The 60,948-nt window shown below is 44.8% G+C and overlaps 1 protein-coding gene across 1 annotated transcript; it reads right to left on the bottom strand.

Moving 5' to 3' along the window:
• Positions 1 to 4,738: 4,738 nt before the first annotated feature.
• On the bottom strand, positions 4,739 to 50,371 carry SP7 (Sp7 transcription factor). The gene is made up of 2 exons (XM_084832302.1): positions 50,309 to 50,371; positions 4,739 to 6,016 (listed from the first exon to the last, which is right to left on the bottom strand). Exon 2 carries the CDS (start codon positions 5,981 to 5,983, stop codon positions 4,739 to 4,741), a length of 1,245 nt encoding a protein of 414 aa, XP_084688428.1. The 5' UTR covers positions 5,984 to 6,016; positions 50,309 to 50,371.
• Between the last annotated feature and the right edge of the window lie 10,577 nt (positions 50,372 to 60,948).

The following is a 60,948-nucleotide window of genomic DNA, read 5'->3' as shown; positions in this document are numbered from 1 at the left end:
CGTTTCTGTTTGTACACAGCACTTTCTGAGGTTTTTTGGAGCAGGGAAAATGGAGTATTATTTCTGCTAGCGAAGAAAAGTTTTCACTTGTGTATTTGCACTATTCCACTATATACTGTGCCACCCAGAGGTTACGTAGCAGAAAAGCTGGAAAGGAAATGCTCCTCGTGTAGTGCTCGGATTTCAAGTCTGTGACAAAACCAAAAATAGATGCAGCGGATTAACAGCCTCAGGTAGAAAAGCCCCAAATGTGATAAGACACTTCTCTCTTCATCCCGTCACCATCAGAGGTTTGGCTGGTTGGGATGTATCCAGGCCCTTCCTTATCAGCTTTTCAGCCCCTGGTGAAGATGTTTTGCCAAACTTTATTCTTTCTCTTACTTTTTTGGGGAGGGGTGGGGGTACTCCCATTGTGGAATTGGCTTTTAGTTGGCTTTGGTTTTTATCTTTGTGCTCATTTTATTGTTTTGTATTATATTAGTGATTATATAAAATCATAAAAATATCCCTTTGCCAGCATTAGCAACAAGGGTGATGCCATGCTCCTTTACCAGCTCTGTGAATCAGCAGTGGCCTTGCAAAGTACTCGCTCTCTATTATTCATGTCTTGATAACCTTCCCATTGGATTACTCTGCTTTATGTGGAGGAGCCTTTGACAACCATTCAGAAACCTCAGCTTGTTCAAAGTGCAATCTACCTGACAGTTAGCTACGGCAGGATGCAGGGGACACATCGCATTGATTTCGAAAGACCTCCACTGGGTCCTACTTAGGCTTACATCACACAAAAAGCTGTTGATGTGATATTGTTCCTGAAGTGTGCTATTTCAGATTTCATGTGGGGGCTTGAATGACTGAAAACTGCTCCATATTAAAACACACATACACCATGCCCTGCATATAGAAAACTAGATGTCAAGGGAAAGAGTTCTAACTTAGCCTTCTCCCAGATGTGTATATACAGGGATTTTCTCCCCATGGGAAAATTGCTAACCTAGAACTGTAATGGATTTGCTAAAACTGCTCCCCCAAATGCTTCTCTGCAAATTTTGATGTTGAATATTCTTGAGCTGTTCTCTGACTATTTTGCAAGGTGAATGACTCAAGCTGATGCTACATTGTGAAATATTCTTCAAATATTCCCCAGATACTGTTTGGCACCCAATGAAATTTGATTTCATTATTGATATCTGACAACTGTTATTTTACAGTATATAATAGCTGGTGTGCAAAGCAATGTAGTATTTTACACTACTGAAATGTGCTTCACAATGGTATACTATATATACCATAATAATTTTTCTTCTTTAACTTTCAAGGAACACTCTCCACATCAACATCTGTCAAGGAACCAGTGCCTATCTGTCCAGAACCCTCTGTGTTGCAGAGGATTCTGGGAGCATTTCAAGGGTGCACCTTTAGTTCTCGCCTACCATCACTGGTAGTCTAGAATAGGGGTGAGTTTGACTTCAATCTTGCATTTTATTCTCCTCCTCCTTTCCCTGTGTGTCTTAAATTTACAAAGAGTACACAGTTGGGAGCTCTTACTCAAACAGTTAGGGCATATCTAACCTGTGTTAACAGATCCCAAGTCTGCAGCCTTCTTAGGAACAAAAGTGGATCAGATCAAGGCTCATTTAGTCCAGCATTCTTTGCAAGAATCCCAGCAACCAGCAGGCATGGTGTGGTCCACTAGAAACTGGTCAGTGGATCTACCTCTTGTGAACCCCTGTCCTAAAATGCAGCCAGCATTCCCCATGGCTGTGAGTTGCAGAGGAAGATCAGTAGCGCTGGACTTTCTTTTTATTGATTCTTTCCCCCATTTAATCTTGGATGTTTTAATGTGATTGATTGTATAATTTTCAAATTGTACGTTACAGCTCTTGTGAGATGCGTTGGGTAAGCCTGTTTCATGGCCAAAAAGCAGACTTAAAATCAAACCAACCAACCAAGACCTCCTGCTCACCCAAAATGCCTGTGAGGCTGCTGAGCAGCTATAAAGGCCCAGCCTAGAAGCAGCGACATTGCAGGGAGTATGAGTGCAATTTTATTTGAATTCTGGTACAGCAGCACTGGACTGTGCTTTTCTCCAAACATAAAGATCGAGTTCTTTTGACCTCCCCCCCCCCCCGCAACATAGCTTATATTTTATTCTTAAATTAAAAACAAGCAAAATCCAAACAAAAGAATTTCCAGGTGAGTTGTTCCACTGAACAGCTAATATTTAAGCCAGCCTTTCCCCACCTGGTGCCCTCCAGATGTTTTGGACTACCAACTCCCAGCATTCCTGACTAATGGCCATCCTGGTTGGGTCTGCTGGTAGTTAAAAGTCCAAAACACCTGGAGGGCACCAAGTTAGGGAGGGGTGCTTTAGAGTGTTGTTTTGCCCTTCTGATGCTGAAACAGTGTGCCTCATTTTACGTAAATGCTGAGCGTTTTACACAAATACCTGGTGTTATTGCTTAATAACAGGCTCCCTCTCCCCACAACGTCTGGACACATTTCTCCATGTTGTGACATCATCACATTATGTATTTCCTTTGGCAGCCAATGAATGATGTGGGAAGGAGAGGGAAGCGTACAACTTGATGTCACAATATGGAACAGGTTTTCCTAAATGTTACAGGGGAGAGAGGGGAGAGCTTAACCCAGGAATGCCATTTTCAGTGGCAACCTCTTGTCAAGTGTAAGGTGTAGTTCCTCCCTACATCCAGCGGCCTTGACCTAGATACAGGTGCAGCAAACAGCACAAAGGAAAATGGAAGGAATTTAGGCATATATGTCCACAGAGAATGGACGTCTTGGAAGCAAATAATGCCCCCAAACTCTTTGACAGAGGTCAAAAACGTGAGCTCTCAGCAGTGGACAACCTGGCTCTATGTGTTCCTAATTTTAACAAGGGTTTTCAAATCCTGATGGATCATTTTTATATTTAAAAAAAATGAACAGAATTTAAACAAAAAGCATTTCAAGGTTATAAATATTCCATTTTGTTCATCATATGAAGCAAAAACAAAACAAAAACAAAAGAAGGAACAGAGCGAGTTGTAGATCATGCTGTTTCGCACAGACAGTCCCCCAATTAACAGAGAGACGACCCTGATTAGATAATAGATGCCTCACGTTAACGAGGCCTCTTGGAGAACCCAGTCGCCTCCTTCCCTCTGTTAATTTGTCATCATAATTTAAGGCATAAATATACTTCTAGATTAAATACATGGGGAGAGGAAGATCCAAGGGTCTGGTAGCACCTTTGCGGGACTGCTAGTGGCCCCTTCATGACACCTACAGAGTCGTTGGCCTTGGTTTCCCCCAACCCTCTTTACCTCTATGTAGCTAATGTATGTCAGAAGAATTTTTGTGTTTTCTGGATTTCCATGGCATAACAGACCTGCTTAGCCATGTGGGCTCATGTCCCCCAGTACTCCCAAATATGGCATATGAATGTGGGCAGCTTCGGTTTCCATGCTCTCAGCTTGGTATGTGGCATGCAGACTAAACCAAAAGCACAGGCACAGCTGGCACCTGAAAAATGCAGATACCTCCTTTGGAGGATGTTATAGCACTGATTGGCCATCCAGACTGGATGACTGCCACTGGTCTTGCATTGACAGGCAGGGACAGAAGACGGACTGGTGCAGGATGGAGCCCCCACTGTGCACGGACAATGGGGCGATGCCTGCGCAACTGGGTGCCCATCTGTCCCCTCTGAAATCTGTCCTCTGAACAACCCTCTAGATCTGCTATTGCCCCGTGCATACATGTTTAATTTTAAGTGGAATGGGATTGTAATTGCAGAGGTCCCATTGCCTGCACTGAGGTGCCTCAATTCCAAGCCAGTGGCTCCCAAGCTTAAATAAAAAGGGGGCTCACTAATGGAATTTCATGTCTGGAACTCGAGAGGGCTTCTGTACCTTTAAAAGCGTCACAGTTGGCAGGGTTTTGCCCTTGTGCTTTTCCTCATCAGTGCTGCAATGTACCTGAAAAGCCATCCCTGATGGAATTTGCCTTTCCTTGCAACTCTTAAAGGTACAGGAGGCCTTTCAGAATCGGGACCTATTAAGCCTATTTGCCATATCCTGAGCTAGAGATCACACTTGTTTCTTTAGGAGAGTTCTGGAGCAGGAGCACGTTCTGCAGATGCAGGTGCTCCACCCTGGTCTCGGAGCAGGTCCAAGCCTCTTGCCCTCTTCTTTCCACGCACTGCTGAGTGGAACTGAACTGCTGCTTGCTGCAAGAAGCGAGGAGAGATGCTCAGAATCGAATGCTCAGTGGGTTACACTAGATGGAAAGTGATTCCTATACATACCCTGAGAAAAACCCACTTCCGTCCTGCCCAGCCTGCTAGTTGGCTAGCCCTGCATGCCCGTGAAGGGGATGGCATGACTTCAAGCTTCTTGTCCAGTCTCTTGAGAGTTCATGCAGAGACCAAGGCAGGGAGGGGCTTTGGTTATAACAATATAGAGAATGACTGGGGAATTAGCATCAGAAGCTGGCTCTGAAACGTGTGTCTTCGGCCATGAAGTCATGGAACTTCTGGGGTCTCAGCTAAGTTTGCTTGGGGGTTGGAGGGGAAGGTAGGGGCTAGACACAAGGTAGGATCGCATCTGGAGGAAAGGCCAACAGCCACTGGATGTGTGCTTTATTTCCCCAGGAAATAAATTATTTAGCTGAGAGGCATTCAGAAATGGTGGCGGTGGTGGTATGACGTGAATGATGGGAGCCCTCAACTCCCAACCTAGATTTCCAGCAGATTGCTCTGCTCCGGGCTGGTGGCGTCTTTCTCGTCTCCAGGGAGGCCGTCCTGCAGGGCGGTGCTGGGAGAGCTGGCCACCGCGGCAGCCTCTTCCCGCTCTGCTTCACCCTCGGGGGGCTTGCCCACCCCCATCTCGTTGTGGGTCTTCTGGTGCTTGCTAAGGTGGTCGCTGCGGGTGAAGCGCTTGTTGCAGAGCAAGCAAGTGAATTTCTTCTCCCGGGTGTGGGTGCGGACGTGGCGCTCCAGCTCGTCCGAGCGGGTGAAGCGCTTGCCACAGAAGAGCCAGTTGCAGACAAAGGGGCGCTCCCCGGTGTGCCACCGCAGGTGGGCCTTGAGGTGCGAGGCCTTCCCGTAGACCTTCCCGCAGCCTGGGATGTGGCAGCTGTGGATGGGCTTCTTCCGCAGACTGGCTGCCGAGGCCCCGAGCCGCTCCAGCTCCTGGCAGTTGGGGCAGTCGCAGGTCGACCTGCCTGCCGTGCTCCCAAAGGAGCCACCTCTTCCGGACTTCAGCCCAATTCCGCCGTCCATCAGGGCGTTGTTTGCCACCGGCTTAGGCTTGTACATCTCTTGGGGCAGCACGTGTTGGCCTGAAGGGAGGAGGTGCGAGGAGGACGTAATGCCTACCGCAGGGTACGGAGCAGGGTTTAGAGTGGTGAACTCCGTTGTGTAACTGGGCAGCTGGGGGCTGATCGGGGCCTGGCTGGGCATGGACTGCAAGGAGCTCTGGAGTCCATCTGACTGAGGCTGAGAGCTCAGCCAGTTGCTGTTGGAGTGCATGTCCCACCAGGACGCAGTGGGGCTGCTGGAGCTGGCGGAGATGCCTGGGTGGATGCCAGCTTTGTACCAGGAGCCATAAGGGTGCGCCATGTCCAAGGAGGTGTAGACACTGGGGAGGCAGTCAGGGGATGGGTGTCCCTTGGACACCAGCAGGGATGATGGATCTTGAGATGTGGGCGAGGCTGGGAAGGAATGGGAGAAGGGGCTGTAATCATTGCTGTAAGTGGTGGAAGCTTGTGGGCTCGCCGATGGAGACATCAGTCCATTCCCATTGGGGAAAGTGGCTGTGTAGGAATCTCCCATGCCTTCGGTGCTCCAGATTTTTGGAGCAAAGGGCTCCACTCCTAGAAGGTAAGGTTTTTTCCCCAAACCGTTCTCAGCTTTTCTAGGAACGGGTGAATCCTGAACTGGATTACAACTTCCAAATTTACTGCAAGTGTCTGTCAACATAGCCAGGGGGCTGGAGCCATTGTGAGTTTCTTCCTAGATGGGGAGAAAAAGAGAAAGAGGGAGGGGAAGCAAAACATTGGTAAAGGGAAACTACACAGGAAAACATATACATACATAAATACATAAAAGCGTGCACACATAATGAGGACAATAAGAATATTCTTATTGTCTTCAGTATGTGTATGTATGTATAAGTGTATGTATGTGTGTGTATATACATCTCACACACACACACACACACACACATATTGAGGACAACAAAAATGTCATAAGAGGACATTTGAAATAAGAAATAATGAAAACTTAAAGCCAGCAGGAAACCGTGGAGAACCGCTCACTTGTCCTGAGAACATAGAGGACTGAGCTTAAGAGCCTTTGTATGAGATTAGCTTTTAGTGCAACTAATGTGCAGTAGCACAACTAATGTGCAACTAACAGTGCAAGTAATGTGCAGTGGCTACCCCATTGGCTGCATACAGTCCTGATATCTTCCCTTGAGATTTCACTTTAGTTAGGGGGATATTGCATTTTCCCAGTGGTAGGGGCATTCAGTGCTGTCTGTCTGTTTACACACACACACACACACACACACACACACACACTTATATTACTGCTTAATATAATAAAATCTCTAAGCAGTTTACAGTAAAGTACATATGCAACACAATGTAAAAACCATATAAAAACAATAAAAAGGTAAAAAAATAATTAAAAACATTACAGCAAAAAAATTAACAATACAGCAGAGCAGTGTCATAGCCTATTACAGGCCAGGGAAAGCCTGTGTAAACAAATACGATTTCAAAAGGTGTTTGAAAGTTGCCACAGTTCCTGCCTCTCAAATTGCACATTGGAGAGTATTCCAGAGTATGGGTGCCACTACTGAAAAGGCCTGTTTTTGTGATTATCACCTGGTGACATTTTATTGGTCATGGAACAATCAACAAGGCCTCCACTGAAAATCTTGGGGATCAACTGGGTATATATAGGGGAAGATGGTCTGCCAGGTATCGTGGTCTCAAGTTATTTAGAGCTTTGTATGTCAATTACAGAACTTTAAGCATGGCTTGGTAGCTAATAGGCAACCAGTGCAGTTCTTTTAACACAGATGAAATACATATGTATATAGGTAGGTGCCCCACTAAGCATTCTAGTTGCTGCATTCTGCAGCTTCTCAACCAGGCAAAAGGGCAGCTCCACAAAGAGCACATTACAGTAGTCTACTCATGAAGTTACCAGTATGAATCACAGTGGCTAGGCCTTCCCTATCTGGGAACGGGCATAGTTGGTGCACCAGGTGAAGTTGGTAATGGGCACTCCAGGCCACTGAGGTCACCTGGGCCTCCAAGTGACAAGGATGGATCCAGAAGCACCACCAAACTATGTACCTGTTCCTTCAGAGGGAATGCAACCCCAGCCAGCACAGGTAAACAACCCAATTCCAAAACAACTAAGGGTCCCTGTCTTATCAGGATTCAGCTTAAGTTTATTACTGCTCATCAAGCCCATAAATGCATCCAGGCACCGGTTCAGAACGTGCATGGCCTGTCCTGATTCAGATGTTACAGAGATGTAACCTTGACCGAAATCTCTTAATGACTGCTCCAACAGCTTTGCATAGATGTTAAACAACACTGGGGACATAAAAGTGCCCTGTGGCACCCCACAGTTCAACTGCCAGGGGACCAAGGCATAGTCAGCCAATGTTATTCTCTGGAACCGACCTTGTAAGTAAGAGCTGAATCACCATAAATGGTGTCCCCAACTCATGGAGACAGTCCAGGACAATACTGTGGTCAATGGTATCAAAAGCCACTGAGAGATAGAGAAGTAACAGGGTCGTACTCCTCCCATTCCTCTCCTGAAGAAGCTCATCCATCAGAGCAACCAAGACCAATTCTGTCCCAAAATTGGGCCTGAACTCAGATTGGAATGGATCAAGGTAATCAGTTTACAAGGACAAGGGGGATTCTCTAGGTCTCAGGTCTCCATCATAGTGTCCATTGGCACCAATACGTCTGTGGACACCTCTCTTGGCGCGCGCCAGGCTCCCTGCCCCTCTCAATTTTTATTTTATTTCTTAAGATTTGTTTAATTAACTTTTTTTAACTGGGAGGCTGGCATGCTGCAAAGCAAAGTGCTGTCATCCAGTGCCATCTTTATTTGGGTTCAAGGGAGGTTTTGTGTTTTGGAGTTCAGACCCCACCTCTGCCTTATACTTGGGTTCTTGGGCAAGTTACTTCTGTTTTAGCTGTGCTAGTTTGCCTTATGGGAAATGGGTGGTTGTGTTGATCCATGCCCACGATGATAATTTTATGATTGGGCAAGCCTCCCCACTCCCTATGGCAGCCATTTTGTGAAGCACCTATGGCTTTCTCCCCAGATGTGTCCACTGACCCCAGAAGGTTGGGGATGCCTCATTCTGAGCTGAGCTATAAGCTATATTCACCATGGGGATCAACCTTTGTGTGGCAAGTTTTCCAAACCCGAGCTACAACACAATGAGTTTTCAACACATCACTGATGGCTGGTGACTGCATTAAGTCCTGTCCACATTTCACCTTTGTCCTATCTGGTTCAGATAGATGGTAAACCAAACTGGCGTGAAGCATCTATATTTGTCTTATGTAACTGTGGTTAAAAAAAATAAAGATGGACCTTTTTTGATTTTCTGGAAAAATTCACATACTATACTGTGGAAAAGGTCCCCATATTTCAGAAGCCAGAACAAAATGTGAAAAGACTTGAAATTCAAGTAGCTTTGCATTTTATTCTGGCTGTTTCACAAGTCTCACCTTATGGCATCACAGCCAAGAGGTGAAATTCAAACCCTTCTTCTAAAAGCAAGGAAAATGACCATCACGGAGAGTTATGGCAATATATAGAAACAATCTCTTCGACCTCCAAAAAGAGAAAAAGCATCTGGGCAAATGTATGAATCAGATCTTTAGGAAATTTTGAGTTGTAGGTCTGGAATATACCTACAGAGGTCATTTCATCCACCCAATCCCACTAGAATGGAATCAAAAACACTGATCATCCTAAATACATCAACCCATGTGGAAACGAAATCCAGTTTCAACCTGTTTAACTATCTTTTAAAATAGCTGTAGGATGTTAAGTAGTTGTAGCTTTATAGCAGAGGAAAACAAGTGAGGGCTGGTGGGAGATGCTACAGGAAGTGATGGATGGCAATGACAGCATGAACAGACAGAAATCATCCAGACCCGCTACCAACAGTAGACATCAGAAACATGGGCCATCCACTGAAGTTCGTTCGTGTGATGAAGGGAAGCACTTCTTCAAGCAATGCGTCCTAAACTGAGTTCATCACCACTGAATGTTATGTCTGCCTCTAGCATAAGCTGCTTTTAAAAATTATTAGATAAGTTCATAGGGCCTACACCAGACAGTTTGAGCATATTGGTCCTGTTTCACCTGCACTGGCTTCCAGTTCATTTCTGAGCTGTTTTGATTGACCAAGCTCTTCATGGTTTCTGACCTCATGGAACACCTCCTCCCATATATGCCTACCTGTGCCCAATGGTCAATTACAGAGGTCCTCTTCCATGCGAACCCTCATTCTGAAGTTTGGAGGGTGACTACTAAACAGAGGGCCGTCTTAGTGGTGGCCCCTTGTTATAGAATGCTCTCTCAAGAGAAGTTTGGCTAGTGCAAACATTTTGGCACGAGATTAAAAAAAAAACAATTGTTCTCCCAGGCTTTTAAACCTCTGTTATTTTAATTCCTTTGACATTTTGGTGATTTTAACTCCTGCATGTATTAAGGGGTGTATTCTCTACATTTGTATTCTATTTTAACATGCTGGCGTTTGTACAGCTTTTTACTGTTTTTCTGCTGGTTGTATATACTTGGTGATTTTTTTTAGATTTTTGTTAAGAGTTTATTGTATCATTTTGTTCTTTAAATGACTGCATGACACCTAGGGAATTTATTTGATAGATACCTCAAACACAACAACAGGTTATATGCCTGTTAGCTCTTAGAGCCAGAAATGGGATCTCCACATTCAGAGAAAGTACACCAGTGCTGCTTACCAAATGGAAAAAAAAAAGAAACATGATAAGGCTATCTCCATGATGCATTGCTTACGCACTTCCCTGAAGCTCTAGCTCAGGGGTTCCCAACTCAGTGCCCACATGTGCCAACGGTGCCCGCGAAGCACTCCCTGCCTCCTTCAAAAATGTATTTTTAATTTTAAAAAACTGAAAATTGTTAGGCCACCTGGTTCTCCTTCCTGTTCCTGAATCTGGCACTGATCAGCTGTTCAGCGAGCAAGAAGAGAAGGAAAGAATTGGTTCCTGGATCCAACCAATCTTCACAGAACTTTCCCCTTTGCTCTCTCTCCAACTCCCCACTCCCAGCCTGTAGCCTTGCTATTTCTCTCCACCAACCCCTTTCTGCGGTATTTCTCTCCCTTCCTAGCCTTGCTCTTTCTCTCCCACAACCCCCTTTATCTTGCTGTTTCTCCCCACTCCTAGCCTCTGGCCTCAGTATTTCTCTCCCCACCACCTCTTTATCTCACTGTGCCCCCCAGTCTCTAGCCTCGCTCTTTCTCTCCCCTCTTCTTCTTTGCCTTGCTATTTTCCCCTCCCTTCCAGCCTCTAGCCTACTCTTTTGACTAGCCAGGCCCCCACGGCAGCCATTATGTGACTAGGAGCTACATCCTCCAGGGGAGCCATTTTGTGGTGGTGCCCACAGCAGATGTTCAAATTCCCAAATGTGCCCACGGGTCCAAAAAGGTTGGGGACCCCTGCTTTACCTGGCCAACACAAAAGACAGACTGCTAGGCTAGAGGACTGGTGTGTGTGCGTGTGTGTGTGTGTGTGTGGTGTCACAGTTTAGTAGTAGGTAGAATGCATACTTTACATGCAGAAGGTTCAGGTTCTGCCTCTGGTATCTGGTGTTTAAAAAGGACTGGATAGCAGGCAATGTGGAAGATCTCTGGCTGAGACCCTGGGAAGCAACAGCAAGTCAGAACAAACAGCATTGGGCTAGATGAACAAATCAGCAGACCTGGTATAAGGTTGCATCTTATGGTTCAGCAGGGCAATACCTGTAGCAAGTGCCTGCATGACAGGGAGTAACCGTAGAAGTATCTTGAACACCACAATTTTTTTTTTTTAAGAGATAATATATTTAGGAGATCCTTTCAAATTTGTCTTGCTCTGAGAAACTTGACTTTGTAGCTGCCACTGCAAAGGCTAACAAACCATGTTTTAACATGGTGCAAAGGTATGGAGCTGAGGTTGATATGAAATCATTCGGTTTCAAAAGCCCAAGATTTCAAAAGGAACATCACATTTTGAGCAAGCACTTGGCATATCCTAACACTGGGCATCTATGTTGACTGCTCAGATGGTTTCTCTTGGGTGGCTTACACAGCCGCAGGTATGTATTTCTGCCTTCTCTTTCATTAGCACAAGATCGAGGCCACGGGCCCTAGACTAGAGCCTCTTTAATGGGCTGCAAGAATTTAAACTTTGATTTTGCAAAAGGGAAGCTATTCTTTCTGAATGGATTTTCTGTGGAAAGACAAAAGACAAAAGAAGGGATAACACTGGAGGGTTACAAATAGGAGTGCTGCTTCCAATTAGTGTCAACAATACTGGGATAGATGGACCAATTTAACTCAGTGACCTGATCTGCATGTCACGCTGAGCCATGCTGGGTTGTTATCTTGGGTGGTTGCAGGGTGGCTTAGTGTGACATCTGAACCCAGAGCGTTTTTTCCATTGTGGATTGTTTTTTCGCAAACAAGCCATCCTGAGAACCCATAGCTTGTATTAGGGTTATTTAGGGTGGCTTGTTCTGAGGGTGGTGATGTTGTGATGTCTGAAGCCAGCAGGGCGATTTTATCATGGATTGTTGGGAACGGCTAGGGAGCCATCCAGCAAGAACAGCCAAAAGTCCTCACGATCTTTCTAGTGACATGGCTATTCTTCTTCATCCTTTCTCAAGCCCTCCACCACAGGATGGATTTTTAATTTGGGGTTTTTCCCCATAGAAATCTTGAAGAAAGGACAGCGGAGAGTGTCCCGAACACTTCACAATTTTGTAAAATTTTATTTTCGGCCCTACACAAGTGTATGTTTACTGATCCACCTCACTTGTCTGCCTTGAAATTTGCGAATATTTACCCACTCAGTCTCCACTGTGCCTTGAAATTTGCATATGTTTACCCACTCAGTCCCTGCTCTGCCCTGAAATTTGTATATGTTTAGCAATCCCACTCACTGCTCTCTAATCCTCATGTACCTCTGACAGCTAGCAACGGAGACCAGTAGCGGGAAGCAGGGCGGGGGGAGCCAAAGTAGAGGGCGGGGAGCCAAATGCGGCTGACAGCTGCAGGAGAGAAGAAGCTTAAGTGGTGGGTGGTATTACTTCAGTAGAACCTGAAGCAGCCTTTAAAAAAAAGGCGTTCACTAGCAAGGGATGTACCAAAGTGGAGGATGAAATTGACAAGGACACTGCGCACTTGCTCAAGACCCAGAGAAAAAACTAAAATTGTGAACATGTTCCTACATTCATGAAGCCTCAGAAAATTGTTTCTTTTTTGGGATTTGATGCGGGCCGGGGAGGGGAAGCACTGAAATGGAGGATGAAATTGTCAAGGGCATTGACAAGAGGGGGATATGACTATGCTGGGCTCAAGAGCAAACAGGCAGCCTGGCAGTCCTGTGCAACACCCCTAAAATAAAAATAAAATAAGGGTTCATAAGGCTCAGAAATTTAAATCCCTCTGGCAATCTGATGTGGGAGTGGGAGTTTCCCTTGTGAGCTGGCAACCCCAGTGGACCAGTTGCAGAAAGGGTGAGGATATAGGGAATGAGGAAATAAGGACTTCTGCTGCAAAGATCCCTAGGATACATGCTAGCAGCAGCTGGGAGGGACTGAAGGAGAACCAAGCCATGGCAAGGCACTGAGCAGAGCGACTGTCTGTTAGGAGTAATGGACAAGCCACCCACCTACTGTGGCTTATTCTCTGGGTGGCTTAGTGTGACATGCGAACTCACCCAGTATAAGGCAGCTTCCTATGTTCTTATGTTAACCATGCATAGGATTGCACACTAATTGTATTTCCAAAATATAAATTGATTAATGTACTTGCCAAATGGTTGCATCTTTTTTCTTTGAATTTATTTTATTTCTAATTTAATATATTTTATTGCTATTTTTCTTGATTTTTTGAAAAAAATCTTTCTTTTAAACCTGTTAACATTTAACATAAAGAAAACCACACTCCTGTAGATTTTTTTTCACAATAATTCTAATGCTTCCCCCTTTTCTGTTGTTATTCATGCTTTTCAAATACTGTTTGATGCCCCTGCTTGTCTTTTTAGTATTTCAGAGTACAGTCAGTTTCAAAATAATAGAACATGACTGTTTAAAAATACCATCCATCCCCAATTTTGCAGCTTTCCTATATCATCTTGAGAGTTTTTCTTTGCCTGCTGCATTTCTTCATCCCTCCCCTGCATGGCATCCATTTTTGTTGTTGCTTATTGAAAACAGTACAGTTAATATGTTTGTTCTTGAAATTTATTTCTTCTGATTTTTGTCATTTGTTACTAATAATACTTTCTGCACACTCCTTCCAGGGATAAAACAATGTATTTATCCATATTCTTTACCCGCTTTTCTTTATCCTCTCCCTCTCTCCAGTGCCTCCACTATTTGTTCCCCATTCCAGTTTTTCTCCTTCCCAAACCCTTGCTGCTTATTTCCTGGATATGAAAAAGAAGTCCAGAACAGTGCTTCAATATGCTATATATACGCTTCCTATTTATCCTACCATGCCCCTATCAAACCCCAAGTGTTGCAAAGTTTTGCATGTTTGAGGGCAAACCCAGATGTGCACATGCTTGCCTATGTGCTTGCCTCTAAAGCAGGGGGAGGTGATTTACTTTTTATACTAAACCGAGAATGTGGGGGAGGAGTGGCCCTCTCATGAGATGGGGGAAACCCACCCATCTGCCTTTACCTTGCTGCACTCCACTACTTTAAGCTGTTTTCTTCTTGCTAGCTCACTTCTTGCATTGGAGCTGGGCTGGGGGAAAACACCTTTATGCAGCCAAGTGTGGCAAGGTAAAGCAGAGGTGGGACCAGGTTTCACTTCTGTCCCCCACACGCTCCATTCGATATAGAAAATTAGCCCACTTTATAGCTGAATACGCAGGCTCCAATTAGGTCATGTTTTTCTCAAATGTTTTACAAATGGAACTAGGCAACAGACTATTACCCTGGTTCGCACATCATGACTACCCAGGGTTTTTTTTAAAACCAAGGTAGTTGCAAATGAGTGGGAGCAAGCAAGAGTTCTGGCTCCCAGATCATTCTTGCTGTGTAAACAACCCAGGAACCCATATGGGTTCCAACTCTGGGTTGTTTCTCCCCCAACAACCCAGAGTTCTGGGTTTGGACAATAAACAACTCGGAGATGGAGCATCCCTGTTTGCAATGGGAGCAAGTGGGCAGTCAGGAGCTGGCACACTCGCTTGCTCCCAATTTTTCACGACATTTTAAAAAACCCTGGGTAATCATGACATGCGAACTGGGCCAAATTGAGGGTTTCACACAACCAATCTTGTTGGTCCATCCCCCAGACAGTTCACCCATGAACAGTTGCCACCCACTGTCTTGTAACCAACTCTTAGTGGCTTCTTGACCTACCCGTAAGGTTCCTGAAACTACCATTAACTGGTTCGTATTAGTCCTTGCGTATCCTCCAGACATTAATTTTGGGAGGAAAACATGTGTGTCTACTTAAAGTCAAGAAAATTTCAATGTAAATCATTTAGTGTAACTTACTAGGTGCAGGACAAGGGCTAGATAATGAGAACAGACTAAGACAACCATGCAGTTTACATGGCACCATACAGTCATCATTGTATTGATACCAAAGAATAAGAGGAACATAACAAAACAGGCAAGGCAAAAGCTTTTGTCAAGAGGCAGAGGAGTGGGGAAGGATAAACGGAAGGGGCAGGAGAACCTAAGCCTGCAGTGTCTCCTGCTCAATCAGTATTTTTAACTGGACAGACGAAATCTCTGGGTTGTCAGCTTGCCCTAGGTAAGTAATGTTGAAGTCCAGCTGTAGATAGTTGAAAAGCTTCTTCATCAGAACTAGACAAGTGGCACAATTCCTATAGCAGATGTCGAAGGCAGATCTGGCCACAGGGATCCAGGCCTTAATCACCTCCCATTTAGATTACTGTAACACACTCTACATAGGACTACCATTGAAAAGTGTTCGGAAATTGCCGCTGGTGTAAAAGGCGGCAGCCAGATTGTTATCAGGCGTACATTTTACAGACCATATAACAGCTGCCTTCCAGTTCGTTTCCAAGCTTAATCCAACGTGCTGGTTCTTACCTATAAAGCAGGACGGGCAACTTGTGGCCTTCCAGAAGTTTCGGCCTACAACTCCCATCAGCCCTCACCATTGGCTGTGTTGGCTAAGGATGATGGGTGTTCTAGGCCAAAACACTTGAAAGGCCACAAGTTGCCCACCCCTGCCACAGAACCCTAAATGGCTTTGGGCCAAGCTATCTGTCATCTGAGGCTGTGTTGCATGTCCTCCTAAACCGGTGAGGTTGGTGGGCATGTGAGACAGGGCCTTTTGTGTAGCAGCACCCCAGATGTGAAACTCCCTCCCCAGGGAGATCATGCTAACTCCTATTGTCTTTTAAATGGCTTGTTAAGAAAACATGCTTCCACCAAGCTTTTTACAGTTAATGTCACTCTCTGATATATATATATTTTTAGCAACCCCTGATTTTATTGTACTGATTGCCTGTTTTGCTTTTATAGTTTTTTAATTTATTCTTGTATTGCTTTTAATTGTACATCGCCTTGAACGCTCATTGAGTGGAGAGATCTAAAAATACACAACAATAAATAAATATTGCATGAATTTTGCATTAAAAAGTCTCCCCGTTATCGCTCTGACACACACACCTGCGCTAGCACACAAGAAGGTGGGGAGAATAAAATTTTATGGCTTAACCCGTTACCCCATCTAAAGTGTGCTTTTGAACATTTCATTATTTTACATCTCATAACGGCTGAAAATCTGTAAGCAGAAGCTAGTTGCGGCTTCTGAGTGACTCCTGTTTTCAATCTCCCCAGGTTTTTTTCCCCCTAAATGGCCTTTTTAATTGAATTACGTTGTGGCATTTTAAATCCTGCTCTTTCTCTTCCCTGAACAACTTCCTCTTCATTTACTCCCTTTATGTTTTTAATCTGGCGCTTCAGGAGCACCGGGTTTGCCAATTCTGACATGTAGTGCTGCATTTTTCTTTTCTTACCCCCCCCCCCCCCCAGCCAAACACATCCTGTTCCCAGCTAATCACTCAAAGGCTTAGAGCCTCACTGCTTGGGGTCCATTTATCTTGTCACCAAAGCTTGCATTGAAAGCCTTTCTGTGATGAATACAGGAGATGCCTTCTTCTTCTTCTTCTTCTTCTTCTTCTTCTTCTTCTTCTTCTTCTTCTTCATAGAATTAGAATAGTTCAGTGATGGAAGAGTCCTTAAAAGGGCATCTAATTCAACCCACATTCCTTTCAAGACCATAATAAGTTTACCCTTGCATATTTTCACTGGCTGGGAGTTAAGATGAGCAGCAACACAAAAAATAGGGAACATATTTATTTCTGTTTAAACCAGTTTGGTCTGTCTATAAGGTTGCCAGGTGACAGCCTGGAGAACCAGAATTGACCTTTAACATTAGTGGCACAGTGGTAGGTGCTGCATCTCCCAGCAATTAACTTCCAAGTCCTTCCACACACCTTCCTCCCCTAGGAAGCAAATGGGACTTTAATATTTCCCCAGACCAGGCAAGGAAGATGAGTGAGAGGATCAAGAATAGAACGTGTAGGAGGCACAGCAACTGCACAAGATCTCTCCCTGCACCATTAACTCTAACGGTTAAGTCAAGTTTTCTGGGTTGCAATCTGGCAACCCAATTCATTAGTCAAGCTTTTGAGAAGAAGGATCCGCTCATTAGTCAAGCTTTTGGGAAGAAGGATCCGCTCATTAGTCAAGCTTTTGGGAAGAAGGATCCGCTCATTAGTCAAGCTTTTGAGAAGAAGGATCCGCTCATTAGTCAAGCTTTTGGGAAGAAGGATCCGCTCATTAGTCAAGCTTTTGAGAAGAAGGATCCGCTCATTAGTCAAGCTTTTGGGAAGAAGGATCCGCTCATTAGTCAAGCTTTTGAGAAGAAGGATCCGCTCATTAGTCAAGCTTTTGGGAAGAAGGATCCGCTCATTAGTCAAGCTTTTGGGAAGAAGGATCCGCTCATTAGTCAAGCTTTTGAGAAGAAGGATCCGCTCATTAGTCAAGCTTTTGGGAAGAAGGATCCGCTCATTAGTCAAGCTTTTGAGAAGAAGGATCCGCTCATTAGTCAAGCTTTTGGGAAGAAGGATCCGCTCATTAGTCAAGCTTTTGAGAAGAAGGATCCGCTCATTAGTCAAGCTTTTGAGAAGAAGGATCCGCTCATTAGTCAAGCTTTTGGGAAGAAGGATCCGCTCATTAGTCAAGCTTTTGAGAAGAAGGATCCGCTCATTAGTCAAGCTTTTGGGAAGAAGGATCCGCTCATTAGTCAAGCTTTTGGGAAGAAGGATCCGCTCATTAGTCAAGCTTTTGGGAAGAAGGATCCGCTCATTAGTCAAGCTTTTGGGAAGAAGGATCCGCTCATTAGTCAAGCTTTTGAGAAGAAGGATCCGCTCATTAGTCAAGCTTTTGGGAAGAAGGATCCGCTGATTAGTCAAGCTTTTGAGAAGAAGGATCCGCTCATTAGTCAAGCTTTTGGGAAGAAGGATCCGCTCATTACTCAAGCTTTTGAGAAGAAGGATCCGCTCATTAGTCAAGCTTTTGGGAAGAAGGATCCATTTCCCTTGGGGCTTGCAAGACTCCTGTGATAGCAGTTCTCAGACTCTTCCAAAACGGCTGCAACAAGAAGAGGAGGAGCTACAGGTGGGTGAGGTGTGATTTGATATGACTCAAAAGTTGTAGGGTGTGTAAGACTACCACCTTGTGTCTGGTACAGCCTTCCCCAAACCCAGTGCTTCCAAATCTGTCAAACTATAACTCCCATCATCCACAGCCAGCATGGCAATTTGGCCATGCTGGCGGGGGGATGGGAGTTATAGTATACATCTGGAAGGCATCCGGTTGGGGAAGACTGGTCTAGTACAAGAAGTCAGGAATTTCAAAGCCTGCTTTTATTAAGCTGTTCCTTGCAGGAAAGCATATATTGCATATTTCACGTTGTTCTCTCCTTTGATTGTGTGGCATGTAATAATCCCACTGGTGGTGGTGCACGCTATCTGGCCTGGATGTGAGTTAACTCATGCAGAAGTATGTGTGTGTGTGCGCGCATGTGAAGATTCTGGACTAGGTGACCTGCAGGATGCCTTTCAGCTTCAACACTACAGAAAAAGATTGCCGTGCATATTTGCCAACTCTGCCTTCACGGGCTCCATACACACTTTGATACATGACCAACCATTTGTTGAAAGATTTAGACGTGTTATCCCTGTGTACGAGAATAAGGAATTCCAAAGTGTTTCAACACAAAAAACATCAACCCCGTGTCATGTTCTCCTTTTGCCCTCCATAACAAGTTCCTTATGTCGTGGCATCATTATGCTGTGCATTTTCCCATTCCTGCTGTACATTATTGGCTGCCACAAGCAGGGGTGGAGAAACACTTGTTGTAAAGTTGTCAGGACACAGCACAAGTTATGCTACAAGTTATGGGGGGAGAGAGGCAGAACTCAACATGGGGCTTCCATTTTCGGCAGCCATTGCTCCCTCTAACACAGGTGTGGGGAACCTGGGTTTCCCCAGAAGGCCCCATCCCCTTTTCCCCAACCACTGATCGTTTGGTGGTTTCCCGGCTTTTGTGTGTTTTTTCCCCATTCTAAAAGGCTGAAATGCCTCTCCTATGTCTTGGTTACTGGCAGTAAAAGCTTTAAGCTACAATATGCTGGTATTTTTTCACATTTTTGCCTCCACCGCTTTTGCCCCTGCTCCCTTTGCCTTCAGCCATGGTTCCCACTGGAACGTGGCCCTGAAGAGCTTCTCCAAAATTGAATTTGGTCCTCAGGCTGAAAGAGACTCCCTACCCCTTGTTTAGCAAGTCGTTTCTGTCCTTACGTTGAGTATCTCTGTAGGCCTGTGACTTCTATACACTAGGGATAACAATCCAAGAATGATAAGAGACGCGAAGTCAAGAGATCATGACCTTTACAAGGTTACTGACAGACTTTCAACTCACTTCAGCCTTGGATTGTTTATGCTGACAGTTGGCAGCATATAACATTTCATATTTGATGCTCAGCAAAATCAAATAGAAACTAGAGGTGCCTACAAGTCTATCAAGCACTCAAATTCTGAGATACAAATTTCACTTTCAAAATTTTGAGTATGGCACCCAGGTTCTAAATTTCAGATGCAAAGTTTGAAAATATTTTAAATATTGGTGAATATTTGTTTTGGATTAACAATAGGCAGGGTCTAAGGTTCCTGGATATCAAAATGTAGAAAGTGGATGATGGCTGTTCTATGGAATCTCAAGGGACTGTTGTCAGGCACTGTGGAATTGAAGCCTGAACTCAAAATTATTATGCTCTTTAAAGTGTCATTTGTGAATCACCCAAAAAGATGAAACGCATCTCCAAAAAAGCAGGACAAGAGAGGGCACCAATTTAGACATCATCCTCATCCTCATCATCATCTAATAGTCAGGTGTTGATTCCTTACTGCTAGCACTGTGTGGGTCAAAGGCAGATGTGGGAGGATAGTGAGCAACAAAAGGGAATGGGACAGAAGCCATCGCAGTGGCAATTTCTTCCCCTGCTTCGTACTTTTAAAAGTAAAACTAGGGCTACAACCTGGCAAAACTAGCAATGAGTCATACTCCTTATATTGCAAAAGTCAGCTAGCGATTCGCCTTGAGGTCCAGCGTAGATGCCTCCTCAGCTGGAGAAGCAGTGTGTAATTTCTGTTCCTGCTTGTGTAGCTGACTCTGAATTTGTTTGCTACTGAAGAGAGACTGTCATCTCAGAAGCTGAGTTTTTATATGTTTCACATTTCATTACTTGTGGTTCTTTACATCTCTCTCATTCTCTATTGCTCTGTGCTTGGGCTGTTTTTATGAGGATTCCAGTCATGCCAGCAGTATATGATGTAGTTTCCAAGCATAACAAGTCAACAGGGCCTGCAGTAAGCTAGAAAATGTGTTGCGTGTGCATGCGTGTACATGAATGTGTTGCTAAACTGTGTTCTTATACATTTAGTTAGAGCTACCAGTTGTGTGGTGGGGAAATTCTGATGCAGATGAGACCCATCCTTCAAGCTCACCGTGACCAAGAGAGCCACACATCAGTTAAGTCATGGCTTACGACTTCATGAATAGTCAAATGTAAAAGCTAGGGGCATGATCCAGTCAAAATTATTATGCTCTTTAAAGTCACCTTGATTTCAGTGGGAGAAAGCAATACTGTTTATTAGACACCACAGACTGGCTGCCATATAAAGGATAACATCACACAGCTCTGCCGGCAGGTTCACAAAAATAGCAGGAAAAGGAGAGAAAGACAAGGAATTGCAGGAGAAGAAGACTAGATTGGAAATCTGCCAAGGAAAGGTTAATCAGAACAAATAAGATGCTCTTTAAACCATGGGAGGGGTTTCAGTGTCCTTAACTTTGGCTGGACTTTACACTCATCATATTAGAGGTGTGGTTCTTAAAGGACAGTGTGGTCCTGTGCAGGGAGGTATGGACAGTTGCTAGGTATGATCAGCTGCTATGTCATTGGCAGGTCCAGCAACAACTTACTGAAAAGCAGAGCATGTTCTAGTAGGTTGATAATTAAAACACCCCATTATTCAATGGCCAGTTCACTCCACCAGATTGGCTTGTTCAGAACGTGGATGGAGATTTTTGGCAAGCACTCAAGCAGCTGTGCACCACCATGTAACCTATCTGCTTTCAGCAGTTTAGGCCTAGCTGAGGTGAGTAATATGTGCCTGGACAGTATGATCCTCCCTACCCCTCTTAGGTGGCCATTTGTGAATCACCCAAAAAGATGAAACGCATCACCAAAAAAACAGGACAAGAGAGGGCACCAATTTGCATAGCATTTGCATATGCTAATGTATAAGTACAGATGCTAATTTAGACGACATCATCATCATCTAAATAGAAATGTAGTATGTCTGATCATAGTGGGGAAGAGTGTGAGCAGGTGACCTGTGCGCCTGGATCGATCTGCTGTCCAGGTGCTCACTGTGGATCTGCGACTTCAAGGCCCCTCCCTGCTCTCCCTTCTTAGGGTTCTTGGACGGGGCAATGCTTCAGATAGAGGACACCTTCAAATAGAGGACTGTCCTCTATAAAGGAGAACACATGGCCACTCTACAACCCCTTCCCCACATGGAAAACTAAATGTCAAGGAAAAGGAGAGACTAGAATGTGGTGGGACTTTTTCGTTTGTTTTTCTATGGAGGATCATTTAATCATGTGATTCCTCACCTGCAGGCAGAGGTTGTACAGCCCATTGACTAGAACAGTAAGACTTGGCCATAGCAGTGCCTCATAAATGTGGGTTGCATTGTGAGCTGGGTTTATGCTAACAGTAGTTATATGGCCTAAGGTTCATCAACTGTTGAGCCTTGCATGGATCTGTCATAGAGGGATTTTCCAAGTGTCGAGGCTTTTTACGGGGAATTTGTTTATTTGAGTGTTTTTTGTGTTTATTTTGACCTGCTGAATCCAAAGCTAGGTGCTCCTAGATTGTGCAGTTATTTCATCTTTCCTTCATTAAGGCACAATCTTATGCATGTTCAGAAAGAAAGAAAAAGTCCTACAACTCCCAGCATTCCCTAGCCAGCCATGCTGGCTGAGGCATGTTGGGAGTGGTAGGACTTTTTTTCTGTCTAAACGTGGCTAGGATTGTGCCCTTAATGGATTTCCTGTGGTAAGAAAAATATTGGAGGAAGTGATAGGAGAACACAGGCAGGTTACAAATGGAACACAATGACATCTGGACCCCCCCCCCCCAAAAAAAAAAAACATTATGTGAAGGAGACAGGGCCATTGCATAATAAAAGCCCTACCTGGAAGCACTTTGTATATCAAAATGATTAAGACAGCAAACCTATGGTCCCTGGGTGAGCATCTCAAGGACCATAGGATGACCTGGAAAACCTCTTCCGAGGTTGGAGACAGCGCTCCAACCACAGAAGGGGGAGTCGGAGATCCACCCCCCTGCCTCACTGCCTCGCATGCAGTGTGGAAAGAACCACCCTGGCTGCCTCTCTGAGGGTGGAAAATTGACTTAAGAGGGGGGGAAGGGGGTGTTCTGGTGGGTGAGGAGGGGAGGAGACCAGAGAGGCCAGGATAGGATTTATCTTGAACCTCCTCCAGCCTCCTTCCCTCTCCTTCCAAAGTGCCTTCACTAGAAAACAGCACAGGAATCTCCAAAGCCTCCGAGTTCAGGGGTGTCTGAGCAGCAAGGGCACACTCCATAGGATTGTACCCTAACTTTAGCATTGATCCTAAAACTAAGGGTGGTAGCCAATGTCAACTCCTTAACAACATGACCTTGGAGTCACACTGTGTAATCAGTTTTGAGGGCAAACTAATATTAGGCTACCATCCCAACAGGGCTTTTTGGGGGCCTGAGCTCAAAAATTATAAAGATTACAAAATGGTGACCAACTGAAATTTATTTTGGGCAACAGTGCAAAATGTATGCAAATTATGTTATGAAACCAACTATGTTAGTTGTAAAGCATTAACTGACACGTTTGGTGCATAGATGGTGACAAAAGCGAAATTTAAAGTCAAAAATGGCAGCAAAATCACTGCATCTCAATTAAAAGTGAAATATATGCATCATTTTGTAATCAGAACAATGCTGAAAAGTTGACAACTTCAGAAATAGCCTCTAATATTTCCTTAGAACAGGGGTGGGGCACCTCAGAACCGGACACTAAATCTCGCCCTCTTGAGGTCCCTATCTGGCCCTCTGGGCTTCTCCAGAAGGCTATGCCCCCCCTTCCCTCATCCCCGGCCCCTTTCCATCAGCCACTGATCGTTTGGTGGGTTCTGTGCCATTTTTTCCCCATTCTGAAAAGGTTGAATTGCCTCTGCTAAACCTTAGTGACTGGCACTAAGAGCTTTAAACTATCAAGAGCTTTAAAAACTGGTGTTTTTTTGTATTTTGGGGCCTGCCCCTTTTGCCTTTGGCCCCACCCACCATTGGACTGCGGCCTCCCCAGAGCATCTCCAAAATGGAATTCAGCCCTCTAGCTGAAAGGGATTCCCCACTCCTGCATTAGAACAACTCTTTATGACTTCCAGTTATGTTTATATCTGCTTTTTATATCTGCTTTTCTATTGGCATATTAAATATTTCTAATGAAGATATAGCAGAGGCAAACACATTGCCTAACCACTGGCTAGACAATGTTAAGAACATAGGGAGAGATCTGCTGGATCAAACCAAAGGTCCGTTTAGCCCAGCTTTCTCTTTCCAACAATGGCCAGTCAGGTGCTTCTGGGAAGCTTACAAGCAAAACACAGAGGAAATCGCTCCCACCCTCCATTCCCCAGTTGCTTGTCCCCAACTTTTGATACTCAAGCATCTATTTTTCTTTATATATATTTGTGTGTGTGCGCGCGCGCGTGTGTGTACATGTAGATATATTGTGAAGGTTTGAAGCCTACAGAGGCAAGGAAAAGAAAACCGTCAGGCCTAGAGGCTGGGGTGTGTGCGCCTGGGGGGGGGGGTTGGGGGGGTATCCCTGAGAGAAGTAGTTCCATTTCCCCAGTAAGTTTCATTTTCCTGAGTTGGGTTTCATTTCTCCAGGTATGAAACAGTACTTTCGGGAAGGAGTGGATATAAAGGGAGAGAGAGCCAGAGAGAGGCAGATCAGAGAAAGAGGAAGACCAGAGCCTGAAGAGAGAGCAGGAAGAAGCAGCCTGAAGAAGCAGCCTGAAGAAGTCTTAAGTGCAGCTAGGGTAAAGGGACTTAATTTTTGCAACCTTTATTTTCTCTTAATGCCTTTTGTATTAGCTCTTTTCTGTAAATACCTTGAGTTGTAATTTCTTGCTTTAATTTTCCTGTTGTGGTTAACACCCAAGTGTCTCAAGTGCCAATCACCCCATGTCTACACCCTAAATGTTATTGGGATGAGGAAGTTTAAAAGAAGGAAGGTGGGACACTTAAAGAGGCAAGAGATCTTTGAGGAGTTGCTTGGGAGGTCCAGGTCATAAGGGGAACCCTGACAAATAGATATATACGTACGTGTGTGTGTGTGTGTGTGACTTTTCTATAGTGCTCTTCATAAAAGTTATCCCAAAGTAGGGATGTCAGAGAATTCCGCCACGGATCTCGGTGAGGCTGAATGCCAGTGCATTCGGTCCCCTGAAATCCGTGGCGGAATGAAGCCCCCGCCCCCCCAACCCACGAAAGGGGCACGAAACGGAGCACTTACCTGCTGCCGTCTGTGCTGACTTGCGAATGGCGGACGCCCTGCGGACGCCATTCGCTTCTTCATCATAGCCGTGACAGGCTACGTAAATACTTCCGTAGCCTATCACGGCTAACGCAGGGACGCCTTTTGCGTCCCTGCGGAGGCCGTGATAGGCTACATAAGTATTTACGTAGCCTATCACGGCAAGCCAAAAAAAAAAACAAACAGCGTATGCAAATGGCAGCGGCTATGGCGGCCGCCATTTGCGTTCCCTATTTTTAGCCATTTTAGCCTACGTAAATATTTACGTAGGCTATTATGGCGAAAACAAGGGGAATGCAAATAGCGTAGTGGGCGCTATTTGCGTTCCGTTTTTTCCGCCATAATAGCCTACGTAAATATTTATGTAGGCTAAAACGAGGAGAAAAAAGGAACGCAAATGGCGCCCACTATGCTATTTGCGTTCCCCTTGTTTTCGCCGTAATAGCCTACGTAAATACTTACGTAGGCTAAAATGGCTACAAATAGGAAATGCAAATGGCGGCCGCCATAGCTGCCACCATTTGCGTACGCTGTTTTGTGTTTTTTTGGCTTGCCGTGATAGGCTACGTAAATTCTTATGTAGCCTATCATGGCAGCTTCGCAGGACGCAAATGGCGGCCGCTACAGCGGTGGCCATTTGTGTCCGCAGCAGCCCGTCCGTGGCCGGAACTCCGGCTGCGGATGGCCCTGGCCGGCAGCTCCACGGAGCCGGCCCAGGGAGGATTCTGGGGGGAGGGACGGAGCGCCTCCCCCACACTGCAAATCGAAGCTCCGCAAAGGTAAGTGACTTTCGTATATCCCTATCCCAAAGTAGTTCATAAAATGGTGAACTCAACCATAGTAATAAAATATACAATAAGATTATTAAACCAATGAAGAACATACATTTAACACTCAATTCAAACAGTCCTATTGGGCTTATGCAGCCTTCTCCAACTTGGTGCCCTCCAGATGTTTTGGACTACAACTGCCAGGATTCCTGCCCATTGGCCATGCTAGATGGGGCTGATGGGAGTTGAAGTCCAAAACATCTGGAGGGCACCAGGTTGGGGAAGGCTTGGCTAATGGCTAACAGTCATTGGTTGACCTATCCCCCATCCATTTCTTGAATCCTTTTGTGAAACTAAGTGCTAATTCTCTATAGCAGGGATGGGGAACATGTGGCCCTCCAGATGCTGCTAGACTGCAACTCCCATCAGCCCTCACCACTGGCTGTGCTGACTAGGGCTGATGGGAGTTGTAGTCCAACAGCATGTGCAGGGCCACATGTTGCCTGTCCCTGCTCCACGGAGTTTAGAGCCAAAGGGGATTTTTGTAATCAGTGCAAGAGACAGAAAATAACATAGTGATCAAGATCTCTCTTTGGGAAAGGGTGGTAACTCAGGGGTAGAACACCACCATTCCATGCAGAAGGCCCCAGGTTCAATCCCCAGGCTGTCCAGGTAGGGCTGAGAAAGTCCCCTGGGCTGGATCCAGATGTAGTCATACTAAAGAGTAGACCCACTAAAATCCATGGGACTTAAGTCATGGCTAATGTCAAGTCCCATTAATTTCAGTGGCTCTATTCTATTTATGACTAAGTCTGGATCCAACCCCCTGTCTGCATCCCTAGAGAACTTTGTCAAGAAGACCAGCCTTTCCCAACTTGGTGCCCTCCAGATGTGTTGGGCTGCAGCTCCCATCTTCCCCACCCACCATGGAGAAGGCTAGTGTAGACTGAGTTACATGGGCCAACTCTGTATATGGCAGCTTTCTATGGTCCGAAATGTAACAATTCACATGTCTAATCACCTCCAAGCACAGCTTTGTTTTCTTATAGCCTGATCAATCTGGTCCCTTCCATTTCAGGACTGACAGCTGGGAAGGACTAGAAGCATAGAATCATAGGGTTGGAAGGGGCCTACACGACCATTGAGTCCAACCCCCTGCTCAGTGCAGGAAGCCCGATTCCCAAGTGGTCTCCCATCCAAGTACTCACCAGGGCTGACCTTGCTTAGCTTCCGAGATCAGACGAGATTAGGCGCATTATGGAATGTACCATTTTATACCATATTAGCATCAGGCACCTCCTCCCCACATTCCCAACAGGCCACTCGTAATTGCGGGTCATACATTTTCTGTCTACTATCCTGAGCAATTATGTCTACACGAAAGAAATCATGCCTTGTCCTGTGTCCTGGAAAGCTTGTAGCCCCCTCACACATGCTGCCCGCCATTTTGTACATGCTCAGACATTTTCCCTTCTTAATTATTACTTCATATATTGCAGGATTGAGTGCTGGCATTAAAGGCATTTGAGACTTTCCTTGTCTTCCACAATATCCAGGATTCCATTTGGGATTTCATTTTGTTGAAACGTTTAAATGTATTCGCATTAGTCGTCATAATTATACGTATGTATTATACATAGTTATTATATGTACGCCACCCTGAACTCTAAAGTGTTCATGGTGGTGAACAAGAGTCTTCCCTCCCTGATTTCATTCTCACAACAACCCTGCAAGGTAGGTTAGGCTGAGAGAAAGCAATTGGCCCAAGGACATGCACTGAGGTAAAGATTTGAACCTAGGTCTGTCTGCTGTCCAACCCCACAATATATCACACTGGCTCTCACTTAAGCCTCTATTCTAATCTCAAATATTTTACAAGAGAAAGGAGTTTGAGGAAGCCATACATCTTGGAGCAGCAGCAGAGGTCATCCTTTGGAACAGAGTTTCAGTTTTGTCAGAGTCTCACTGCAAAAATTATCAAGCCCCACCTAGAGATGTGAAGGCCCCCCCAAATTAGGAAAAAAAAGTTTTTTTCCCCCCGAGGACCATTTTTGTTCTTTTCTGAAAAATTTGAAAAATTGAACAGCTTTGGATTATGAAATATTTTCTTTTAGAATTTCAGATGAAGTATTTATTTAGTTACCCATCCTTTAGTCCCCACAAAAAGATTTCTAAAAACTATATAACACATTTATAGAAAGACTCGAGAAGTAAAATGTCTGGAAATAATGAAGCCATGGGGGAACATTTGTTTTAATCCTCTCTGTAAGATTCCCAACATAGTTCTTTCTTTCTTGCTTATTAAAATGATTCATCTAAAGTATATTTTACTGATAGACATTTATGCTCAGTTTCCCAACATGTAAGTAGAGTCACTGTTGTACATTCTTGACAGTAAATGTGCATTCTTGACAGCTTGGGTTTTGTTCTATTGAGTCCTGTGTTTCTGATGCTGTAGCAGTCATTTAATGTAGCTCTAATCTATTCAGACAATAATTACAAATTTACCAGCTGAGTTTACTTTTACAAGTTTTAAAATATAATAATTTTATGAGCAAATTAAGCCATACATAAAATAACGTTAGGAACAGAAAGTCTGCTTTATGTTCCTAAAGCAGCCCTCCCCAACCTGGTGCCCTCCGGATGTTTTGGACTACAGTGCCTGGCATTCCTGACCATTGGCCGTGCTGTCTAAGTCTAGAATATCTGGAGGGCACCAGTTTGGGGAAGCTGTCCTAAAGCAACAAAATGACTTTAGATCTGTAAAGACTGCTAAAAAAAAGTATTGCTTATTTTTCCATTTCCCCCCAAATTTCCATATTTTTCTGAAAAAAGGGGGGGAACAGTTTTTTCCCATGGCCTCAACATTTCTGGAAATTTTACATCTCTAGCCCCACCCCATGTTGATAAAAGCAAAAGGAATACATAGTTTCTCCATCCACTACTGAAGAGCTATCATGGCGCATGGCATGTTTCGGGGGACTTCTTTAGACAATTATTGAATGCATGCCCCAACTGCAGTTTAATTTTTCCACCATACTTTTGCTCCTTCAATTCCCCATTCAAAGGCAATAGAATTTCAGACTACAGAATGGATAGGGGTGGGGGATGCAGTTATTTGCCTCCGATGCCTTCTCGGTGGTAGTGCCCACTTTGTGGAATACAATGCCAACAAAAGCAGTTCTGGCTACTTATCTACTGGCCTTTTGACACACAATTGTAATGTAACATTTTCTGAAGTAGTTTTATGCTGGCTGATGGATGCTAGAGTTCTTTTGGGGGCTGTTATCTATGCTGAAATCTTTTGGACTGTGTTTATTCTGATACCAGTTTAAAGCTGTTAAGGTGTTTTTACTATTCTTGGAAAACAGGTGAAGTGCCAGACGACTGGAGATGGGGAAACATTTGTCCCCATCTTCGAAAAGGTGGATCCAGGAAGCTATAGACCATACAGCCTGATGTCAATACTGGGCAAAATTCTAGAACAGATGATAATGCGGGCACTCTGATCACCTAGAAAATAATGCATTGATTACTTGGAGCTAGCATGGGTTTATCAAAAATAAGTCATACCAGACCAACCATATCTCCTTTTTTTGATAGAGTTGCTAGCCTTATAGATCATGGACATAGTTTATCTTGGTGAACGCTGTGGACACAATCCATCTTGATTTCAGCAAAGCTTTTGACAAGATTTTTCATGATATCTTTGTTGACGAGATGGTAAAATGAACATTAGACATTACGACTGGTAAGCAGATCCACAGCTGGTCAAGCAACCATGCACAATACATCTGCATTAATGGCTCTGCATTCATCTGGAAGGAGGTCTTGAGTGGAGTGACTTGAGTGAGGGGATGACACAAAGCTGGGAGGGAAAGTTAACACTAAGAAGAGAAAATCAAGATTCAAAAAGATCTTGACTGACTAACAAGATGAAATTCAACAGAGGTAAACATAACATCTTTCATTGAAGTACAAATAGTCAAAGGTATAAGTATAGGAAGGGAGAGACGTAGTTTAGCAGCAGTACATGTGAAACAGATCTTGGTGTCTTAGTGGATTGCAAGGGGAATATCAGCCAGCAGTGTAATGTGGCTGCTAAAAAAGCTAATGCAGTCTTAGGCTGCATTAAGTGTCCAAGTCACAGGAAATAATAATTTTACTCCATTCTGTGCTGGTCAGGCTGTATTTGGAATACTATGTACAGTTCTGGACATCACATTTTTAAGAAGGGCACTGACAAACTGGAGCGTGTCCAGAGGAGGGCAACCAGGATGGTGAGGGGTCTGAAAAACAAGTCCTAGGAGGAACAGTTGAAAGGGTTGGGTATGTTTAGCCTGGAGGAGAAGAGAAAAGAGAAAGAGGACACTTGATAGCAGTTTTCAAATATCTGAACAGCTGTCATGCAGAAGACAGAGCAGACTTTTTTCTCTTGCTCAAGAAGGCAGGGCTAGAACCAATTGGGTGGAAAATGCAGGGAAGCAGATTTCGGCTAAACATATGGAGAGCCTTCGTAACAGTAAGAGCTGTTTGATAGTAGTGGGTTCTCCTGTGCTGGAGATATTTAAGCAGAGGCTAAACAAGGAAGCTGGCAGGGATGCTGTAATTTCATGTTGCATTGCAGTGCTCGCATTAAGCAAGAGGTTGGACTATATGACCTCAAAAGCCCCTTCCAACACTGGGGTTCTATTATTATGTTGTTTTGATTCTGGCGGAATGTAGCATTATGATGGCAGAGAAAGCAGTATTTATATGAAAAAAAAATAAAATAAGCACCGACTGACTCCTTGTCCAATGAAGATGGGCTAGGGAGAGGGCAGGGAGAGTGATGCCCCAATCAACAACAGTTTCTGACTTTCTAGGGAGGCGCTATATGCCCTCATTTGAGAACCCATAGCAGTAGAATGAGCAATGTTTCTAACAAGGTCACTTTCACTTTTGTTCGTCGGTTTTGGCTTGTGGGGTTTTGCAGTGTCCTGAAGACATTCCTGGACTCTGAGACAACCAAGAGAGGAGACAGTGAGCCCATCCCAGACTCGAGATCACTAGCAAGTGGAGACAGGACTTTAAGGGGGGGAAATTAGCATCCATTTGCTTTCGCCACAGACAAGATCAATACAGTTGGGCTGGCTACAGACTCCCCTGGGATGTGACCTTCTTGTCAATTTAGTGCCAGGCTTATTCACACAAGCCCGGTGCCACAATTTTGGCAGGGCAGTTTTCATTTGACGGCCTTGTTGTTGTTGTCTTGGGACTCTGTACAAACATTCTTCCTCTACACTCCCAGAAACGGTTTTTTTTCGAGCCAAATGTGGCCTGTTCAAACAGACTGGAGATTCTTGCTGGCTTCGCAGCGCAAACACAGGGCCACTTCGCATCACAGGCAAGCTAGTGAAGCCAGATGGAGGACGAATCGGGCTTTTGGGAAGGCAGTTGGCTACCACATCTTACTGGCTGCTGGGTTGGGCAAGGTGACAAGCAAGGGACCCACTGTCTCCCTTTCAGTCAGAGGAAAAGCAAAAATCAAAGGTGACATTCCAAGAGCCTCAGCTATTCCCTCAAAAGACTGAGGGGCTCAGGCATGCATGGATGGCAGGATGTTCAGTGTTGTTGCTGCCTGGAGCCCAAGGAGCTATGAATAGGTATGTCTGCACTACAGATAATGTGGTTTAGCCATCACTGGAGCCCTATTCAGGTGTTGCTCAACCTTAAAGTCAACACAGATACAGCAGGGCTGTGTAATTAACTCCCCAGACAACTCAGAACCCTGATTTGTCAGGGCTCCAAATCACACAGGGAGCTTCCGTGGATAGGAAAAGCTCCCCACTCCAGAAGTTCATCCTGAGCTTGTGTGGGGCTAAGAAGAGCTGCGCGACCTCCGGGGTGGGGTTAAATGCATAGCCCCATAGCCCATTGTACTCATGTTGCTCCTTCATATGGGTAATACCTGAAGAGGGCTTTTGTCTTCTTTAGAAGCTGTAGTTCTGTGGTGATGATGGTTGGTGGTAAAGGCGGCACTAAGAATCTGACAGAAAATTCTTAGCACCCTTATCAGTCAAGAAGCAGGAAGACAGTGGAATATATCCTACTGCCTGGTTCAGCAGGGGTCTCAGACAGAAAACTTACCCCACCCCCAAATGGTTACCTACAACTTTTGCTGAACTAAATCTGGTTCACTAACTAGGATATTATCTATGAAGATGTTTGATCAGGTGGGCAACAGACTCTCCCAATAATTCAAATAGAGAAGCATGAGACAGTGGTTCAGACATAACGGGGGATCATGGTTTCCTGCTATGAGAATGAGCTATGGCAAGCTCAGGCTCACACTCTCCACCATGCCCTCTCTTCCTCTTCCACGTCCATGAGGAAGAGATAGGAATCTTCTGCTTTTGGTTTTAAACTACCCACAGTTCTCTCTGATGCCTGAACTTTAAACTATGCTTAGCGAAAACAAACCAGGATCAGGAGTGGTTCCAGATCCCGATTTGCTTTCAAACCATAGCTTAAACAAACCACAGTTCCCAAAGTTCAGACGTCACAAGGAACTATGGTTAGCTTAAAATCTAAAGTGGCTCCTCCATGTATGCACAAAAGAAGAAAGGAGGGGGGAGCGCATGAGTACACGAAACCTAAACCACTGTCTGTTGTTGGACTACATCACCCTTGGCCATTGGGAGCTGATGGGAGTTGGGAGCCCAACAATGTCTGGAGGGCCACCGATTTCCCATCCATTGGGAGGAGCCAATGGACACAAGCTGAGCATGGAAAACAGGAAGCACCGAGAGCAGAGTTTTCCTGCCAAACATGTGATCCAGCAGAGAATCAGAGTGAACTGAAGAACTGGAAAAACTGAAACAGCACCCCTACCCCATCAGAACCATCTAGATTTCCCCTTTACAGTCCCTGTCAATTTCATGCCCTCTTTGTTTTCCCTCCAGCATTTCTCCATTCCCCCGGCAGAAAACAGTGACGCCCCAGGTGAGTCTTTACAACCCCCCCTTCTAGTTGCTCTTTTTGTGCACATGTACAGCACACATTTGTCACAGACATGCTGTTGCAACACAGATGTCCTGAAAGATTAAAAAGAAAGGAGAGAAAATACCCCTTAGGGGTTGCCAGATTCCCTCAACATACCTTGTAAATGCAAAAGAAGAAAAACACACAGGAGGTGCGGGCAACCAAAGGTAGATGTCCTCTTCAGCCAAAGAGCCAGCAGCACCATGCTAGAACAAAATTAGGTAACCTCCAGTGCAGGTGGCCTTCCCACAGAGAGGGGTGGATGGGGCTCGGGTGTGAATCAGCACTTCCAAGCCCCACAGCAACAGAGCTAATCCCAACCGCACTCCACCCTTAGTCCAAGGGTTCTTCCAGATGGAGGGCTCCTAGCACTAGCGGTCGTAAGATGCGGCTGTTCCATCTTTCTCTCCTTAACAGATTTTTGCATTAAGGAAAGAAAAAAACAGAAGTCGTGAGAAAACATGGACCACAAGTAGGAGACGAAAACATCTGGAATAATGTGAGCCGTGGTCCAAAACATCTGGAGGGCACTAGGTTGGGGAAGGCTGAGTTACGTCTATGTCCAGTCTGTGATAAAACCCGAAATTCTTTGGGAATGGTTTAAAACCAAATGACATCAGCCCACTATCTATGCCTGAAATGAGGAGCTTTTAAAAGTCTTATTAAAAAGTGTTTTTTTTTCTTTTTTGTAGACAGCCACTGTAGTAATATCTGCTTGCACTCCAGATAGACGGGTGCTGTGTGCGAGAAAGGCTTGCTTGGCTCTCTGAGAGGGAGAGGGGGAGGGGGAGAGAGAGAGAGAGTGTCCAAGAAAGTCTGGTGCCTGAGGCAGAAACCATATGGGGCCCACTCTCAATTGTGGTAAAATTAATAACAACAAATTAATTAATAATAATAACCTGTAATAACCTTCACAGCTACTTGGGAGTGCATTTTACTGAACACAGCAGAACTTACACTTATGAGTGAACATGCATAGGATTGCACTGTAAATAACAGACAGTTTGCTTGCCTTTAGAGCTACCCCCCAAATCTGCAGTTTGAGGCAGGCTGTGTCCTCCTGTCTAACAATATGGATTAGCTCTGGTAACCATGCCAATCTCCAAGGCAACGCTACCTTTCTTTGATATGATATTGCCCTGATCCAGCCTTTCGCATCTGTAGTAGTAAAGCCAGAGGTTGAGCTCAGCCAGCATTCTGGGTGTGGTGTAGTGGTGAGAGTGTTGGACTGGGAACTGGGTGATCCAGGTTCTAGTCCCCACTCAGCCATGGAAGCTCACTGGGTGACTTTGGGCCAGTCACAGACTCTCAGCCCAATCTACCTCACAGGGTTGTTGTTGTGAGGATAAAATGGAGAGGATCATGTAAGCCAGCTTGGGTTCCGTGCAAGAGGAAAAAAGGTGGGATATAAATGCAATAAATAAATAAAATAAATTGTTTCATATGCCTGGTTTTATGTTTCTGCGTTGATTCTATTCCCTTTTCCTGGTATGAAACATTGTTGATTAAACTGGTCTGGTTACAGACCACTGTCTCCCTGAAACACTTCAGGGAGATCATGCATAGGCTTCACAACAGTACCAGGTCCTTGTGTTTTAATGTTAACATCTCTGCCTACCTAGGCACAACCATGTGCAGCAGTGTGGTGGCAGCTGCCCTAGATAAAAAACATCAACATGAAAACTGGTCAGCCTCTCTAAACTGTTCGTTAAAAAATCACCCGTAGGGATGGATCCGAGTGCATGTTGGCTAAACCGCATCATCCCCTGGATCTTTGACATTACGAAATGCCATCCCCCCCCCCCCATCTTCTTTGCAATTACTGTATGCATAGAATGGTACAAGTGTCACAAACACCTCTGGTGCTTCCAGACAAGGTTTTTGATTGTGCAATTGCCCTGCCGCAGTCACAGAATTTTACAGCAGGTGGGTGTTCAGACATCATCATCTTCGACTCGCAAACCTCCTGTGTTTTCCCACAGTGCAATGTCTTTTGATTGGTAGCGCTAGGAACTGTGCCATCCGCCTGGAACCCCCCTATTGGATATTGCCTGTGACATGAATGACAAGTGACTGCTGTGCCTTCTTTTAGATTGCTTCATTTAGAAAGTATTGCATTTGTTGTATTTTTGGAAATGCTTTAGAATCGGAGCACACTGGCTTCTCAACACATACGTTCCTGGTTTTTCTCACACAGGTGGTGTCTCAGTAGAGGGAAAATGCTGTGTGAGAAGCAATCCATGGAGCCGGAATGGCTGTCTTCTCCAGGCCTGGTGGGGCAGATTCTCCCCAGTCAAGAGCCAGACCCCTCCTCCCCAGTAATAATGGCATTGCTCAGCCTCAGGAACTTGGCCAAAGAGATCACACACCTCTCCCTCACCCCACCCTAGCTGAAGATGGAAGACCACCCCAGCACATTTTCCAGTGGGAGGATTGCCTGCTGTACAAGGGACCAAGACAGCAGGCTCAAATCAGCCTACAGTAGCCAGTCTCCAGTGTTTTATCTCCAGCATTTTGGTTCCTCAGCAAGCCAGGCAGACTAAACTCTGTGGGTCAAGGGCTTCCTCTAGTCTTCAGAATTGGTCTACTCTTAGTGACCCCAGAGCATGGCCACTGTCAGCTGACCCCACAAACCAATCGGGACCCACCAGCCCTTATAAAAGCCTAACGTCTGAGTCAGGGTCTTAGTCTTACTATTGGGAAAAGCTGCTGAACCAATGCACTTCACCTTCTTGTCTACCTGCTCTAGAACCTGAGCACTAGCCAATCTTTGACCACATCCTCTGCCTCTGCCCCTTTGGAAATTGGTCTGCCTGCACCAGAACCAGATTCCCCAGCTGCAGCCTGTTTCTGAGCTTGGCTGAGGCTTGACATGATGGCAAGGGGAGAAGTGGAGTGTAACTTTCTCACACTCCTTTTGGCCTGGCCTTCATCACTTTCCAAGAGATCCTGGTTGGGAGAGCAGCACTGGCCAAGCCAAAAACAGCACATGAGACGCCACTTCTCCAGTCAGAAGCGTCTGACAGGGGTACCTGCCAGGTGAGAACTGGAGTCTGGCAAGTCCAATGTGGCATATGGAGGGGGAACAAATAGAATGGCATAGGGGTCTGGATAGGGCCCACAGGCTGACAGTTGTCTTAGTAAAAGAATAAAAGCTTTCAAGAACAGATACTGGCATTACTGTAAATACTAGATAGTGCTGATATCAGTTGGGACTCATATGTACTACCATGTTAACCCTAATTCTACCATCAGTACATTATTGTAGAATCTAGATCAAGTATTGTTGATCTTTCAGGGGATTCAGGTAACATATGGAAAGTCTTGTTGAATTCTCATAGCCGAAGGAGCTTGGGGAAACCAAAGACAATAGCTGTCATCCTGTTTCACATCCTGTTGACTCATTTTTGGTCTGTGACCCGTGAACGGAGAAACCCACTTATATACAGCTTGTAAAACCTTGGCATGAATGGGTAGTATCATTGCTACTTGAGGAATTCCTTGGAATCTTTGTCCTGGGAAATTCACTAGAAAGATCAAAGGGAGAGGTGTACATAGGATGGGGTGTGGGATGAAGGAGAATGGAATCACACCTGCGTTTTGATCTCTGACCTCCTAAACAGCCTGGAGCTTTCTACCTCAAGAAATAAAAAGAAAGATGAAAAAGAAGATGGACTGAGAAAAGGGGGAAATTGCCAGTCGCTGATTCTTAGGACTCAGGACACTGTCACTGTTGAACAGGACCAGAGCAGGACATGGGGTTGGTTCACTTGTGTTGGTCTGTCCATCATTTGCTGAATGCAACATTAAGTGATAAGTTGCATATGTGAATGGACTAGAGTTGTGAAGGCATGGGGAAACAAACTTGGGGAGGGGGGAACCAGAAAACACATAAATTTCCCCAAAATCCCTGAGAAAAATGGAGAAAAAGCTTATCAAACTTTTCCACCCCCCCCCCCTATTTTTTCTGGAGGATTTTCCTAAACCTTCACATTTCTAGAATAGATCATTGCATACATAACACCGCAGACAGAACTTTCATATCACTGCATTCAATACAGTGCATTTAAATGGAGTAACCACTTTCAGCTGCCAGTCAGCAAGTACAGCACTTTATCAAATGGAGAAAAATCAGGTGATGTATATGTATGCATGCACCCAGGTCATAGGTCAAAATCCAAGGAGCGGCTTAGACTGACACAAGGGCCTTGTGCTACTGCAGAGGATTTTTTTTTTACTCTTTTTCTTTGAACAGCTGACCCTTGTGCCATGTCACAAATGGTTTCTGAAACTCCATTTCAAAAACTCAATTTGCCATGTGGTGGGGGGAGGGCTGTGGGGGGAGCTGGGGCTGCTGTTTAAGAAAAATATATTCTTCTTTGGATTCTAGCTGAAATAATTATGCAGATCTCCATCATTCCAATTCACTTGGGATGAACAACAGGATGGGCTGATCATAAGGATGGACTGAACAATCCATCAAACAAAATGGTTTGTTAACAGTTAGAGATCTGTCTACCCCTTTGCTCATTTCTCGAAAGCAGATATCTAAGAACAGATTTCTTGGCACTATGGTCAATAGCCACTTGTCTTCCATACATTTGGTGGCCTCTTTCATAAGCAATGTTACATTACTGAACTCAAAATCCTGTAGCAGCAAGTTCCACAGGGAAATTGTGTTGCTTTCATAAAAACCATTGCTCTGCCCTCCCTCATGTTCTTTTCACTTTTTCCAAAAGATTATTTTGTTAATCCCCATGGAGAAGAAACCAGTTCAACAATAGAATTCTGGTGCAGATAACTTTGGAGCAATTAGCACAATAGCTACAGTGGCCACTGCCAATTGCTGAATCCCCTGGACAAAAGAGAAAAACTATTTAGGTGGATAAGTGAAAGCTGTAGTCTTGGGTAATACCTTGATGAAGATAAAAGAGATGGAGAAAGCATGGGGCATGGTGAAAGATGGAAGGAACTGGATATGTTAGCCCAGAAAAGCAAAGACAGCGTGTGGCTAACATGATGATATTCAAATATAGTGAAAACAGTTATACGGTGTATAGAGCTCAGTCATTCAGTAAGTCCACTAAGAGCGGGGTAAGAAGCAGTGGGTTAGCTGGTTTATCTGTAAATGTGAGGAAACAAGAAACTGTACATTCAGAAAGACAGCATAGTACAGCCTGCCTCGGCTGGGCCTCTTCAAAATGCATGTTTGAATGCTTCTCCCCTCATCAAAAACTGGAAAGCTGGTATGCTTTGGGGAAGGATTTTAGCTTAGCCTTTCCCCTGACTTTCCCAGTTTTCGGGGTGCTGGGAGTTCTGTTTTATACAGGGGAGCATTAACATATAATAAACCCCACCCCCAGGAAAGACACCCACAGTTTGAAGTGGTAGAGTTCCAGGGAGACTGTGCCAAGTGATATGGGGAGGAGGGTGCTTCCAGACGGAGGGCTCCTAGCGCAATCAGTTGAAAGGCATTGTGCAGATATCATATTCCATATTTTCTTTCTTAACCATTTTTTTCTGGTAAGAAAAAGGATAGAAGTGGTGGGAAAACACAGGGCTACACACTGAAGATGATGTTGTCTGGACCCCCCCCCCAAAAAAATTCCATGAATGAGGCTGTGCAATTGCACAATAAAAGCCTTGTCTGGGAGCTCCTATAGTAGTTTGGCTCTAACATTATAGTTAAGAATAATTAGGCAATAGAACAGTTCCCAAGACTGCACTTTTACAGATTTTTGAAACAGTTTAGATACTTTCTGAGATGCCTTCAGTTTTTACAGTTTGATCAAACATTTTCCAATTGTCAGAGCTCTCAGTGGGCCAAACTATGCAACTTCACTGAAACTGTGCCTGACAGATAATCTCTTCCATTGTCCTCCACTTGAAATCGTAGGGTGAAACTGGGCCCATCTTCTCACTGAGATAGCAATCAACCTGTGTCTGGACCGTACCAATTCAGAATGCATGTGAGAGCTCTCATGATAAAATGCTCCTCCATATCGGGGAGGGACAAGATTAAGCTTGCACCCGTCTCCCTGGCATGCTAAATTTGCTATGCAGAGGGATTTTCGTGTGTGGGTATGGAGAAGCATTTCATCATGTGAGACCCCCACCCAGAGACTGAAGTGGTACAGCCTTGCAAACATAGGTCTAAGAACCCAGGCCACTTCTTCTCCACTACAAGTTGCAAGCAGTTTGCAGGGATGGGCATGGGATTTGCAGGGCAGAAGCAGCAAAAAGAAGAATTAACCTTTCCCCAAAGGAGGAGACAAACCTCAAAAGGAGCTGGAGAACCAGAAGATCTCCTTTTGGGGGCTGGGTTTGGAATGGTGCTGTCTTCCACCACCACCACCCCTTTCCCCCCAGCATGTAACCCTTCCCTTGCCCATTACTTTTTTCCTGCAATCACTGCTCAGCCGCTTTCTATCACTCGACGCACCAAATATATTTCTGGGAACCCCAGCTGGGGCTGACTGTAGGGAAACAATTACTCACCACCCTGCATGCATCTTTCTCCCCCCGCCCTCTTCCAAATGGCCTCTACCTCTACCATCACTTTGCAGCATAGCAGCAACAGCAGGAGCACAAGTCCCAAAAGCCACATTTGGCCCCAACAACTGGTTGGTTTCAATGAGATTTCCTGCCTCACCCCAAGCATGTTCACTTAGACGCAAATCACAGCGAGTTCAATGGGACTTGCTCCCTGGTAAATATGCTGAGGGTTGTAGCATTCTTTGACCAGAATCACATAAATCATGAGATATTAAAGGGATTAAAAAAAAATAAAACTATGGCTTTCTGGTCAAAGACTCTGCCCAAAACACAGGAGCAACCATATCTAGCAGCCCCCCGAACAGATCAACCTATATAAGTTGTGCACAAGCAGAGAGGAAATTCACTACAGCCATCACAGCACGAAATTATTCCACGTGATGCAAACAAGCAAGCCATGCAAAATAGAAAGGAAGGCAGACTGCCAACCAACAATACCACCTCCCCAACAACCATATATATATATATACACACACACACACACACACACACATCCATATCTATCTATCAATCTATCTATATATATATACACACACACACACATACACACACACACTTTATTTTATGTATAGCATTGTTATACGGGATTGTAAATATAGTATTAACCCCAAGTTGTTAGCCAATGTGATGCAAAGGAAAATTGCTTCCTAACTGTAAATATGGTGATAAGGCAGATTTTACTTTTAATCCCTCCACAGAAATGGCTTCTGTTTAGAGACTGTAATGGGGTGAAGCAGCCCACACCCCAAATCCGTAAACTCTTTTAAATGGAAATTTGGAGGGCTTGGGGTAACACAACTCTTCAGGTTCCAGAGTTCTCTCTCTACTTGCATCAGTCCAGAGGAGAGGGAGGAAAAGCAGCCCAGGCAGAGCTAGCACTGATAACATGAGAAAACCTGACCCACATAGGTCATATAACTGAAGCACCTCCAACACTCCTTGGAAATATATTCTTACCCCTTCTCTTCTTTTGAGAGATATATTTCCTTATAGGTGTCGTCTCTAACTGGATTGTCTGGCTGGTACAGTAATACCATATTAAAATTCTAGGCATGTATCAATCACAGTTCCCAAATCCAGTGCTTACATTTTTGGGAGAAAACGTAGGGAGCCCTTAATGAAATCCACAAACCTCATCCCTTGACTCCTCCCAATTTTAGCCAAATCATGGCCCCCAGTCACCTTCTAAGAACAGTACTTAAGGGGGCTGACACAATAGGCAAGGGGGCTGACATGACAAAGGGTACAAGGGTCACTGTGGCTTATTTAGGTGGCACTGTGGGTTATTTCAGCCACAGCGCCACTTATTTAAGCTGCTTATTTAAGCCACCGTGGCTTATTTAAATTGCGGTGCATGCTAGGCACGATGTCCATAATCACCAGCCAGGTGCCGCATGTCACAAAAGACAGTGACTTGGTTTGCACAATCAAAATAAGCCACCATGGCTTAAATAGGTGGTGGCTTATTTTGATTGTGCGAACCATTTCACTGTCTTTTGTTGAACCGCCCCTTGGATATGGGGCATCATGTGGCTTCTAGCCCTCGCTATAACTAGACAGAATACGTTTTACCTAAAGCACCCCAAAAAGATGGCTGTCCAATCTTTTCTGGAAAACCTTCAGGGAGGCAAACTCAGGCCTGCTCGACACAGGCACCAGAACAAGGTGGGAAGGTTCCTGAGGTGGTACAGCAGACTGTACCACTTCATATGAGGGACTCAAATCTTGTAATTCTCCCTCCACTTAAAAACCTCCCTGCAAGTAGAAATCTAGCACAGCAGTGGACTGGGCTGGGTTAGAACTTTTTCTCCTGATCTGCTAGTGTGTTGTAGTTGTTTTACTCGCAGGAAGTTATGTTTGCTTTTAAATCTAGAAGAGCATTCAGCCATGGCACCCCTTTGCTGCACTACAAAGTGGTATAGTCAACTCTGCCACCTCATTCTGCCCAACGAGTAGACCAGGCCTAAAAGACAACAGTCTCTCAAGACAGCTCATTCATGTTCATAGGAAGTTATATTTGAAGCCCCAATCCACTTCTAGTAGTGGGAAACTAGGGTGGCCAGGTGCCCTGCTTTACAGAGGGCAGTCCTCTGTTTGAAGAGCTGCAAGAAGACAGTCCTCTATTTGAAGGTGTCCTCTATTTGAAGGTCTGTCCAAGTCCAATTTAAGGGTAAAGAACCGTAAGAAGGGAGAGCAGGAGCTTTGAAGTTGCCCATCAACAGTGAACACCTGGACTGCAGCCTGAGCAGGCATACAGGTCACCGTCCTCCCACAACAGTGAGATGGATTGTATTATTATTTAAAATATAGAGATTGTTTCTAAATTTGCACCTATACATATAAATTAGCATATGCAAATGTTATGCATATTGGTGTCCTCTCTTGTCCTCTTTATTTGGCAATGCGTAAGTGTCCACCCTACGGTGAACCCTTGTGGTACGTGCATCCCTCTTTTCACAAAAGATGCATCCAGCTGTTTCTGTGGGGGCTCAATGAACAGCAATGAGGCCACTTCCCCACCTGGACCATTCTTGTTGGGCCAGGGTGTTAATGCAGTGGTGGTGAACAAGTGGCCCTCTGGATGTTGTTGGACCCCAATTCCCATCAGCCTCAGCCAGCACAGCCAATGGTCAGGAATTACGGGAGTAGAAGTCCAACAACAACTGGAGGCAACAGGGTCCCCATCCCTGCACTAATGTTTAACCTAAATCTATGTTCCTGCCTTTTCAACTCATGGACCAGTGGATAAAAGTAAAAAAATAGAAGCCTCTTTTCTTCCTGGCATTCTTTTAGAACAGGCAACACACTTCTCTATTAGCAATCCTTCTCTAAACTCAGTGTCGTGTACCCGGCTCCCTGGCTCATATGCTGGGGCAGCGTCAGGGGTGGGCAACATTGGGCACCCGGCAAGGCCTACACCTCAGCAGGGGGGCGACTCTACCAATCCCTGGACTCCCCTTGGCCCTGCTGTTGTGTTTCCTCCTCCTTGTTGCCACTGCCTGTTCGCAGGTCTCCTTTAAGCAAGGGCGCATTGATAGGGGCTAAGAGGTGGAGCAGCACCCTCTATTCACCTTGCTTTCGCACTCGCTCGCTCTCTCTCTCTCTCTCTCTCTCTCTCTCTCTCTCAGTCTCTGCAGATTGGGCCAAAAGACAGAGAGTTAGCAAATTAATAGCCAAACAAGAAGGATGTTGGCTCACCAAGAGGCCCCAACCAACCTGGAGGCAGCTATGTGCATACATCTTCCTTATTATCCATCTCACTATTACCTCTTTCACCTATGGGATTCTAGTTGGAAAGTGAATTGTATTATGATCAATCCTGCTCTAGAAATTAGTAGCGTGGCCCCAGGAGGCCCTGCTTCACTTGAATCTGCACTGTGCCACGGAACCTGACTGGCTCCTATGCTCCCTCTTTAGAGACTCTTTGAATCCTGCAGTTTCAGTTAACACACGGAAGAGCATAAGGAGAGCCCTTCTGGATCAGACTGAAGGTCCATCTAGTCCAGGGGTGGGGAAACTCGGGGCTCCTTCACACGGAGCTTTTATCCTGAGATTGAGATTGCTCCTTCTCGGAAGTTTGCGGGCTCTTTCCATGATGCCGTGATCGTTCAAAGCATCTCCTGCACTAACTGCCCTTTGTTCCATTTTTAAATAGATCGCAGCGAATGAGCTATCAAATTACCCCGTTGTGTTCTGCTTCATTTTCCTCCATGAAAACAGTAAAAGCGGCAAGAAAAGGAGTGAGATCAAAAAAAGATAATGGAAAACTCAGATACAGGGAGAAGGAGGGGGAAGGGGGTGGGGGGAAAAAAAGCACGTGGAGTCGTTGTGATCCTGCATATACAACGGAAAAAGCGTTTTAAATGCAGGACTTTAGGCTGGCGTAGAGATGCCCTCAGGCCAAATCTGGCCCTGCTGGGGTCCCAATCCAGCCCACCCATATTCCCCAGATGGCCTTCCCTTGTCTAAAAGGTTAAAATGCCTCTCCTCAGGCTTTACTGCTGGCGCTAATAGCTTTAAACTAAAATATGCTGGTATTTTTGGCCCCGCCCCTTTCGCTTTTGGCCCAACCCACCACTGGAATGCAGCCCCAAGAGCTTCTCTGAAATTAGATTTGGTTCTTGGGCTAAAAGAGGTAGAACACTCCTGATCTAGACTTTCATCCTGTTTCTCATAGTGGCCAGATGCCTCTTGGGAAACCCACAAGGAGGACATGATGGCAAACAGCTGGTATTGGTGGCATACTGCCTCTAAACACAGAAGTTCCATCATAGTCGTCATGACAAATAGTCACTGATAGATCTATCCTCCACGAATTTGTCAAAGCCTTCATCAAAGCCATCTAAGCGACTGGCTGTCCCCATATCCTTGCCAGTAAATCAATTATGCATTGTATGAAGAAATACTTAGTTCAGTCAGTTTTGAACCCACTTGCCGAGTGGTACTATGTCCGGGCAGGGTCTGGGGGTGGAAATCCAGGGCTCCACTCAGCAGAATGAGCAGGAAGGATCCCAAATGCAGTGGGTTTGCTTACCACGTTTTGAAGTAAGTAACGTAATACACATGACCATCTAAACATGGGGAGGAGGCGCAAGCCTATGAAGTCCAGAACTACCTTACTGCATCACTGTCAATTTGATTGGGTGAACCTGCGTTCAAATGGGAGAAAGGGATATTTTCCTCCCCTTCCAGTTCCTCCATAGCATTCATAATCATATAAACCTTTGCCTTTTCCTTAAACTAAAAAGCCCCAAACACATTTGCCTTTGAGCCTATGTGCCGATGGCAGCCATCTCTCTCTCTCTCTCTCTCTCTCTCTCTGCCTGGCTATATATCTCTATTCCCCATCCTTTCCAATGTCTAGGGACATTCAAAATGGAGAGCCCTTTTCTGTGGGGTAGTGCTACTATCTCTTAGAGTTTCAACAGCACTAGTCAAAGTCAGCAAAATGGGGGGAAAAAAGGTTAGCACCAGCCTTGTTACAAGTTTTACAGTAATATTATTTTTAGAAGGCTCAGATAGTGAACAAAAGAGTGAGACTGACCCAAGGAAGGAAGGAAGGAAGGAAAAAGAAAGAAGGAGAAAACCAATTAATAAGGAATTTTAAATGGTGTGTAGAGGTGGGAGAGAGACTCATGATATGCCTGGCTGTGACATCATGAACACCATCCAGTATGTACCCATAATGAGGTCCATCTCCATAGGAAAACATCCATCATCATCATGCTGGCCAGTACAAGAATCACAGTGTGTCAGCCTTCCCCAACCTGGTGCCCTCCAGACTGCAACTCCCATACTTCCCAGCCAGCATGGTCCAACACATCTGGAGGAAACTAAGTTGGGGAAGGCTGGAATGTATCAATAACACAGGTTAATGGTTTCAGTGCCAATGAGCAGCAATGTTCTAGCAACGTAAGCTGAGGCAACATCTTCTGGGTGATTCAATGACTGCTATGCAGCTCCAACCCTGAGAGACTGAAAGAACTGGGCATGTTTAGCCTTGAGAAGAGAAGACTGGGGGGAGATATGATAGCGCTCATCAAGTACTTGAAAGGTTGCCACAGAGAGGAAGGCCAGGATCTCTTCTCGATCATCCCAGAGTGCAGGACACGGAATAATGGGCTCAAGTTACAGGAAGCCAGATTCTGGCTGAACATCAGGAAAAACTTCCTGACTGTTAGAGCAATACGAGAATGGAGCCAATTACCTAGGGAGGTGGTGGGCTCTCCCACACTGGAGGCATTCAAGACAAGGCTGGACAGCCATCTGTCGGGGATGCTCTGAGTTGGATTCCTGCATTGAGCAGGGGGTTGGACTCGATGGTCTTATAGGCCCCTCCCAACCCTACTATTCTATGATTCTATGATTCTATGAATGTACCCAAAGAATGTAAGCTACTGCTGGGAAGAGACCCATCAAACTTCATGCTAGTACTGTGCCAGGCACAGAATTGACATTTATTTATTATATTAAAAATGAACAAGTAATGGGCAGCCCAATTCTTGGCACATTTATGCAGAAGTAGGTCCCACTGTGTTCAATGGTTGGGCCTGCCACCAGGTTAAACATGCATCAGACTGCAGCAGAGTCAATAAACATAGTCTGATGTGCCTCTGTTCCTTTCCTCACTTTGGCAAAATGGAATTGCAATTAATAAAATGTGATCTAATGTTAATCCAGGGTTAGGCAACCTGGTGCCCTGCAGATGTTTTGGACAAATCCTATCAACCCCAGCTAACATGGCCAATGGCCAGGGATTATGGGAGTTGTTGTTCAAAACATCTGGAGGGCACCAGATTACTACCCCTGTGATAAACCATCACAATATTGCAGTGAATGGCTCAGTGGCAAAGGCCAGGAAGAGAAGGTAATTCAGTGTCTCTCAGATATCTGATAGTAGAGGCTGCTACCCAAATTATAACTGGAGACACATTTCACTCTTACACTCCAAAAGTGGCCTGTTTAGAAGGAGGCATCCCTTAGAGCAGTGACTCATGCAGAGATATCACAGGCAGCTTGTCTGAGGAAGATTCATTCTGTAGAGTGTCTATATCAGGAGCAATCGAATGCTCCAATCATATCCAAAGCCGAGATGATAAAGAATGGTCCCCAGTGGAGGATGATTGGAAGGCAGCAAGGACACATACAGAGACACAGTGGGCAGCCTCCTCTGTGAGCAAGTGCTTTGGGCTGCTTTTAATGACTTCATTTCTATCTCGTGTCACATTGGCAGTTCTTTTGCATCTTACCACTGTGTGTCTCAGCAAACCGTTTGGAAATGACTGAGCTAACCCAATAGCTCAGACCACTAAATCCAATTCCCCTTCCAAACTTGGGACACAGAATCTAGGACTCTTAATAGTTGGATCTCCATTTCCATGGCACTGTTGAGGTTTCATAGCCTCCCACATCCATTCCCGTCCCAATCAATAATGCAACCGAATCTTAACTGTTCCCGCACCCCAAGCCATTTCTGGCAAGTTACCGAATTACAAAATACATGCTATGAAAGAAAGACGGATGGTTGGATATTCATCACATTTTCCCCTTCCCCTTGAAAACGTATACATGCACCTCAGTCAGGAAAGATTTAGTCCCCCACTGCAGTATATTTTAAAGGGGAAAGGTATGATTTAAAAAAATGTATTAGTATTTATTATAGGCATTTTACTCTGCCCTCCAACATGTTCCTACGGCAGATGACAAAAATCCAAAATAGCATAACACCCTTAAAAACAGTATATTCCATTTCCAGTGTTAAAAATTATTTCAGCCAGTGGTAAATCCAAAGGGTGTATGTTTAGTTAATCCTGGTTATTTGTTTACTACTTTTATATGCTACCCAATAACAAAAGTTCTCTGGTTACATGATGTAGCCTTAACAGTCAGTTACTCTTTGTTCATCCTCCTCAGGATTCCTGTGCTGATTGTTTCCTCTTAAGAAAATAACCAGCTATAAAAGGGGCGGGGAGCATTTCTGCATCAACGCCCCCCCCCCTTAAGGCAGTTTCTTCTTCCTTCTAAAAAATGATACTAATATTCAAGGCAGGGCAGCAGTCTGTTCTAGAATGTTTGGACATCGGTAATCAATGGAAAGTTAACCTCAGAAGAAAAAGGAAAGGTTCCTCTTGTGCAAGCACTGAGTCATTGCTGACTCCTAGAGGGACGCTGCTTTCGCTGGCATTTTCATGGCAGACTACAGCGGGGTGGTTTGCCATTGCCTTCCCCCAGTCGTGACTACCTTTCTCCCAGCAAGCTGGGTACTCATTTTACCGACCTCAGAAGGATGGAAGGCTGAGTTGACCTGAGCCAGCTACCCGGGACCCAGCTTCCGCTGGGATCAAACTCAGGTCGTGGGGAGAGTTTTGGCCCAGGCAGATGAGCCTAGTGGTCAAAGCAATGCCAGCTGCTGGCAATAGGTCTCTAGCAACCTGAAGGGGTTCACACAACTCATGTGGATTGAGTCAGAACCCAACATGTCCCTGAGAGCAAGAAGCCCCCAAAAGCAAATGAAACTTCGAATGACACAACAGCTTTTGAGAACAGTGTCTCTTGGCTTCTTTGTGACACAATCCCCATAGCATCTTGGGAAAGTCTCCAACTACCCTCTTTTCTTCCCCCTGAGGCAGATGTAAAATCAAGGCCCTACCCTAGGGGACAATATGTCCCATTCACCAGGAATTTTATATGCAAATAGCAGGCATCCCTACTCCAATTTGTGTCCATGGGGAAGGGAAAGAGATTTTAAAAAAGCCTTCCTCCTAAAGGCCCAATCTGGTTCAGTTCCCCACCCCCACCCTGTGTTGTTGTTGTTTTTAAACAACAACAACAAAGCACAGCCATGGCAGGGCTAAAGACAACGTCATGTCTAGTCTGGCCCCATATCACTGACCCAGTTTGCACATCATCAACAACCCACAGTTAACACACAGTGAGTTTTGAAAATGCAGCAGAAGCAAGCATGTGTGCTGGTTCCCACGTGCCTGCTCCTGGTGTGACAAACAACCCAGGGATGCCCCATCCAAACCTGAACGTCCAGACCCAGAATTCTGGGCTGTTGGGGGATGAAGAATCATGGGTTCTGCGCCCCCCAACAGCCCAGAGTTCTGTGTTTGGACATCATGATAATGAACTGCATGAACATGATAACAGGAGTGAAGGGGGGGGGCAACTTGAGGTTTGTTTAATCCCTGGGTAGCCATGACATGCGAACCGGGTCAGTATCAACACACAGAACCTTCTTGATTTCATCACAGTCTGTTTTATAACAGCTGGAAACATGACCGAGTTGATTGCAGGGTGGAGAGAAGCTACTTCACACTGACCCCATGGGCTCCAGTTAAACCAAGACCTTACATTGTTGGTAAATTGAGGTGAATTTTCTTCAGTGGCAGATTTAACGCCATAGATGCCAATGGAGCAAAGCCAGTTTGGACCAACTAGGGTCGAGCTCAATCGATTTCATCTCGAGAAGGGCAATTTATGCTATCTGAGGACTTGGCTGCAATGTAAATCATTCAATTTGAGTTGGAATGAAGGGATATTTAGGGGAAGGACCATAGCTCAGTGGAAGAGCAAGTGCTTTGCATACAGGAGATCCTGGGTTCAATCCAGCTCAAGACTGGGCAACAGGTGCTGGGGAAAGCCCTGTCTTTAGCCACCACTTGCCAGTGTAAGCAGCCCTGGATTGGAAAGACCAATGGACTGATTCGTGAGGCATCATAGAATCATAGAATAGCACGGTTGGAAGCACATATTGCATTCAACACACAAACATGTGTGCACAGATTGTTGATCTGTACAGCTGTACAGTTATTCATACACAACACTCAATACGTGTCCCATCTGTGTAAGCTGTATACAGATTGCTGATCTGTACAGTTATTCACATTTGTACCTTGGATTAAATAAGGTTCTAGTACCTGGGTACAAATCAGGTATGGACACATGCAGACATACTCTCACAACTATCTGAACAAGTATACATACAATGTGAACGTGCGGTCAGTGTAATGCATGCACACCGCTACTATAAGGCATCGTCATGTGTTCAAAATACCTCAGTGGTTGATTGATCTCAGTTTCACTGGAGCAATTGCAATTTTCACCAACAAGCAATCTGGCGCCATGGACTCGAATGAAGCAAGAATGTTTTAATTGACATGAGTAGTGTTTATTTTACTGCCCAGCCCATGTATCAAAGTCAGTTTATGGACTGGACACAGTTTGCAGGTCTCCTATTGAACACTGCTGGGTTTTACTCCCATTTGGCCTGTTCACTCCACTGAACCTAACTGCCACTTCATTGGAGAGCTAGTGGAGCAGAAGGGATGAGAGGCTGAGCCGAGACCCAAAAAGTCTCTGTTCAGATCTTACCTCTGCCTTAGGCAAGTGGTCATCTCTCAGCCTCAGCTCTCCATCTACAAGATCTGGGGTGGTGGTGGTGGTAAAATAATACTGACCTACCTTACAGGGTTGTTGTAAGCAGAGATAATACATAGGAAGCCTCTAAGGCAAACTGAAATGTCTTTAATACGTTATTCATAAATATTGTTAAATAAATAAATGCTAAGAAATATTAGTATTTGGAACGCACAGACTAACCTTTGGAAGGAAGATGTTTCAAGTCAAATGGATCAGCCATGCATTGTGCTCATGCATAACATAATCCTATTGACTAAAAACAAATCCCTGAATGATTTGTGTGATGCCTACCAGCAATCCCTTTATTTTAAAATGTGTGTATGTGTCTGGAAGTACATAGGAATCCTTCAAAGAACCAAAGCTTTAAATGTCTTTAGCAACTGTTTAAGCCCCAACACCAGGTACTTTTTGGTTCCATGAAGCAAATATAGTTCCTTTTACTTGAAGCAACCAAGTCTTAATGTCAAAAATTGAATCCTTCTGGCCAACCAAATGCCACCACTTTGGTGGTGTCCATTGCTTCCACTTTTCTGATTTCCAGGGCTGCCCAATTTAGCCTTGAAGGAAGGGGCGTCTGTCTCTGGGCTTTTCTTTAATGTGGAACATGACCTTATTAATGCACCTATTTCCAGCCTGTATTGCTCAGAAGTCTTTTTAAAAAAAATCAAACTTCAAACAACTTGCCGTTCCTTTAAAAAAAAACTATGCTCAATGCTGGTTTTATTTTCCAGTCAATCATTAGTCCATTTTTAATTAAAATGGCTTGTTATCAACTTAACCCTTTCAAATCCTCAAACCCCACACCTTTACTTTCCATCATGTCGGGAACTTTAAAAAAAAAAAATTGAAACTAGGTTGTAAACAGAACAGCTAGATGGGGGAAGAAAATATCTGTAGCCAATAAAATCTGAAAATAGCCCTGAACTGAGATTTTGTCCTCAGCCGAAACCTAAATATTTGTGAATACAGGGGCTGAGAAGTCGGGTTTTCCTCCAGCATGTTTCTCAATCCTCTCTCCACCAGAAGCAGGAATGGGGAGATATCTCAGAACAAAATCAATTTCTCTGGAGCACAACTCCTCGCTTTCCAAATCAGATTGGTGAAACATTTGCAGTTCATCTAATCAAGAGGGGGGGATCATAGCAAACACACACACACGGAAATGGAATAGTTATTTTAAAAAGAAAAAGTCTCCCTTCATGACAAACTAAATACAGATGACAAGGCAGCTCAGGAGGGCTACCCAAGAACATCAAGCAGCCTTTTTAAAAAGTTCAGACAAAACATCCTTGGTCTATTTTGCTAACCTTTGATACAGTCTCCCCACCTCCAAGCGACTTTCTGTGTCAAATTGCCCACCTTTTCATCCATCTCGCCCCCCTCAAATCCCCAGTGTCTTAAATTATAGTTTTCCCAGTTGTGTTACTTAGAAAGCTGTAATGCTAAAAAAGAGGGAAAGGCGGGGGGGGGGGGAGAGAAATTAAGTAAAATTGCTCCTTACTTTTCTTAGGTCCTCGAGGTTTGGACTTCACTTTCCACCTGGTCTGACCAAAAACAACTCCAGATTGCTTCAAGTCAGGACTCCCTAGGGCCCCTGAGCACGCTCGGCAGCAGGGAGATTACCTCGAGCCCTGGCGATGCCATCTCTGTCCCAGCCCGAGGGCTTTGCTGCAGATTTTTGAGGAGGAAGGAGAGAGACAAGCAAAAAAAAGAACGGGTTGGTCTGTAGTTGGAAGAGACCGGGGGGGGGGGGAGCTCCTCTGCTTTGCAGGATCCACCCTCTAATTACACCCTGGGAGCCTTTGAGGACCCGCTAGTATCCAATAAAGGAAGGAGGGACTGTGGTGGTGGTGGTGGTGGTGTGGTGCGGGGGGGAAACAGTCAACATCTTCAGATTGGGTTCTCTTCCCCCCACCCCTTTCCTCAAACTTTTTAGAGGGAGAAAGAGAGAGAGGAGGGGAGGAGAGGCAGAGGGGAATTAAAAAAGAAGAGAGGGGAAAACAAAGTACGAGGAGGAATAACACGAAGCAAAAGGGAAGGACATCAAACATTTAAGAAGGCACAAACTCACTGGAAGGAGAGGAGGAATAACAGGACCCCTGTGGCATCCCCTTTCATATGCAAATCCAGTGGCCAGGTGGGACAGGAGGTGCCAGAAGCCGTCCCCCTATCCGGCCAGGTAAGGCTGCCTTAGGTGGCAGACAATGGGTGACACTAAAGGTGACCCACCTGAGCCATGATTGGGGCGTAATCCAAGGGGACGTTGGTGTATCACACGTGCCTCACTGAAATAATGGGAGAGTTGCCCAGGGAAATGGTTCCAACTTTGAACCCCATCATGCATTTAAACTGTGAGAGGAGACAGGGTGCCATTTGCTTCTCTGTCTCGGGCACCAAGATGGCCCTGCATGGAACCACTTGGCTATTTGCAGGACATGGCAGTCAACTGTAAGGAGTTGTAAGGGCTTCCTCTGTGTGGTTCAGATACCACCCTCCGTAATAGATACCGCTTCTTTTAGGATGTATCCGGATGTTGAAAGAGACTGTTAATCCAGATGCACCATGGGTAGGGTGTTTAGTCCATTAAACATAACTAACTTTTATCCTATACATGGTTATTCAGAAGTAAGTCCCACTGGGTTCAATGGGGCTTACTCCCAAGTATGCGTGCATAAGATTGTAGCCCGAATCTTGTCTTATTGACCAACCATCCTCCTGTGTTTTGCCAGTGCTGCTTCCATCCCTCAGCCAATCTTAGATGGGCTCCATTCCCCTCTCCCCCCCACCCCCTTTCTGGGCTTTCTGCAGCATGGATCCCTTCTTTCTCTGCCGATATATGCGCAACAACATCATGCCAAGGGAGAGATTAAGGGAAGGACTGAGAATCCCTGATACAACCTGCTTACAGCTGACAGTCCAAGGGAAATCCTAGAAGCATCACAACTGGCAGGGCTGGCCCTACCATTGGGTGGAGTGTGACAGCTGCCTCAGGCGGTGGATGCTACGGGATGGCAAGATGTCTGCCAGACGGCTCACTTACACCCAGCCTGCTGCCCTCAAGTGCGGTGGAGGACACCACCCCATCAGCAGTGTTGAAATTAGATTCAACTGTCAGTGCATTCAGCTTTTTTACATGGAAAGGTGGTGGTGCCATTTTATCCTTCACCTCAGGCAGCACAATGTCTTGGACTGGCCTTGACCACTGCCCAGCCTGGTCCTATTTCTAAACCCTGACTGAATGGGTGGGATGCTACGAGCCTATATTATCTGGGCTAACCACAATTGCAATGAGGATATCTGCCCACTGCTCAGAGAGCTGATAGAGAAAATACATGTCTATCTTTTTTTTCAGTGCAAAAAAAGTGTGTCTTCAGTTTAATCCTCCACCCCTGGCAAAAAATGGACCCCATATTTCAAACATTTGGGAAATACTACTTGAGGATGCTTCCAGATGAGACTTTTATAGTGCCATCATGCTTCATGGAATTTTACAGGGGTTCCAGATGACATTGTCTTCCTCTTGTAACCCTTCTGTGCTTTCCCACAGCTTCTTCCATCTTTTATTTTACCACAGAAAATCTGTTGAGGAGAAAAAGGTGGAATAGCTGCACAATTCTTTCTAGTTAATAACACTATGTGCCCTCCATCTGGAAGCACCCACTGAGTTGGAAATCTTTCAGCTCCCACTGAGCACAACGTCCCCATTTTCTAACCGTTCAAACTGTCTTAGTTGGGGACAAAAATGATGACTTAACTCAGCAGTGGGCAGAAGGTGTTTTGAACTTCAACTCCCAGAAGCCCCTGCCAGCATGGCCAATGGTCAGAAATGCTGGGAGTTGAAGTCCCAAACATCTGGAGATGTACTTTCTTCCCACTCCTGTTTAATATTCAATGGGCAACATCACCTCTTCAAGCAGGGAGCCTAGATTCACTCATTCCTTTAACTTGAACTGCAGGAGACTGAACTACTACGTGTCAAGTGTCTGTTCTATCACTACAATGCAGCCCCTCCTGCACTAGGATATTTTCCAAAGTTTCTCACTGACCTGTGGTATTGGGTGGTGTCACAGCCACTGATTTAGGGTCTATTCAATGTTTAAAATTAAAATTAATTTTTAAAAAAACAAACCTTGCAAATGAGATGGTTACAAGAAGGAGATGAGCTTGCAAAGCTGAAAAATATTCTCTTGAACATGTCAAATAATTAAAATAGCCATAACTGGGTTCTCTAGCCCATCAATTATCCAGTTCTACTGATCTAAAATAATTGGAGACCTGAGCAGATAGGAACAAAATAAAATTCAACAAGGAAAAAGGAGAGGTGTTACATATAGGGAAAAAAAGACCTGATTGCACAAGTGTAAGATAAGGGATATCTGATGACTAGGCAGCAGTATCTGGAGAAAAAACTATATGAGGTTTGTAGTCGATAACAAAAGTTTAGGGGACCTTGGGTGAAATCCTGCTATTCACTAGTAAGTCTTACTGAATTCAATACCACATGCAAGTGCAACTAGGTGCAAGAGTGCAGCTAAGTGGATAATAAACTGATTTATGGTTATAATTTTTATTAATATCCTGCTTTTCTGCCAGTTGTGGCACTGAAGGTAACTTTGACATGAGTTAGCAATGAGGGATTCTCAAGCAAAGGCATCATAATTATAACTGCTGCTGATTATTTTATATATTCAGTCATCCTTACAACAACCCTGTAAGGTAGTCCAGTATTATTACTCCCATATTACAGTTGAAGACCGAGGCCTAATGCCACCCAGTGAGTTCATTGCTAAACTGATACTTGAACCTGGGGCTTATCTATCTCTGTTTATAGCTTATGTTCTTCACATAGATTATTTTAAGACTAATATTTCAAAATGCTGTTTTTCTGTTGTTTCTTCTCTTTTGATCCTTGGGGCCATTATTTAGCCGTTGTGCTCCAATTCTCTGGCCATAAGAGATTGTTGTTGTTGTTCAGTCGTGTCCGACTCTTCGTGACCCCATGGACCATAGCTACAGAGCCATAAATTTAAGTTAAAATTACTGTTCTCTTGGGATTGGGGAGAGCTGCAGTTTTTAGGCTTATCGATAAGGAAGGACATTGCTTAGAAGACTGGGGAAGTAATGTTACTACTCAGCCTCACACTTGCAAATTCTCACTGATTGGGTTGCCATCCTTTTTTTTTTTTTACTGGAGCTGCTCCTTTGCAAGCAGCATGAGATGGAGAAATTTTGCAGGTGAAGCTTCTCCCATCATTTCATCTTTCTTCTGGGAAAAACTCCACCATTTTCTAGACTGGAGAGGAGCCATAGCTCAATGGTAAAGCTCATTCAAAAGGTCCCAGGTTCAATTCCAAATATCTCTAGTTAAAAGAACTGAAGTAGGAAAAACTCTGCCTGAGATCTCTGAGGGCTGCAGCCACTCAGAGTGAACAATACTCCTGGGCTAGATGGGTCAATAGTATAAGAAGGGCTCATGTGTGAATCATGCTGCTGTTAAGAGTGTGGAAGCAGAGCCACTTAAAAAGCTGGCAACTGGAATATCGGTATTAGTGCTGACTCAGTATCACAGTTCTAGAAAGATGTGAGCAAAATATTAAGAAGGGAGCTTCCAGATTGAAAGAAGATAATATGTGGATGTAGAAGTCAATATGAGGTCAGGATAAAGGAATACTGGGAGTGTTTATCCTAGAGAGAAAATAGGTTTAAGAGAAAGAGGTAATCTGTTCAGATTAGAAGGTTAAATGTTAGGTTAAGCACCACTTTCCTCCACAGGTAGGCTGTGGAATTATCTGTGTGGTGTAGTGAGGGGATGGATAGAAGGTAGGTCAGGATCTATTGGAAAATCGCTTCATGATTTGCAGTGGAAGATTTGTAGCTGGATCAGTTTCTCTCTGATTCCTAAGTGTTTAACAACAAAAAGGCTTTCCCCCTTCTAAAATGGGTAGTTAGAATTCATGGTCTGTAGTAATTCAGATTTACATTTTGTGCTTGTACATGGAGGTATGGTGCAAACCTAGGCTCAGCCCCTACCCCCCAGCCACTATTTTGCACTGGGCTCTAGTTGGTGGATCTTGAGGTTCTATTAAAAAAACAAAACCCAAAGTAGATCTCACAAGCTTGAAGTCTGCCTGTGTCTGGTGTATAGATGAGCACAGCCTCCCCCACCCTGCAGCCACGCAGATGCAGATGGCCATGCTGACTGGATATGATGGGAGTTGCAGTCCAACACATCTGGAAGGCACCAGGTAGGAGACAGCCTGTTGGGGAAGGGTTGGACCAGGAAGACCAGGATTCAAATCAGCCCTCTCTTCTTACTTTGCTGGGCAAATCACTGGCCGCATTTGAACAATCAGCAAGGGAAACAATGCAATATGGGTTGTTTCCTCCATGACCGGCATTTGTCTAATTATCTGCCGTGTTGCGGGTTGCCATGTTGTCCAAACCTGGCACGCGGCAGGGGTAGCTGCTCACCCACGCCACAACCCCTACTGCAAGCCATGGGTAAGAAACCACCCCTGCTGTGTGCTGGGTTCAGATGATCCCACAATGCAGCAGGGGTAATTAGGGAAATGCTGGTCACACGACTTTCACATGTGGGGGCGGGGGAAACAACCCATACTGCACTGTTTCCCCCAGTGATTGTCCGAACCCAGTCACTATCTCTTAATCGAATTTACCTCACATGGTGGTTGATGTTATGAGGCAAAAATGGGAACTTTATGTATTACATTTATATCACGTCCTTCCTTTAATGAGCTGAGAGTATTGTACATGGTTCTCCCCCACCACCTTTATCCTCACAACAACCCTGTGTGGGAGGTTAGACTGAGCGATAGTGATTTGACCAAAGTTACCCAGTGAGCTTCATGGCTTGGGTGGTGGTGGAATTCAAACTTGGGTATCCCCAGTCCTAGTCTAATACTCTAGTCCAGCGGTGGGAAACCTGCGGCCCTCCAGATGTTGCTGGACTTCAACTCCCATCAGCCGCAGCCAACATGGCCAATGGTCAAGGATGATGGGGGTTATAACCCAACAACATCTGGAGGGCCACAAGTTCCACATCCCTGCTCTAACCATTACACCAGCTTAGTCAGGACAGAAGTGTAATACAAATAATTTCCTTGGCATATTTCAAGATGAGGGTGCTTTAGCTGCTGAACTTCCAGGGGTGCTTCCAGATGGAGGGCTCCGAGTGCTACAAAAGGCATTGTTCAGGTATTCCACCTTTTTTTCTTTTATGGATTTTCAGCTGTAAGAAAAAAGACAAAAGAAGCGGCAGGAAAACACAGAAGGGTTATGAATGTAAGACATCACCTGGACTCCTTGAAAAAGTCTGTGAATGAGGCAGTGCAATGCCACAATAAAAGCCTCGTCTGGAACCATCCTTGGTGGATTGTGTCCTACAGTTGTAACGTGAACTGAAAGCTGCATGAGTGTGCCTATAAGAGTCGCCATGTATGAGCAGCAGCAACAGATAAAACACTTCTTCCCCCAGTCCTCTCTTCTTTTTTTCATTTTCACGATCACCCTCATACCCTATGCCTGACACAGGAGACCTTGCTGTGGAGCCAATGAGCCTTCCCTTTGCTTGTATTTTCTCCTTAGTTAGGAAAAGAAAAAGCCACTAATTAAAGATACGGCAGCTCTTGTGGTCATTTGGAGTCTGCGCTTTACTAACATTTGGATGTGTTTAGTTTTTTGTGCATCTGCAGTTAGAGGGGGATGGGGGTGGGGCGGGGTGGGGGAGAGCAGTGATTGGTGGAGGGAGAAAGAAATCAAAGATCACAGGGGCATGTGCTCCTGACCTCAAATTGATTTTCCAGCATGACATTAAAGACCTAAAATACACACACACACACACACACACACACACACACACGAACCTAGTCAGAAAGGCAAAGATGGGGACTTCCCAGCCCAGGGAACACGTTGACAAAGTGGGCCAATGCAGAAGGGGAAAGACTCATTTCAGTTGTATCCCCACCACCACTACCAAATGCTGCCTTTGCCTCTGGGGCCTTTGCCCACTCAACACTTTCCAGCAGAGCTTTGTGGTGTGTGGGGAAAGAAGGAGTTTGACTATTACTCATTATATTGACTCAAAAAGCAAAGGAAGGTTTGTGAAGGCAGCATATAGCTTGGCTGTTTTATTTATTAGTTTTAAATGCAGGATCACAAGGTCCCCCTTTTTCACGTGCTTCCTTTCCCCCCGCCCCTTTCCCCCTCCTTCTCCCTGTATCTGAGTCTTCCATTCTCTTTCATTGATCTCGCTCCTCTTCTTGATGCTTTTCCTCTTTTCATGGAGGAAACTGAAGCGGAACACAACGGGGTAATTTGATAGCTCATTATCTGCGATCTATTTAAAAACAGAACAAAGGGCATTTAGTGCAGAAGGGTCACAGCATCATGTAAAGAGCCCACAGAATCCGTAAAGGAGCAATCTCAATCGCAGGATAAACACTCAGTGTGAAGGAGCCCTCATAGAAGAATCGTCTCCACAAAATGAGCTTTTATGTCTTATCCAGAAACGTAGCAGGATTTCAATCACTAAAGCAAGAGATTGAAGCCCTTTTTGATTATGTGCCCCCTTGTTCTAGCAAAGGAGTAGGCAGGAATGTTTTTGCTTTCCACAGCTGCAGAAGCAAGCTGTTCATCAGTTTTAAAAGTTGCTAGCCTCATCAGCTGTGGGGTCTGCAACAGCAGAACATCAAAGTTCTCTTCCAGGTTGATAAATAACTCCTTTGCCCAATAGTAAGAAAATCAGTACAACACCTGTTGTTGTTGTTGTTCAGTTGTGTCCGACTCTTCGTGACCCCACGGACCATAGCACGCCAGGCCTTCCTGTCCTCCGCTCTCTCCCGGAGTGTGCTCAAGTTCAAATAGGCACAATTGGAGCATATCCTTAAAAAATGTAGGGATGCAGCTAAATACACCTTAGTCTTGTTGGCTTTGCTCTCTGCAAGGGGCAAGGCTAAGAGGGTGGAATTTGAGACTGGGGATGGAGCTTACATTTGGAGTAGCAGGTCTGACTGGAACATAGGGAATCCTGCAAGGAGACACAAGGTGGCTGACAGAGTCAGCTGGGAAGATCAAGCTTCGAAGAGCACAACAGCACAGAAGAGTTGCTGAGCAACAGCCACAAAAGGGGGCCTCCCCACTCCACTCTCACTTCCTTTGCCATCCACTGTTGGTAGGATAACCAATAACTAGTTCTTCCAAGGGCTTATCTCATAATCAATTCAATCTGCCTTCTCCATCCTGAGGGCAGTGATGAGGAGGAAAGGCGTGTGAACACTTTGCCTTGCTGGACTTAAGGTATCCCTCTGGCACTATTTATGCACACTCTTGAACCGCTACTGATTTTACTACCAGATTTTAATTAGAACTTGTAACATGGATCTACCTGGGGCTTGCACAGTACTTTGGGTTGTCGCACCCACAGAGCAGGAATATGCAAGCTGTGGGATGCTGGAATTTTAGACATGGATGGATGGTTGATTACCTAATTATTTATTTGGGGATTAATATCCTGAGGCATAGTGCCCCAATGCCCTCGGGGTGGATGGTGAGCCTGAGTGAATGCATCTACCCATTGGTTTTGGAGGAGGTTGGCGGTGCCCAATGGGGCAGGATCCATAGCTCAGTAGTAGAGCACATGATCATCATCCAGAAGATCCCAGGTTCAATATATGACCACTGGATGACAAGAGAGTTAAAGAAGTACTAAAGCAGGAAAAGGAGATTGCAGAGAAACTGAATTAATTATTTTCATCTGTTGTCGCTGCAGAAGATGTAGAAGAGATACCTGCGCCTGAACTGATGTTTTCAGGAAGGGAGTCTGAGAAACTGAAGCAACTAGTGGTGATAAAAGAGGGAGTTCTCTACTTTAATGACAAACTGAAAGCTAATAAACCACCAAGTCCAGATAGTATTCATCCTAAAGATCTTAAAGACTCAAATGTGAAATTGCTGATCTTCTAACAAAAATATGTAACATGTCCCTAAGATCAGCCTCTGTGCCAGAGGACGGGAGAACAGTTAATGTAAAATGAATTTTTAAAAAGGGGTTCGGGGGTGGAGGGAATCTGGGAAATTACAGGCAAATTAGCTTAGCATCTGTTCTGAGTAAATTGGTTGAAAGCATGATTAAAGATAAAATTGGTAAGCACATAGAAGGTAGGCCCTGCTGAAAAAGAATCAACATGGCTTTGGGAAAGGTAAGTCATGACTCACTAACCTTTTAAAAGTTCTTTGAGAGTGTCAATAAACATGTGGACAGGAGTGATCTGGTAGGCACTGTTTACATTTACTTCCAAAAGGCTTTGGATGAAGTACCTCACCAAAGACTCCTAAGCAAACTGAGCAGTCAGGGAATAAGAGGAGAGGTCTTCTTAGAGATGAGTAACTGGTTAAAGAACAGAAAGCAGAGAGTAGGAATAAATGGTAAATTCTCCCAAAGGAGGGATGTAAACAGTCGTATCCCACAGCAATCTGTATTGGGACCAATGCTTTTCAATTTGTTCATAAATGAGCTGAAATGAGGAGTGAGCAGTGAGGTGACCATTTGCTGATGACACCAAATTATTTAGGGTGGTTAAAACAAAAAGGGATTGCAAAGAGCTCCAAAAGGATCTCTCCAAACTGAGAGAATGGGCATCAAAACAGCAAATGCAGTTCAATGTAACCAAATGTAAAATGATGCATGCTAGGGCAAAAAATCCCAACTTCATATATAAGTTCATGAGATCTAAGCTAGTGGTGACTGACCAAGAGATCTTGGGGTTGTGGTGGACAGTTCGATGAAAATGTCAACCCAGTGTATGGCTGCTATGAAAAAAGCAAATTCCAAGTTAGGCATGATTAGGAAAGGAATCTAAAATAAAACTGTCAATTTCATATTCCCCTCATACAAGTCTATGGTGCGACCACACTTGGAATACTGTGTACAGTTCTGGTTACCAAACTTTAAAAAAGGATACTGTGGAGTTGGAAAAGGGGCAGAAAAGGGCAACTAAAACGACCAAGGGGCTGGAGCAACTCCCCTATGAGGAAAGGTTACAACATTTGAGACGATTTACATTAGAAAAAAGGCGAGTGAGAGGAGACATGATAGAGGTCCACAAAATTACGCATGTTATGGAGGATGTGGATAGGTGGACATTTTTCTCCCTCTCATAAGACTAGAACCCGGGGGTCATCCCATGAAGCTGATTGGTGGGAGATTGAGGACAGACAAAAGGAAGTACTTCTCCACGCAGCGTATAGTTAAACGATGGGATTCACTACTGCAAGATGCAGGCCACCAATGTGGATTGCTTTAAAGGGGGATTATCATGGAGGATAAAGCTATCAGTGGCTACTAGTTCTGTACCTTCAGTATCAGAGATAGTATGCCTATGTACACCAATTGCTATGGGTGGGTGCTGTTGCACTCGTGTCGTGTTTGTGAGCTTCTCACAGGTAGCTGGCTGGCCACTCTGTGAACAGAATGCAGGACTAGATGGACCTTGGTCTGATCCAGCATGGCTCTTATGTTCTTATCTTCTTGTATGGCATCACCAGGTAGGGCTGTGAAAGACCCCTGTCTGAAACTTTAGGATGTTTCCAGGCGAAGTCAACAATCCAAAGGCTTTGTGATGCTGGCTGGGGAACACTGAGAGCTGTAAGACTTTTTTTCTGTCTAAACATGAATGGGACTGCGCCCTAATACTTGTAGACCCAGAAGCCCTTTTCCCTAAGTCCCGCTATATGGGAGCTTGTTGTGATCATTCCGAAGTAAGGAAAAGTTCAGACCAGGTCAGCCTATTTATCCATCTATCTTGGTACTGTTGACTCTGACTTTGCAGCAGCTCTTGGGGGTTTTAGGAAGAGAAAGGCTCATCACCTATTGCTACTTGCCCCTTTTAAAGGAAATACCAGTGACTGAACCTGGGGCTTTCTACATAGCCCGCATGTGCTCTCTACCACTGAACTGTGGTCCCTCACTAAATGCCTTGAATGGGCCTTCTTGTATGTTACATCACATAATTCCAAAGCTGAGCCCAAGAACTGCAAACCAGTTCTAGGGCTCAATTCTGGTGAACCCTGGCTCAATTTTTGTAGTTTGGGATGAACGGAATCATGATGATAAAGTGATTCGGT

Source organism: Heloderma suspectum, chromosome 2, assembly GCF_057233095.1.
Source record: "Heloderma suspectum isolate Gila_16-S chromosome 2, 16-S_ref, whole genome shotgun sequence".
NCBI classification, from domain to species: Eukaryota; Metazoa; Chordata; class Lepidosauria; order Squamata; family Helodermatidae; genus Heloderma; species Heloderma suspectum.
This window is presented reverse-complemented; position numbering and strand designations above follow the sequence as displayed.

Coding starts and splice junctions, on each gene's coding strand:
- SP7 (XM_084832302.1), bottom strand. CDS start 5,983: ATGTTGACAGACACTTGCAGTAAATTTGGAAGTTGTAATCCAGTTCAG.